A 72,089-nucleotide genomic window follows, 5' to 3' on the forward strand; every position below is an offset into this window, starting at 1 on the left:
GCGAGAAAATTCTAGAACGCATTTGACAAAAAATCGTGCACGATGAGATGCGCAAACGAGGTTGCAGGTAGACCCTTCAGGGAGTCGACGCGAAATTCCTGTACTTTAACTTTACCCTTTATCGGGTTAACTATCTCATTGGAATTTTTATTACCTCAGCTTCCGCAGACGCGCACTGGGAAATAGTTCGTGATCGAACGTTCACTGGAAAGGAACCAGCAAGGTCGCAATGAAAAGCTGAGCATTGTCATATGGATGACATTCATAGCTTGCATTTGACTGGAGGTGATTAACGGATTCGTGTTCAATTGCCAGAATCGTAAACTGCATTACAATTGCCTGGGGAGAATCGAATACCTAGTTTCTGTCGGTATTGTCAACAAAAGAAGGGAACACGGACCACTGTGCGCAACAACCTATTAATCGATAAATTTGCAGTAATGTTTGATCGGTGCGTAAGTATACATATATCTGTCGGCATCCCGATTCGATTTATACTGTCGGGATCCCGTGATTTCGGGTACCCGCACACCCCTGCTAATTGTCAAAGTGGGAATAATGCCACTGGCAATTGAAATTACGTTTAAAACTGTTCTGAAAACTATAGTGTCACACCTTGTATCCTAAATTAACTCTTATCGATTACAAAACGGTATCTGTTCATGGGCAGAGCAAAGGGGGAGCAGGGAGGGCACTTCCCCCCCCCCCTGAACGGAAAAAATGGTTTTTGCCCCACATTGATCTACAAGAAAGAAATTAGATTCCCCCCCCCCATCCCAGAGATACAAAATGTTTGCGTAATATTTAATATTGCAGTATCTATAATTTGAAACACGACCAACAGCCTCTATTAACAAAACGCATACAATTTCAACGATTTGGGACTTTAAAAATAAAATAAAGTGTGTCTGGCTACGTACAGCCTTTTTCTCTGTGGTAGTCGATATGTTAATATTTTAGCCCCCCCCCCCCTGACTGATAACCTGGCTACGCCCATGTATCTGTCTTTTTACATCTTGAAATGTACGTTCTGGTACTATTTTCATTCTGTAAAGTGATGAAATTTGACAGTCAAGTGTCCTTATCTACAGTGGTTTACTCTTCTTCGAAGATAGTTTAATAATTCGTTCAATACCGAAAATGAATTTCAATAACGGCGTTCGTACATGTTACTTGTTTATTTCGTGTAATTTCGCTAATTCAATCGACATAAATGTTTATTCATATGCTGTGTCAGTAAACTGTTTTATATAACATTCGAAAAAAAATGAATCTATATCTATACTTTATAATCTTTATATATGTCGGGACGTGATGGCAGCGACGCAGACCGTTGGCAACGACGTGTAACACTTGTCTATTCTACAAAACATTTGTAAACTTTTGGCATTACACGTCTGTGTAGGATTAAGTCTAGTTGTAAAATAACAATTTAGGCATTTAGTTTATGCGTTGACCATAGGATAGTTTGGAGTCCGAAGCTTGGACGTACCTTAGTAATTGCCTTGCGAAGGGGCAATAAAACAGTCCCCGTTTACCTTTTTTACCCCTCTTCGCGCGCGGCGCAAAAGGAGATGCGAGATGGGGTCCCTGGAAGAAAATGGGTTGGGACCCTGTTGAACGTGACCACGGGCGGCAGAATAGTTTCGGTTACGGTAGAGAGAACACCAGCTTCGAGAAAAGTCGTTTTTTTTTTGTGGGTACGGAGAGAGAAAACGTAAATACGTACGCGAACATTCTGTCAAGCCCGTGGGCTCGTTGACGTGTCGTTGAGGTTTGTGCATCGCTTGAGTGCTAAGGGGGTGATCCAATGGAGAACGTCGCCGATCAAACTCCGACGGGTCCAATGATGAAGGATTACGCCCCGCCTCCGATATATATTATTCATATAAGTGTACAGTTTTTCGTTCATTTGACCTACATCTTTAAACATACATATTATTAAATATATTTGCATACAATATTTGTGTTAACTTGGGACTTATAACAAAAGAAGCTAGTAATTAATGTTACTTTATAAGTAAATGCCTCTTGTCATCTAATAATCATATGGAACTTGTTAATATAAATAAGAAGGAAATGGAACATATAAATAAAAGAACAAAAAGGAGGTCAGAGTTTTAGTTGACAAACAATACATTTTCCTTATGAACTTCAGAATTAAATTAAGCATCTTCCGAGATATTTTCTTTTTAAATCTGAGATTGCATTTTTAACGGATGTTACTTTATATAAATTGACACAATTAAAAGTTTCGCACCGTGTGGACTAAAGTATTGGATCGTTCGTAAAAGTTCGTAGCGTTTCGAGAACAACGTTTTTGTGAACTCTTTACTGGACGAAGGGAAAATAGTTTGACCTGGTGAGCACCTACTATTTTCCAGGTATGGATTGAATGTACTTGCTGTACAAGTTACTACGTATCGTTTTTATTGTTTTCTGTGAGAAACACCCACGACACGTACGAACAAACACAAGGTTCATTTACATTAGGTTCTATCAAACGTGTCACAAAATTACACTACTTTAACTGGAAAATTGTATAGTATCTACACAATTAAGTAGACTTAACACCATTGGATGATAAAGCATTCAAAGTTGTATATAACTGGTACAATAAAATTAATTGAAGAATGGTAAGAAATTGTGGAAAAAATACGTATAGTGAGTAAGAATACGATATAAATTTAAAAAGTACAAATAATAACTATGTTCTTAAAAACGCTACCAACTTTCCGAATAACCTAATAAAATCGATTTGGTTTTTCAATCAAATGATTTATAAGTTGGCCATTTAAACGATCGATGCTTCTAGACTTTTTTCACGCTATCGGATCAGCAGAGAAGAAAAGTATCGTCCTAGTTCCTTATCAATGAAGCAGTCAACGAAATATCTAGCTCCTCCGATTATTAATCGTAACTGATCTCGAGAAGAATCTATAATACGATAAGACAACATCAAACCAAAGAGCAATCCTTGATATCGTTTTAAAAGCAGTATTTTTAATTGATTATTATTCCTATCAATTTCAATGTAACATAATCGGTAATTGAATTTGTTTATAAATCAATTTTCTGTGCATTTTCTGAATAGTTTTTAAAGCTTTAAGTTGTATGCATGTTACAGATTCATAATATTACATTGAGCTTTTATTTAAGACAATGAATTTGGGTGTAATATCATTTTGATCGTTTACTATATCTTACAATCAGTATAAAGTACAGTAAGAACTTGAAAACAGTTTTAAGAATTTATTTTTCATAATACTACTTTTTTTTCCGTACAAAGTGACCCAATAAAGACAAAATTTTGTAAGTTGAATAATATTTAGTTAGTATCAATATTGTTTCTTTCTGTTTAGTTAATTGATTGATTAAAATGATTTAAACATATGTATTTCCACGATCGAAACGGAGACAATGTAAGATTATTTATGAAACGTGACTGTACCTATGTACTCATATTCGATTTCTAAAGCACGAGTCTTGCCACAACATTTTTCATGACAGTTATGAATGTTTCTGGATATTATAGGAGAATTATATTTTTATGAACATCTAATTTCTGTCCTTGAAACAACAATAGCATTGTTGCTTCTTCAAAAATAAAATCCCACAACTTTTCTTCGCTCTGCTACAACTTATTTCAATCGATCCTTTCGAGCGTTTCATTCGCGATTATGCACAAAAGAAATTTTCAAAAATTTGTCAACCAGAAGTTATGATATTTCATTAATTTTTCATAATCTACGGACTACAATGTGTATCGAACAGTTTACGTGCAGGTATGCGAGAGAAGTATTCGTCGCCAATGTCCATATAAGAAATTCTACACCCTACTCCGCTTGAATTACACAGCGCGGGTATAAAAGGGGGCCGACGTTATTAGATTTCGCTGTAGTCGATCTTATAACTTTGGTGTCGGTGGCGTTCCGAAATAATCAGACGCGGGCACGTAAGGTAACTACAGGAGGCATTGAGATCGCCCAGGAGCACCGCGTAACACCTGCGAAATCATCGCGACTTTCGTTCCCGTGACAATTAGCAATGTTTCGTTAAAAGCAACTTTGTCTTTTTCCTACGTTCATTACGCGATAAAGTAGCAATTAAAATGTAAAGATACTGTCAGTTTTACTGCACTTCTACACTGTGTACACTTCTATTCACATGCCACTAGACATTTGCGCTGGTAAACGTAGAATAAGAGAGTTTAAAAGTTACTTACATGATGAAACTAGTGAATTCCTATTAATTTTGCACATTGTCCAGAAAATGTTGGTTGTATAGATTGTTGTGAGCAATCGTGAAAATCAGTTGGTACGTTAACAGTGAATTTTCTCCAATAATTCTCCCCCGATTCGACTCGAATTATTCTACAATTACTTCTAGTAGTTCTTCGTTAATTGTTACGAGCGTTTTTGGTAATTTTGGTGATCAGTGTCGGAATTATTACTGAATCCATTAAGTCCCAAGCAGTGAGATAAAACAATTTTTACACATAATATAATTATTCACTACTTATAAAAGTGTTTAAAAAACAGCATAAATGCTAACGAAAAGATGTTTGGTACGGACATTTTGTGCAATTATATGTTGCATTTTCAATTTCTTCAATTGAAAATGTAAATAGAATAACTTATACATTATTTTGCCGAAATATGAAAAACGTATTACGACACTAGAGACCATATTATAGATGACCACTATATGAGAAAGATACACCACACAATTTCCATGATGTAAGAATAAATTGATTTATCATAGTACTATAAATACTTCTTTAAATTTCTTTAAATTTCAAAATGTCATAGGATTAAAATGAAAGATGAAATAGTAACTAAAAAAATATTAAGTGAATCTGTGAAATCCTCTTTCATCACTGCAACATGTAAAACAGAATTCAGTAATATAAATTTACTAAAAAAATTTGCGAGTGAAATGTTGCGTTAACGCAATGTTGGGTCCTAATGGGTCAATCTGGCTTGACTATGGATAGTGTATCAAAATTCAAAACGTATCATTATTCTATAATATCGTTCAGTAATTCTGAAAATCTTTTGAGGTAAATACATCGATGATCACGGTGTTACCGACAAAACAAAATAAATTAGTTAAATTATTTCAAGAAATTACATTTTCGTTCCGAATTTCCATTTTTCTCGAAAAAATCAAGTGTCTGGTAACTTATAGACGGGAATGTATAACGCAATGTAGATGCATTATGGACGCTAAGGTGTGCACAGTAACGCATTGCTGGGCTAATTGTGAGCCGAAGATCACACGATCAATTAGTCGGCTAATTCGACGTTCACCGTGCGTACTTTGTGTGTTTAGGAAAAATGAAGACGGTAATAATATTTTGTGTGATATCATTATACGTGGCTGCCGGCCACGGTGAACGAGAATGGTGGCGGACAATGTCGCTTTATCAGATTTATCCCAGGAGCTTTAAGGACAGCAACGGAGACGGCGTGGGTGATTTAAAAGGTAGGCGTACATCGTTTTCTTCCGGGCTGCTTTTTCTTTCCCCTGCCATTTCGACTTATAGTTTGACGAATATCGGTGATATATGTTCGTACTGGGCGTTAAAAATGGGTTCTATATCTTTGAGGTAGATAGTACTTATTACATTTAGTCGATATACATGGTGGAATATCAATCTTGTCAGTGTCGGGAACAACTTCGATTGTGGTTAGGTAAATAATTTCTGTATATGTGTACAGGGTGTTTCTGAAATCGTGGTGCAACTCGAGGGGATGTGATTCTACATGCAAAAATAAGTCGAAAATGTAGAATAACAATTTTTCGTACAATGATTCATTTTTGTCATCATGTCTGTTCATTAGATTCTGCTTCTATTTATTGTCACTGTGAATATATACGTATTAGATGGATCTTGAAAATTAATTATCTTGTAAACGAAGTGCCGTACGAAAAAATGTTATTCTACATTTTCGACTTATTTTTGCGTGTAGAATCAGACCCTTCCCTGTATACAGGGTTTAACAAAAATGTTGTCCGACCCGGAAACGGAGCACTCTGAGGGTGAATTGGAACAACTTTTTTCATAGCAACAATGTAATCTGAGGCTTCGTTACCGAGATATTAACGAAAAACTCCGACCAATCAGAGCGCGAGTTTGCCAGCCGAGTTCCCGCGCTAGCGGTGACTACGCGCTGCGATTTATAGCCAACGCTACCGCGGGAACTCGGTTGACAAACTCGCGCTCTGATTGGTCGGGGTTTTCCTTTAATATTTCGGTAACGAAGCTTCAGATTACATTGTTGCTGAGGAAAAAGTTGTTCTAATTCACCCCCCGAGTGCCCCGTTTCCGGGTCGGAGAACATTTTTATTACACCCTGTATATGTATATAATTATTCCGTAGAATGTGCATGCACATTCGATAGTACTTATTATTAGTTCAAAATATATAAAATACTGTTTTCACAAATGAAACATTAACCACGCGTACTTTCTCCAACGCTATTTAAACGCTATTTCTCTTGTTGTTTATCGTGGAGTATTTTCAATCATACCATTTGCAACATAATTGTCAATGTTATATTCGGATCTTCCTCCTGATTCATTTTCTAATGAAAAATCACCAGCCTTAAATTTCACCGTACCAACATTTGAACTGTTCTAACATTTACATAACCTTTCCTACAAATGCTAAATTTGTGTTTTCAGCCATTTTTGCGGCGTTTGTACCAAGTTGAAACTGGTGTAAACAAACCAAAGGAATATTTTGATTATTCTTGACGGCTGTTCATGAGGTTTTAACTATTTATGTTATACGGGGTGCTGAAAAATGTAGGGTCTAACAATAAGACTTTAGGTGCTTATAGTAGATACTCACCGAGTAGAATATTAAATGTCTAACCAACATAGGTCCAAAAATCAATCCTTTCAAAGAAAAATACAAAAGTTTGAATTCAAACTTATTACAGATTTTCCAAATATCTTTTTCATTTTAATAGAAAACTAACGTCTGTGGATTATAGATTGGTGTTCTCTTGATTTAAAAATATTCCGTCCGCATGTCGTATTGCCTGTTGTCATACAACCTTGAATTAATTCTCTTCTGTTTACATTCAGTATATTACGAAGTGATTCACTTAGATTTATTTTAGAACCTATGTTGATTAGATATTCTTTACTTCACCTGGTGAGTACTCCAAGTCCCTGAAGTCTTAAACACTCTTTTCTAACACCCTGTTATTTTGTTGCTATACAAAACACGTGTATAATAGAACTGAAGATCAGACAACATTTCACGGATGTTATTCGTTCGTCAAATTCAAACTCCGTAATAACGATATTTCATGCGCACCAACCTAATGCATACATTTAGTCGATACATGGCTAAATTTCCATTAACGTTACGCAAGTAATTTGCTTATATGGAATGTGCGTGTACATTGAACTTTACTCAGTTAATTATTGAGTAACAAGAATTGAAGTCAAGAATTATTTGGATATTATTTGATAACTAATTATCTTATAAAGATTTAAAATATAATTTAAAAAATTATAGTTAAATCTTATAAAAAACTTATAACAAGTCTGTTCAACGGTAAATATTGACTTGGGGCGGATATTATTATACCCATATGTTATTTTAATACTTCCACTGACAAGGGAAGGCACGGAAGTGTCCCCCTCCTATTTTGATGAAACTTCGTATGTCTGTTAAGCAGTCAAACATAAGGAGTACGTATTTTTTTTTATCGGTTGAGACGCGACCTTAAGGGGTGAACCACCCCTCGAAGTTTCGATCCGAAAGTAGTATCTCGAAAACGAGAGGAGATACATGAAAATTTCTAATGAACTCGATTTGCGGTTTCGTATGTAGAATAATATGGTGCTAACCAATTGTCCAAAATATAATTTGTTTGTAACAAAAATATTTCGGATCGAAACTTCGAGGGGTGGTTTCACCCCTTAAAGTCGCGTCTTAGCCGATAAAAAAAATACGTATCTCTTATTTTTGACTGCTTAACAGACATACGAAGTTTCATCAAAATCGGAGGGGAACACTTCTGTGCCTTTCCTCGTAAATACGGAATTCGCAGGAAAGTCAATCTTTTATTCATTAAACGCAAACCAACCTATCCTAACTTCTATCACCTTGCATAGAATGAAATCTGACCGTAATTTAAAACATTTGGGAGTCGTTTCTTATACGCCATTTAATACATTACCATAGCGTTATTAAAAACTCTTTAAACATTCCCAAAACGTACAGAGAATATTACTTTTACACATTCGGAAAACGTTCTGAGAATGTTGACGCAGAACGTTCCACTTTGTAAATAGGACCTTCCTAAGACATTTATAGATCTTAACAAGGACGTAGTGGGGATATATGAACCTTTTCGGGACTTCCTCCGTATATACCGAACGTCCGAAACGTATGATAAGGCGAATATGATTATTAAGTAATTTCTGTAAAATTGTCCGAAAGGAAGAATAGAAAATGTTTACTATTCCTCGAGTCTCTTATTATCTAATGTATACAAAAAGAACTTGAGGGATCTAATCCGCTGATGTACAAGTTAAAGCGGACAGTTTAATTATTCCTCTATCCACTGCAATTGAATCGCAAATATCGAAGAATTTCATCGAAGAGATAACCAAAGAAGGTAGATCTTCTAACGAGAAACGGTTTTTTTGTCTGCAGGTATCAAAAGTAAGCTGAATCATCTGCCCGAGTCGAACATTGACGCTTTCTGGGTGTCCCCAATTTATCCTAGCCCAATGGTCGATTTCGGTTACGATATATCCAACTTCGTCGACATCGATCCAATTTTCGGCACAATACAGGATTTTGAGGATTTGCTGGACACCGCGCACAACATGTCCTTGAAGATGATCATGGACTTGGTCCCCAATCATTCCTCGGATAAGCACGAATGGTTTCAGAAAAGTTTGCAGAACATCGAACCATACACTGATTACTATGTGTGGCGCAATGGTACAGTGCTTGAAAATGGTACCGTTGTACCACCGAATAATTGGGTGAGTCTGATATATTCTTACTTCGAAAAGATTCGAGTATGATTTTTGTAAACTACGAATTTTAATAATATTTAACAATAACTTACAAACAATAACAAGTAAAATTTCGAGTGAAAGATTATCCTACACGTCGCATAAATAGCAGATACGTAATTATTAGCAACGTTAAATTAAGGTAAGTGTACTGTATAGAATTATTTAGTCCGTGCAAAAGTTTTGCTTTGTTTTGTTCTAAAAGAGTAGACTAATAATAATTTTAACTATAATTTAAAGAAATACATAATGATTCTATTATAACATATACATTTTCAATAGAAATTTTCTATCCCAATAAACAAATTTTTGGAGTATTATTAGTCAGTGAATCTATATAATTAAATTACATTAACAAAGTTATAGTTTGCTATAGAGTGGATTGCCAGAACAGCTCCTCGAAACAGATAACGAATGTTTCTTGCGGTATTTGCAACGTTTACCTACTCGTTTTATTTTCTATTTTTTTTCAGGACTCTAATTGTAATGTTATTTTAGGCAATATAACAGACTCAATCGCTTTAATTTTTATTCTAAACAATAATTCACTGTGTGACACTAACATCGACACATAATATGATAAAATAATTGTTTATTGTTTCCACAAAACCGTGGCGACCACATCATCTGCAGAAAATCTATAAAAACTTTTGCACTGACCTTAGAGAAAATTTTGCAGCTTGTGGCAACACTTTGAAAATTAAGTGGCTAATATGTTTCAACCACATACAACTGCTTAATATATTATTTTGTAATCGGTTTACGCTTTGTGACGTTATGACAACTGTCATTTTTTCGGGTACAAAAAGTAATTTTCCTCGTTCTATTTCGATCTTTTCCATTGAACAATCAGATATAAGTATATAAGTTGACATTATTACGTTTGAATAAGTGTCCCGTATTATAGTGTTTGGCTATAGATTCATAATAATTACATAAGAATAGGCCCAGCTGGCATGAACTCATAACATTTTGTGCACAATGGCGTCAACAGGGACTTGTTACACACGAAAAGAGGCATGTTGTTACATTGTGTTTTGTAATTAAAGTAATTAATTTCATAATTATTAGTTAATATAATTCTTATTATTTATAAGAAAGTAGTACGGATCTATGTAATGACGACGTCTAGGGATACCACACCTCTTGCAGTACTTGAGACAGCAGCTCAAGACATCATCAATAATAAACGTCGATGTTAAGACAGTCAATTCAAAATCATCGTGTAGATTTTCTGATTCTGCGCAAATTTGTTCAGAAGTACGAGAAAAAAGACATTTTTCAATTAACTGTTGGCTATTTAATGTAAAGCAGGTTCTTACAAACGATTTATTCAGTTTAATTGATTTTTACAATTAAACTAATTTTCTTTCCTGAAAACATAACTATATTATTTACAATTAACCTCTCTTACAAAATTTAGCGTTGTACCAAGTTTCCCCTTACTATGTGACAAGTAGATATGTACTTTGATACAAGACGTCTCGTCCATTAAAGTGACTTTTTTAATAGTCATGGCTTTGACTTAATTGTATTAAATAACGGCCATCGGTAGAGGGAAGTATGTACTTTAAGTAGGAGTCATGACTAGTATTGAATATGGAATACAAAAAGAAATAAAAACGGAACATAAGAAAATGTAACAACCAGCCCCGGTCTCCCTTATGTCACAGCCTAGAGGATTTGCTTTAGAAATGAAATAGGAATTTGCAAGTTTCGAGTGATCTATTCTCAGTCTATTGAGATTCTTTGTTGTTTTCGTTCAAGATATACCACATTATCCGATTTCTGTAAACCAAAATATAGAAAAAATGAATAACTGCTATTGATTCAGTAATACCTATGTATAACACTAGAACGTTACGCAAATTCGTCGATTTACATTTAAGATTACACTTCAACCGTTTCCAAAAATGTATACTTTTAATCCACAATTTTCACATATTTCCCGTTAAAAGTAAGAACTCGAATTTTGTGCAATATTCGATTCGCGTTAAATACTTTGCCGAAAATATTCCAACGCACAGGAAAACGCATTTCTGTACAAATATACGTTTCCGCTTTGGATGGAAATATATTAAATGAATATCATGACGCAGCTATCGTGATGCTGGAGTCCACCAGGTGTTGCGCCAGAGCTATGGCGATTTCTTTTTTAGTCGTGATCTGGTCAAGATCTTTAACACTAAACGTACCGGTACTTTACAGATACCTATTCTTACCATAAGGGGTCATTTGACCTCTTATGAAATAAACGTGGATTTTTAGAAAGAAATTCTTAATTTATTGAAGGAAATAATTCGCAACATAACTTCTGATTTCTAATAAAATAAACATATATTTTTATTTTTATAAATAAAATAATCAATTGATTACACTTTTTATATATGACTGGTTTCTCCTTCATGCATTTTCCGCAGACAAATTTTTTGCTAATTATGCAAGTTTGAGTGGTTTTATTACCCGTGCACAATCTTATTTGGCATTCTCTTCGTGATTGGGAATTACTGCTTGGGCTGCTTGATGTTCCTCCTTGTAGGTTTTCCTTTTCTTCTTCAAGAAATTCGTGATACTCTGTGATGAATTCATCTGTAAATTGTAACAGGAAACGCTGTCTTGGTATCTTTATTCCAGTTCTTGCCTGATAGAGGATGCATGCATTGATTCCAGCGAAATCCAGGATATTGAAAAATACGTGTACAGGCCATCATATCAACTACATCGACGCCAAATTTAGTCTTATTATAATAACTAATTGTTTCGGGTGTTCGCTTTTTATTGTTTTTGGTTTTGACGCATTTATGTTTCGAACTTAGTATCTGATTCCAGAACTAAGGTTCCACTTGGAGAATTGCAGAAATATACGTAAATTTCGTAAGGGGTCAAATGACCCTTCGTGGTACATAAGGTGTGCAAAGAATTTTTCTCGGTAAAAAATAAGCTATGAGAAAAATGGAAAGCGAGAAATTGAATAATCAGATAATATAAGAACTTACAAAAAGTCAGATGAGCGAAAGAAATAACAATGAATGTACGATTTTAAAGTAAATTTTGAAAGGGGTCATTTGACCCCGCTTGGTACGTTTAGTGTTAAACTCTAGAAGAGTTTCCTGGATGCGTGCTCTTATTTTGGCAGCCTCACCTAGGAAAACTTTCGCTGATTTCCGGAACTCGTCCATTCTCTGCTCGGCCTGATGATCCAGTTGTAGCATTAGATCTTCAGCCGTGTTCCTCCTGACCTTGAAGACGCTGCTTCCAAGACTGTTCAGCGCCGCTTCTTCCTTTATCTTGCGCATGCGATCCGCATTTTTCTTTTTCTTCCTCGTCTTCTTCTTCTTCGCTACCTGCTACTCCGACGAAGTCAGAAAAGAAACTGGCTTCCTCAATGTTTTTGGTGTGGTTGCAGCTGCACTCCTGTTCGGGGCTAGGCTCTTGGCCTTGGCCTTTTTACGTTTGTCTACCCTCGATTCTTTTAACGATGGAGAAACCTAACCTCGTTTGTTGTTGGCCATACCCGCCGTCAGACCCGGTGTAGTCTCGTGTGTTTGTGTGTGTACGAATATACACATTCGAGCATAATAAATAGTATGGAGAATGTATTATTCTCCATCGTTTCTTTCCACAAAACACTTGTCCCAATCTTAGATTTCTCTAGTAATGTAACTGTCTATATGTTTTCACTAACATCTTACCTGGTACAGTTCAGTATAGGTTTCCTTTCTTCCTATTATCATCTACGAAAACTCAGAAAATTATTCTTTTTATATAGGTGAGTGTGTTCGCTGGATCGGCTTGGACGTGGCGGATGGAACGCCAGGCGTATTATCTTCACCAATTTGCGCCGGAACAACCAGATCTGAACTTCAATAACGAAAACGTCGTACGGGAGATGCAGGTAGGCATTGCTCTTGATATAATGGAAATTAAGCACGCGGACGCAAATGAATCTCGTGGCATTCGCATATCGAATTGTTCCGATCGCGTGTGGTGAAATTGACGCCGCGATTGGGTTGTACCGTGAATATTGAAATTTTCTGTTACTTACATAACGATACGGTATTATTGGAAATTCAACAGTGAATAATTCTAATGTATGATGTAAAAGAGACTGAAATCACAAGTTACATACGTAAAATAATAATAGCTCTACCCGACAACTTGCGTCGGTTACAAAGTGGTGAATATTGTATGTTCCTTTTTCGATATTATTTTTCTTTCAAACTTTTTGTACAATTCATAGTGATATTATAGAATTATGTTTAGGACATTGTAGGTGCTGCGCCATAGATGCTATTAGTTATTGCATTATAATAATATATAAACACACAGACTGCGGATATTAATTAATCTTTCCATTTTCATATATTATTTTATAAACCAGAGTAATTTAGTAATTACACAGTAACAGAGAAATTTAGTTTATCAATTAAGGGTTTCGTTAAATTAAAAACAAAGTAACACAACTATTCATTCTCATGAATATGCACATATTGTAGATGTCCCAAATACTAACCTTAAGATTGTATTATATATTAATAAACATCTTTTTCAATAAAAGAGTAGTTGTATACATTAAATATGAAGAACTAATTGATAAGTAATTAAAAGCTGATATATTTTAACAACTAATTTTGAGTAACGGATATAGGTTGAATAGTAAAATCACGACTGTTTCTTCACTATGATTTCGCTATCACTTCCTACTTATGTAGTCGTGTTTTGGACGCTCAAATTTAATTTGAAATATCAGGTACAGATGAGTATATGTATTTCTTTGTCTTTAAGTGAATTAAATTTCCAATGTAATAATAAAATTGTTGCGTACACAATTCTTTGTACCTCATGTTTTTATCAAGAAAAATAAAGTAGCTATATTAGCTTCACCATGGCCCAGTTTAGTACAAATAGTCACAGTTTAGTAATAAAGATTCAGTTTTATTGGTTTTGCTAGAGTCATATTAGGTAAAATAATACGTTCTACGTAACCCATGGAAATTTATTCAGAAGTTTAATATTTCACAGTATGATAATTTTTCGGGTAAATGCCCATTGAACTCATTTAATCGTTATATTTTCAAGCGAACAATTTCTAAACCATTTCAGTTTGAAAATTCTGCTTCATTACGTAAGTTCATTAATCCACTGGGTTTCAAGCAACCTGCACCATCGGCATAGAGAATTTTCTCCGGAATTGAATTAGCTTCGACCTAGCAATGAAACCCTAATTTCGCTTGAGGTTCCTCCAGCCAAAATTAGGCAGGGGCCAGACAATCGCGTTGAATTATACCGGTGACAAGTTATATCGCGTACACGTTGCTGTCGATTCTAACTTCGCTCGGAACCGTTTCGATTCTAATTACATACTCCAAGCCGCGTGGAATCCATAATATTCGATCACTTTATTTCCATGCTGCTATCGGGCTCAACAGGTTCCACTGAAACGTGAAAAGTCGGGAAGATAGTGAAATATTTTATCGAGATAAAGGGTCATCATTGTTATCGGGTAATCAGTTTGGAAAACTTGATAAACAAGGTCATGTAAACTGTCGATCAGAAAGTACTCTATTAATTTTTCTTGTTCTTGGTGTCGATCGTCAGGAATGTTTTCGATGTCACAATTTCTCGTATGATCCAAGTTTGACGCTTTATAGCGACTCGTATTGGAGGTTATCATCCTGAAAACTATTTCCGTTTTCTAATTTACGTTTAAACAATTATTGTGACATGTTGACAGAATACATTTAATGAACGTAATTAAAAATTGTAATATCGTATTGGAGTCGACGCGAGAATGTGCAAATGTAATACTTAACTTGGTGTACTTCAAAATGATGCTTTTAAATGAAGCGAAATTTACGAAACGTTCTATATGTCGGCGTTTATTTATTATCATTAATACTTAATTGTTGAGGTAAGGCTTTCACCAATCCGGAACAATCTATATTGTTTTACTCGAGAAGGTAAAAGACGAGGCTTGTTTTTTAAGTAAGGTCCGTTTTAAAATTACCGTCAATTGAAGTAAGGAGGTGGGATCGTAATTACATAGTATCTTTTTCGAATTCCTTCACTAGCTGGCGGCCATTTAGTCTTAGTCAGATTCGCATTTATTATCGCATGTCAATAACTTACGGTGAGTGCTCCAGTAAATAATCCCACCAACGTGCTGTTATCCGATTCTTCGTAGCAAAAAACAATAATGCATAAAACTTAGTGAATAAAATTTAGATGTATTATTCAAAACTAAAGACGTAGGTTACTGTTCGGTGGGATTATGCTCTTACACGACAACCCAGATAGCACTGTATATCCTAAGGACGTCCGTTTCATGTCCAGTTTATATCCGAATGTCCTACGTCCATTTTGGACATCCCCATGACGTTCGTAAGACTGAAATTTCGGATGTTCTAGGAACGTCCGTCCCAAAAAGTCCTACGGATGTTCTCAAGACTTAAATTTTGGATGGTTTCGTTTAGTATTATTGCCAATATCATTCCGTGCAAGGTGATGGAACCCTATGAATAGGGTCTTTAAGGAATCAATAGAGAAGTGTAACGACACTAGTGGTTTTATGCTAAAACCTCAATAAAGTTTAAAAAACATATTTTCTTAAACTGTCCCTAACCAACACCGAATCAGAGTTTTTCTGTGACAATAGAAATAAACACAATGTACTTGGAGATCATAATCCCCAGACCTATATTTTTAGAGGAAATTTAACCTTTTATTTATTAACAGGAACTACCTAGATTTAATTTCTACTAAGTGCGGAAATCGCAGGAAGTTAATCTTTTATTTGTTAAACACAAACCAACCTAACCTAACTCCCGTCGCCTTACACAGAATGAAACCTAACCGCAATTTTAAACATTTGGGAAACGTTTCATATACGTCTTTTAAGACATTACCATAGCGTTTTTAAAATCTCTTTAAACGTACAGGGAATGTTAGTTTTACACATTCGGGAAACGTTCTGAGAATGTTGACACAGGACGTCCTCAGGACGTTCCACTTTATAAATAGGACCTTCCTAGAACGTTTAAAGATCTTAACGAGGACCTAACGGGGACGTATGGATCTTTTCGGGACATCCTCCGAATGAACAGAACGTCCGGAACGTATATCCATCGGACGTACATAGGACGTTTTTGTGCTATTTGGGAACCCTCGACCTCACACCGCACCTCGAACAGTTCAAATATTGGAACAATTTTGCTGGGAAATTTTTAACTGTCCACCTTATATTTCTGCATTTGAAAAAATGGCTGGCATTGCTGTGGTTTAAAAATGATGATGAACCGAAGAATACCGGTAATGCATAGTGTAAGACTCTGGTGGCGGAGTTCTTTGACTGTGGAATAAGAATACTAGTGATACGATATCAAAAATGTATCGAAGTCATTGACGACTATGTGGAAAAATAACACAAATATGTAGATACTTTTTGACTAAAATTCATATCTTGTTTGCATTCATAAGACATTTATATCTTCTACGGTTTTTTTCTTACTTTCGAACGGACCTTACTTTAAATATGTCTCGTATATACAGTCGAAAATAGGCTAGTGTTGAGGTCATCTACTATGAAAGGTCATCAGATTCTTTTATCTTTCCTTATAAAATCCGTGACACGTAATATTATTTACTGTTAATATCATCAGTTATTACAAGACTAAGAAAGAACAACCATTAAATGGTATTTTTAAAGACGGTAGACATTACAGCTTTCTGTGCACATATTACCTTATTTAACACTAAATCTACCACAACCTGTCAACTGACCTATTTTGCCATTCCAATTCCTACCGTCTTCAAGGGTTCGGTAGGTCTAGTGTTAAACAATTTCCATACGTAAATAACATTCTAATTTGGGACTTAGGCAGTTAACCTTTAATTACTCGCATGAGGTCATTGTAACTTCTATGTCTTCATAAATGTGTCATTCGTACAAGATGTCACAATCTGTCCGTATAGCTTCCTAATTAGGTCTTCTTTAGGAGATTCTGGTAATGACTGACTCCATGCAACTAGTTACGCAAAGAAGCATTTGTTGGGGTCCAACAAGACCCTATGCGAGCAATTGTGCACAAAGCGGGGTGCGAGTACCTAAACGTTAAAGAAGCCGGGAATTAAGTAATAGAAAGCGATTAATATTATAGGTATTTCGTGATCAGATGATTGTTTTAAAGCACTACTCGGTGTTCCGAATGTGTTAATTCGACAACGATCATATAAGTAACCGTAATTAAGCTTTTGTCAGATGGCTGAATTTGAGGTATAGGATCTTCTTTTTATCGAGTCACCCTTACGCTTGTCTGGATGCTGGATTACGTACGTGGAACCGTTACCAGGCTGGAAAAGATCCCTCTTGTATACATTACACCGAAACGGAGGCCCTTTTCGTTCCCTTGGCTACTGAAATGATGTTCGTACGTCAAGTGTGGAAATCCAACACGGTTGGCCTTTTTCCCTGGGGCAAAAAGAAGCTTGCAATTTTTTTTCGTGAAATATCGTCTATCAAAATATCGTTTATAGATCGGCGACGAGAGTCGTTCTTCCAATAACGTTATCGGAGAGCCTGTAATTAGCCCCGTAATACATCAATCAAAGGAGGCGCAGACAATCACCGTACATTACAAAAAAATGGTGTTCATTGTATGAAGTGGATTATAGATAAACATGTTTCTGTTTGTTATTCGTATAACTTAACACTATGTAGAACTTTCGAAGATGAACGTGTTTTTATTTCTACCACGTTTGTAAAACGGTTGTTGAAAATATGCAAATCGATAAATTAACGAACATAATCATTTTTATAAGAGTTTACGAACGAAAGATTTTGACTGATTTGATAATTCTAATGTTCGAAAAATACAAATTTTATGTACAGTATTCGTAGCATGCATGAATACGAATTAATACAATTTTACTATGATCATTCAATATAACGCAACGAATCACATTGTTACTAGAGCTGGCAGCCATATAGAAATTCTACACAGGGTGTAACAAAAATGTTGTCCGACTCGGCAAGGGGGCACTCGGGGGGTGAATTGGAACAAATTTTTCCGTAGCAACAATGTAATCTGAGGCTTCATTATCGAGATATCAACGAAAAACGCCGACCAATCAGAGCGCGAGTTTGCCAGCCGAGTTCCCGCGCGAGCGGTGACTACGCGCTGCGACTGGTAGGCAGCGTTACCGCGGGAACTCGGCTGTCAGACTCGCGCTCTAATTGGTTGTGTTTTTTCGTTAATATCTCGTTAACAAAGCCTCGGATAACATTGTTGCTAAGGAAAAACTTGTTCCAATTCACCCACCGAGTGCCTCATTTTCGGGTCGGACAACATTTTTGTTACACCCTGTATACAGTAAATCCTCGATGAATGTTCGGAGGCTCCATGGCACTGAACATTAAATATTTCATAAACTAATAGTCATATGCGGCTGAAACAAATATATTTGGCATGCGAATTCCAAACTCTATCACTGTCCTAAACATCATTAAAGTCAGTGTTAGACCTGGGGACCTCTCCTTGTTACTGTAAATATGTTTACATGATTATTCCTGATTGTTAAGATAAGTAGATAATGGTCTGCAAGCTTGTCCAACTATTCATGTTGCACACTGTACAATTGATTAGATATAATCTTCATTGTGCAGCTATTTGTGCTTTTGAAGTCTACTATTGTGTTAGCCAAAAAGTAATGTCAGATTTCTGCAGTAAACGATAATTTTTTGTTTTTCGATACAAAGCACTGCCCCTAAATAAAGTCATTAGGATTGCGTTAAATTGTCATGAATTAACGTTACTTTTTAAATAAGCGACGAGAAAGGTGTATTTTCGAGCAATTATGTAACTTTATTTTTGTTCGTTTATAATATCATCATCGTGCACTCAGGAAATCGTTTCTGTGGTTTATATCGTGTTTTATCACTCTCCGAAAATAAAAAAGTATAATTCCTCGAGAGTATAACTTTTCATCGCTGATTTTCAAAACAAGGTCAATTCAAGAATATTTCACCGAATCGTAATTGTTTTTTTTTAAACATATTATAGAGTGTTTTGTATTAGAATAAAAAAAGCATCATCTGTCTGCAAAAGTCCAGCATTATATTTTGGCCAACCGAATATTTATAGCTAAAAATGGTATTTGCGGTATTTTGTACTAATTATAATTAACATAGAATTAACCAGACGTTTCTTTGCATCTAAAATGATTGGAACGTAACCTGTTCATTTTTTCTATCGCATCGTTATGCTTAACAATGAAATAACTAGAAGTTGCAATTATTTCCGCTGTAATTTTCAATGACTCGGTAACACTTTAAAACGATGAAAACGGTAGGAATTAAAGAGGTATTCATTGTTTCGACGAGGCAGTTGTTATTGCAACGTGACTCTGACTAGTTCTTGTATTTTTATCAAGCAACTTTTCCCAGAATACAGGTACTTACATTGAATCGCTACTTATCACTGTTGTGCAATTCCCGCGAGAAGGAACATCGTGAAAAGTTTTTTGAATTTCGGGCTGCTTGGTAATTCTTGCGGTAGAACTTTCTAAGAGGAAACGCGGATAAAAAATGTAGTGAACTCTGTTACACAAATTAATTCTATAGTCCAAATTATTTCTAAAATACGTTTCTAGGACTTAATTCGATCTGACAAGAGGAAGGCACGGTTGTGGAAGTTATAGTACACATATAGTATTACAAAACCCTCATGGGTTTCTTCAGTATGGGCCTTGGTTTTCCGGATATTTTGGTTTAAAGTTTTGCATGTGTCACGTAGTCTGGTTACATATCACCAAGAAAGTGTCATGGTTACGACAGTAGAGTACCTGCTTATCAGGCTGTAGACCCCAGCTCGACATTCAAGAGACGTATGAATTTCTTTACCCTTTTTTACCCTCTGTTGTCTTCTTTCCTTTCTTTTTTCTTCTAGCTGGCTAACATTCTAACGATTCAATACGTAAAATCACACCGCTAAATAAGTAAAAATATTTAAAAGAAGGCCAACCCTAAATACAATTGAATACAATTAGAATTCATCGAAATTTATGGTTCTATTAAGCATAAAAGTTAAATGTCGACTAATTTAATAATATCTCATAGAATTCGCAATATTAAATGTGCATGGAACAGTTTGTTGACAATAAAAAAGTATTAGTTACATTTCACATTAGGTGTCGTTACAAATATCTTGAGTTGAATAAAGACGTGGCAAAAGTAATGATGGTCTTGCAGATGTCTCATTGCAAAGAATTACATAAAATAGAGTCGTAACGAACCTTTGTTAAACCGATAATATATGTACATATATTACATTTTTTGTTGCAGCGTTTAACTTTTATGAAATTACAATTATTCACTGCTAAAGTTAAATGAATTCAGTTTGTACTTACCTATCACTATTACCGTCAATTTTAATACTGAGCCATGCATAATCCCCAAAGCACAAAAACGTCATATGTACGTCTGGAAAACGTACGTTCCCGACGTTCGGTAAATTCGGAGGATGTCCCGATAAGGTCCAAATACCCCTTCAACGCCCTCGTGAAGATCTTTAAACGTCCTAGGAAGGTCCTATTCAGAAACTGGAACGCCCTGAGGATATCCTGTGTCAATGTTCTCAGAACGTTTTCCGAATGTGTAAAAGTGACATTCTTTGTACTTTTTGGAAATGTTTAAAGTGTTTTTAAAAACGTTATGGTAATGCCTTAAAAGGCGTGTAAGAAACGTTTTCCAAATGTTTAAAATTGCGGTTAGATTTTATTCTGTGCAATGTGGCAGGAGTTAGGTTAGGTTGGTTTGGGTTTAATAAATAAAAGATTAACTTTCCTGCGATTTCCGCAATTAGTAGAAATTAGATCAAGTTAGTCTGGGGGTTATGATCTATGTGCACATTGTGATTATTTCTATTTTCAAAGCAAAATACTGATTCTGTGTTGTTTAGAGACAGTTTAAGAAACAAAATGTTTTTCAAATTTCGTGAGGTTTCCGCACAAAACCACCAGTGTCGTTACACTTCTCTGTTGATTCTCTAAAGGATGACACTTTGCTCATGGGGATTCATCACCTTGCACGGAATAAAATTAAAAATCTAAGAAAAGAAGATTCCTAGAAGATGCGAAATTTAAGTCTTGAAGACGTCCGTAGGACTTCCAAAACGGACATTCCTAGAACATATGAACTTTAAATTTTGAGAACATCTGTAGGACTTTTGGGGCGAATGTTTCTAGAACATCCGAAATTCAAGTCTTGAGATCATCCGTAAGACTTTCGGGACGGACGTTTGTAGAGCAGCTGAAATTTACGTCTTACGAACATCCTAAGAATGTTTCGGATATAAACTGGACATGAAACAGACGTCCTTTGGATGTACGATGCTATTTGGAATACCTAAAGAAAGCTATTTTTATATATGATTATTATAAGTATGTGCATGTATGTCCTTGGTACTATTTGCACAAGAGAATTTTATTCGACTAGAAATGTACTTGCACGTAAAACTTGTTTATCATCTATTAAACAATAATCTTTACGTAATTTCTGTCTACCCATAAATCAGTTAATCGATATTCTTTTCATAACAATCGGTTCTATACAATACAACCAGTTCATTGTATGCAAAATTCTCAGGTGTTTTCATTAATGTATCTATTGTAGGTCGTTTAAATTTATTTTGAAATAGAAAATGTTTTCATTACAGAGTCATTGTAGAAACATTTTATGAGATTACATTAGCTCATGTACAGTGTTTCGCTTTATTATATGTACCTACGTTAGTTTATTTTTATTTCGATGTATACAAATCGATCAACTGAAAAGCATGAAGGCTAAACGCTTTCCCAATATTGTATCGATTCTTCTTGTTTATTTCATACACGAATGTGTTCTTGTTCTTGTAGACAGAAAAGTTTTTTAAATTTGTTGAGGGCTAGCAGCTCAGGATTACTCAAATGTTTTTCTAAAGGTGCCATAATTACGTAAGAAAATAAATAAGAGATACTTTTTATGCATCAGGCTGAAGTCCATTCTACGAACATATTTAGGTAATTTCTTTAAGTTCAGTCGTTTAACAATAGTTCGCATGTTACAGGACGTGATGAGGTTCTGGTTGAACAAAGGTGTGGATGGCTTTAGAGTTGATGCTATACTACATCTCTGCGAAGATGACCGATTTCTAGACGAGCCACTGTCAGGAGATACCAATAATCCGAATGATTATGGATACACAGTGAAAACGTTCACAAAGGATCAACCAAAAACTTACGAGATAGTAAAGGGCTGGAGTGAGGTTCTGAAGGAGTACGAGGACAGCAAGGTGATGATGATGGAAGCTTACACCGATATACCAATGACGATGAAGTATTACGAAGCTGGAGCGAGTTTCCCCTTCAACTTTGGAATGATTACGGATGCGAATAAATCTTCAACGGCGGAAGATTTCAAAAAATTGATCGATAGGTGGATGTCGAACATGCCAACTGGCGCCGCGGCTAACTGGGTGGTAAGTTAGAAACGATTGGTTATTCGATAATATTTAAAAATACATTACTTATAGAGTTTATGGTGGATAACGAAAATATTAGATTGTACACAAATGAATTGCGACTTTTCACTATATAAAATATGCAGTAACAACATGGTTCAGTACATATACAATTTTATTTCTTCTGTCACGATAAAAAGATCGACTTCCAAATCTACGGAATTCGTCAACGTTGTGGTGGTCTGTTGTGGATGTTCACTAGATTTTGTTAAATACACGTGAAAGCATAACTGCAGGGAAGTAGTTTATGGAGAACAGGCGAAAAATTTCCAAATAAATTTCGATGTATAAAATTTCCTCACAGCTCCAAATGTTGAACCAAAACAAGTCGAAACATTTCAGATCTAGGGTTGGTTTGAGTTAATCCTTCGTAGGCAATATGTGTCGTTGACGATCCAAGCAAATTTCCATTTTTCAGGGACTTTCTCCCAATTTATATTTTTATTGAAAAATAGTTTTAACATCCGGTTTAACGAACGACTGTATAATGTAGTAGAGACTGACAAATATCCCGGAATTTTTTCAAATTTCTATGAAGCCCTAAGACAGTAACGCAAATTAGGTTTGGACATTATCGAGGGTTAGTATCCTTAAAAAATATTGCAAAATCATATTATGTAAAATAATGACTTCGTATATTAGCCAATTTTCACTGGCAATTACTAGAATTCACCGGCCAATGTCCGTATTGAGAAATTCATCCTTAACATACAAGATAATTAAATTCTTAAGATGAACATTAAATGGATTTTTATTTCTTATAAAATTGTGCAGTGCCATTATGGAAAACTTCATTCATTTCTTTATTGACTTACTCACACAACAGAATTTTAGCAATTTCATTGCACAATTTTGTAGAATATAAAAAGCCTTAAAGTTTCATTGTAACAGTTTTTTTATGACTACTACGCTTTTCAATATACATACATATGTATACAGAAAAATAAGAAAACACAGATTAACCTTTAAATGGTATTTTTCCCTTGAAGAATCAAATGGTAGCCACAAACATTACCTATTATTTCAATTGAGAACTCCTGCAAACTTATATGAAAAGAATTGGAATTTTTGGGTTACCGACGTTCTGTTGTAACAGAGCTTAGGTAAAATAACGTGTTGCAACTGTTAGACATATGTAAACATCTGTACGGACTGTTGAAGTTGATTATTGTATATGCAATCTTCTTCAGTTCTCATATCTTATATTCATCTTTTATATCTTCCTAATGTTTGAAGTACATATTTACTTTGGTTTCGAGACCAACGTAACCTTGATCCAGAAACCTACGATATTATACACCATCAACTACATACATACTTTGCAGTTTCTGCATGCGATAATAGTAATAAGTTTTAGTGTCCAAAATGAATAATGACTAGTCATTGATTGTCCATGACACGCACCATCGTCACTAGTAGCATATAGGTCTATATACATATATTCCGCATTATAAAATTTATTCCACGCGACATATATATTTAAAAAAGTGTATACATATACAACTTACGACATCAATTTTGCATTTTAAGTAGAAATAATTCTGAACACAGAATAACGTGCATTTGTTTGACTACACTTTATCGGTTTGCGAGATTTTTTTTGTCATCGTGAAACTTCGGGTCAGAAAATTTCGTTCCCAGAAAAAAAATAAGCGAATTCAGGAGAAAAGCGAACAGTTCGGGGGTACAATTGCCACGGGCGAATGATCGTAAAAATTCTCTGCGCAGGTTGGCAACCACGATAAACCCAGATTGGTGACTCGATTCGGGTCTAAACGGGCTCGTGCTGTCACCCTGATGACGCTTTTACTGCCCGGTGTCAGCGTGACATATAACGGCGAAGAGATCGGCATGGAGGACACTTGGGTCTCCTGGGAAGATACCAAGGACCCGCAAGGATGCAACGCCGGTCATAATAGATTCGAACAGATGTCTAGGGATCCTGCTAGATCACCATTCCAATGGGACAACACCACATCCGCTGGTGAGCACTTCAGTCCGTAAAGGCTTCTGTGGTCTATTCTACAATGTGTAGAATAGAGTCTGTTCTAAATATACACTGTATATCTGAAAAGTAACGGGATTGACAGTGCACTACAGTACAGCTTCACCTAACCAATTACTCCTCATTCGAATACCCTAATAGTTGAACGTTCTACTATCTGAAGTTCTGTTATACGAACAGAGTGTCCCCTAGCAATAGATGTATACTTCTGTTACAAATATGCACTGCTTACATACAATGTACACCATCTCTTATTCGATCGAATTCTTCACAATTGCCGATGTTGAAAATTTTCAGTAATCTAGCAGTTAAAAAGATACGGCACCATAAATATTTAAACACACAGTCAACATTCTTGATTCCTATTTCAGGGGTCTTCTGTGATTGTGACGAAAGAAAGGGCGAGCCTTTGGGAACTTTTCAGGGAAAAGTGTGTGTATTTAGTTTCACGAAAGTTTCTGCATTTATTAAAAGCGCATTTAAAGGATGTTTTGTTAAGTTTTCATGAAAAAATATTAATTTATTTAAAAATTCTGCAGGATTTTCCGGAAGGCTTAAGTACATAGAGGGCAGTATAAGAAAAGAGATCGTTCTATTGTTCGAAATTTCCTGTATCTGAACATTATTTTCTCCCTCTTACAATCGGATAGGTACAGGCGGCTGTACTGTAACTCAAACACTGATTATATTTCTGAGAATCATACATTTTATTCAAAATACGTTCCTTTGGCATCAATACATCGTTTGGACACGCTCGACCAATGTACGAACAAGTTCCTCGAGATCTGCAAACAGTTCCTGCAGTTTTTCAACCGGCTAATATAGCTCACTTGATGCAAACGGTTTTCTATGCTTGATTTCGATACTTACAAGGGAAGGCACGGAAGTGTTCATCTTCGATTTCGATGAAACTTCGTACGTCTGTTAAGCAGTCAAAAATAAAGCATACTTATTTTTTTTATCGGCTGCGACGTGACTTCAAGGGGTGAAACCACCCCTCGAAGTTTCGACCCCAAAGTACTATCTCAAAAACCAGAGCAGATACATGAAAACTTTTAATCGACGAGGATTGCGGTTTTTTATGTAGAATAACATGGTGCTAACAAATTGTCTGAAATATAATTTGTTTATAACAAAAAAATTTCGGATCAAAAACTCGAGGGGTGGTTTCACCATTTAAAGTTGCGTCTTAGCCGATAAAAAAAAAATACGTATCCCTTATTTTTTACTGCTTAACAGACATACGAAGTTTCATCAAAATCGAAGGGGGACACTTCCGTGCCTTCCCTTGTTAGATAATGTGTACAATTTTCTGCGTTATGTAACTAGGGTTAGTGTTGATTAAACACTTCGCTTGGTCGTTGTAAATATCTTGTAGTGCCGTGTTATAAGAAGGGTTAGTTGGACATTAGCATTAACAATTTTGATATGACCCCTCATAAAGATTCAAGTACTGTATGGTGAATTATTCGACACTATTTTCTCGTTTAAGCTGCCCTTTTTGACGTGGTTGTCAGGATTTCGACCGAACATACTTGAAAAATCCGCAGATTATACATTTTGTCTATACGTTTAACCCTTTGGGACCCGATGTTTGTATTTAAATAATTGAGTAAATCATAGATCCATCACTTGTATGTAGTACGTGATTTAGAGTATTGTTTCTGAAAACATTCAATTCTGAAAGTAACAACATTGCTTTGTTAATGTATTCGCAGGATTTTCTGCAAACCCAAAAACCTGGCTCCCAATTAACGACAACTATAAAACCATAAATCTAGCTACGGAGAAGGAACAAATAAATTCATACTACAATTTCTATAAGGCTATGTCATGGCTGAAGAAAGCGCCGTTCGTTGTAAATGGAAACTTAACTACGACTGTGTTGAACAATAGAGTTTTACTGATCTCCAGGTAAGCGAATATTGGTATTATATTCTGAAAAAGCTGTTAATAAAGAGAATTTCACCGTAGATTGGGAAGAAACTGTTACCACGAATATTTTCAGAATTGATAATTATTCCAATGTCAGATAATTTTATTTGATTTTACTGAAATAAAATGATAGATTTAGCAAAATAATATATTGAATAATGACTATTCAACAAACGGATAATGGATTACATCAACCATATACGTTGAGTCATTTTACAAAGCTCATTTCGATAGTTTATTATTTATTTATAAATATTAACGAATATATAATATAATCCTTACGTGAGAATAAATTCTGGGAATGTATCAATGACTCGTATAGTTAAAATAATAAATAAGTTATGAAGGATAATAATGACATATAAAGAAATTTATATAAGGTATATGTAATATATTTTTCTGTGACTTAATTTTTAAATATCAAAATCATCCTTATTTCACGCAATTCAATGTTTCTGAACGATTCCGTTTTACTTAGAAGTTTAGTGCTATATCAACTGTTTGTATTAGTTATTAAAAATCAATCATTAATTACAATTGTATTTACAGTTACATCATTTTACTAAATAGCTTTGTCTCATTCAGTAATATAAGTACCTTGGAAATTTTATTCGTTTTAATAATTACTTCTTAAAATTGTTTCAATCCGATTCGTCCGTTGGGCATTTGAAAATGTAGGACAGTCAACAATGACACCTTTGATTATTATAATACTATAGTAAGCATTACAGGAAGACGGATTACATTTAGTTATTAAATAGCAATGGATCAACTTGGTATAGCCAATTTTTAGTTCACTGACCATTTGTTTTTTTTTTCATCATGATTTGACTGATACTGTTGATGAAAAGATTGTTCGTCAGTCTTGCAATCCTGTGTCGACACAGAATTTTTCCATTAATGGGCCCAATTAATTTTCAGTTCGTGTGAACATTATTTAAATATTTATGTAGTTAGCATGGAAAAGAATTTTTTTTCGATGTTACATTTAATTCCTCCTTAGAATGTTTTATCGGCTCTTTCAGTTCTGATTATACTAACGCGTGAAGATTACTACTTTATCCTCTTTCTTTATTTTGAGCTACGATTCTTGAATGTCTAATATTACGTTGCTGTTTGAGGATTCGTCATTTAATAATAAAGTGGGGTATTTAGAATCACTAAGAATTATGTAATTTTTATAGAATTATGTAGCTTTTACTCTAACTGATGTAACACATTCAGCCATAACAAGAGTATTCGACTGCAAAATGTTGAAAATGTTACTCTGTAATGTTCACGTGAAATTATTTTTGTATTTCAGTTTTATTTGCATTCTATGTATCCGATCACGTTAAAAAAGATATTCATATGAAGTTAACATACTCTGAGAAATATTATTCTACAAAACATCATATTTTTCAAATACTGCTATAACTCTTGCTTCAGGTATCATTCACAGGTACATATTCTTTCGTCTAAATGAAATTGAATAAACAACTTGTGTCACTGATTCAAATGAAACTGTACTTTAATACTGACTTTGAAATTAACATTTCTCATAAACTACGAGGTGATTGATATTTTTGACATTACTTCTTTTCGAAGAACCACAGTCATCATGATTTATCAATCTGTTTAGGGAAACCGCGGAGGACGGATCTGTTATTGCAGTATTAAACCTTAGTAACAAGGCAGAATACGTTAACTTATCACAGTTCGATAACGTATCGTGTGGACTGAATCTGTATTACGCCACTGATGGCAGTAACTTGGTACCGGGGTAAGTGCATATTTTTTCTTCCGAAGCGTTGTCGCTTGTGATAATCCGGAATTTTGTAAGAATCATACGTATGATTCGAATGACGTCATTAAATTGCAAGCGGTGAACTCAAAAATTAGGGGACCAACAATACTTTCAGAAATCGACAAAACATCACATAAATACATCAATTCACTTAAAAATGCAACCTGTTTGATTAAAATGAAGGATGTAATAAATTCTGAATAATATTTTTACTACCTGAACAAATGTACATTCAAGTGTTACGTATCATTAACAATTAGTGAAAGTTTAGAAAAACCAACTACTTCTTGGGGTATTCGAAAATATGTTGAAATGATTAGTGCAATAGAACTTGGATTATACGACTTGGTCAGAGACTACTATAATATTTTCGGGTAATCGAATCATGATATATTGTAATAACAAAAATTAAATTATTTCCGTGCTAATTCTACTGCCTCAATATTTGTCTTACTATATTTTACATTATTATGTCTGTCTACAACAATCTTAAGTAAAGTGTTACTCTGTGTTTCATACTATCGAAGAAGGTATCTCTGAAAGGAACAAATATATCGACAAATTGACCTAAATGCACGAGTACTCGAGAATTTATTGTAATTACTACGAAACATTCGTTTTCTTCAAGCTTGCCGCACTATGTCGATAATCAAAATTGATAAAACAATTAATATAATTGATAAAAAAGAGTATTCTGCACACAAAATGTTCATATTAATGTTTCGGCACCAATATTTCCAGAATGTTATGTATAAAAAAATGTCTTAGATAAAAATTGTTGTATTTTGAGGATGAAGGGTTGCATTGGATTGATTATTGGCAACAAAACGTTCTTCCAAAATAGCATAAGTTGATTTTAAAATATTTTCTAAGTAACTACCTGTTTTGAAGATGATTGTCTGAAATGATTACAAAATAACATTCCGTGTACAATTTGTAATACGCTAATCCCATTCAAAATATGAAGTGCATATGAAATAATGTGACATGGATATAGATTAATATTATCAAACTTTCAAATTCTGTCGAGATAAATTTAATTCTTGTTTACCTCGTTCAAATATTTTGATACATATTTTGTACGACTATAATAATCCAGCTCGTAGTAAAGAACTGTCTTTGTTCTTTCTTATCATCGTTAAGTTTAATCCGTGATCTTACGTCACCTGTACCCATTATCTATGTCTTTGCGAGTATGTGCTGTGTGTTCTCTAATTCTAGACGCCTATCTTCTATACGTTAGATTGTACATGCATTCGTAAGAAAATTTGTTTTTGCGTTAGATCTGACGTTTCATATATTAGATCAGTGACAAAGTCAGAGTTGCTTTAAAAATTAAACGCATTTACTTCTTCCCTTAATAATTACCTGTATTTATTATACATTCATGTGACGATTATTTTATTCATAATTCTGATCTACTTGAGCTTTTCACATTTTTTTTATTAGCAATATCTTAAATTTGTATAGGAATACTGTGATTAAAATAATGAATGATATGTGATGTTTCTTAACACATTAATTGCCAGCATATTCACGTATGGGTGGCGAGTTTGGATGTGGGGGAACAAAATCAATCTTTCGGGAGGAATATTAAATTAGATCAATTTTGCCTACGGCTTATACAATTGAATAAATGGCGTTGCGAAATAATGGCGTGGCCCATATACATAACTTGTGTTCTGCTAGAAAAAGAGAACTTCTGATTCCGAGAGAATTTGTACGGATTCAGTCGGGCTGTCAACGTGTTAGGTTACGGTTACACTGGACGCGTATTCGGACAATTGTACACAGCTAGTGATGGGTCTCGGTTAGGTATGGGTTGCAGGGCTGTTGAGATAGCTACCGGCGTTTTGAGCCACAGCTGCGGCCTTGAGGGGGAAATCGCACTTCCCCTCTCCCGGGAGAACTTGGCATAAACTAAACTAAACTAAACTAGGTATGGGTTAGGTCGACTCAAGCGCTCGTGTCGCACGCACGACCGAATTAAACGCCTCTAGATCAATGGGAGCGGTTATACTGTACGCGTATCGGTCGTCCGATGTCGCACGCGTTCGTCGTATACGAGCCTAAAAAGGCACGGGAAATTGCCGACACGACATCACTTCAACCGTCATATTTTAGTTATTTTCAACATATGGCTCTGATTTAACGCTCATTATAAAGCTGAAGGAATATTGTTTTCAAGTTTATGCACAAAATTTTAAAAACCACTACTAATACTAAATTAATAGAAAAAAAACAAACACTCATCTTTTGCAACAAAAAATTAACTACATACAAAATACCAAGTTGAATAGCAAAAACGGCTATGTACATCAATATTCAAAATAACTATTTACCTTATTAACCATTTTATTATTTACTTAACATTATTCCTTACATCGATGGTTATATTAATACAGTTATTTTTCATATCTCACTAACCCATACCTAACCGAGACCCATCACTAGCTGCATACGGACGACGGACTAGTCGTCCGAATACGCGTCCAGTGTAACCGTAACCTTAAGCAGAGTCAAGACGTGCGTAACAGAACAATGCCGCGAATATTATCTAGAAAAAATCGTTCGTTTGGACAGAAGCACTTGTATAACCCTGCTTTAGTTATTAAACGACATAACCTGTTTTTCTTTGTTTATGTTTAAATGCAGGCCTGTGCCATGTCACACCCAGAATGTGTACGTACCTGCGTCTGGAATAGCAGTTTTTATCCGGCATTAGGATAAGAAGTGGAAATGAAGTATCGTAGGACTACAATCATCTTTACAAGCATTATTTTATCAAATCTACCGAACTATGTAACGAGTTATTCAAATATGTTTGCTGTTGGCAGTTCAACACTTCAACATTGTTACTGTAACTAAAATTATTATATAATTATTATTAACTGATATATGAATATATGATCTTTATGTTGACACTGTTCCATGTTCTCGAATTTTTATGTAACTGAAGTCATTATGTTTTACTCATGGATTCCTAGAACGCTGTGCTATTCGTTATGATATTCTGTTCGTAATAAAGTGGTCATCCATGAAAACGAAATGTCCAATGAAAATCTATCTTAAACATTCGTATCTGAGCTCGTTCCTTTCACAACTTCTCCTTACAACATCGTAAATTTTGTCAATGTGAAAAAATGCATGGACATGATACGTAAAAGAAGAACATAAAGAAATATACGACATTGATAGATATTAATTACGTACAACTATGAAAAACAAATATGACATTTATGAACATATTTTCTGTCAATTTTCATCGTTAAGTCTACATATTAAGTGTACCAACAAGTATTCCACTATTTTTTGTAAAATTGTTTAATCAAATCAAAATAATTCAAATACCTATCTTATTTCAAAAATATTTGCTATTTTTTTCCATCATCCTCCGTCATATTAAGTAAACAGCAGATTGGAAAGATATTCAAGATTTTAAACTGTTTCGCTGCTATATTGGAACTACCTACATATTGTGAATTACTTATTGGTAGGTACACCAAACATTAAAAACTAAAAAGAAGGTTTTAAAATTAGAATATTTGGGAACAGCGTGAATAGGTATATATTTCTACTAACGTCAATGCTCCTATTTCTAATCATGTAAGAGTTCTGCTATCACAGAAATTGATATTTATTATTTATTTATGCAACAATCGACGAAAAAACTTATCAGATATAAAATCTAAACCTCCGTTTATAATTAAATTTAAATAAAAGTATCTTTAAAAGCATTTCAACTTAATAATAGTTAATTTATTATGAAGTACAAAATGTCCCTATTTCTGCTCAGTGAAAATGAAAATGCTCGCATTTCTGCTCATGCGCGTGTCCCTGTTTTTGCGCAGCGAAAATGGAAGTGCCAAAACCAAACTTTGGCGAACAATATTAAAGATTCCGTACGTTTTTTCTAGTAAAAACGCAGCGTTCTCGCGTCACTCACCATCGCAACGGAACCGCTCAAGCTACGTTTCTTTATGATGGCACACTTATTAAAATTATTTCTATTGATATGCTGCCATCTATTTAAGAGTATAACTAATTTATTATTTAACTGTTTACATTAAATAAAATGTATACGTACTGAGCAGAAATCGAGACGTGAGTAGAAATAGGGACATTAATCTTACTCTTTAAAACTATGAAAGGTTCAATAATAAAAAAGATGGCCAAATTTTCAACCTTATTGCCAACGTAAAATGTTTGTAAATCATAAATCTTCTGGGAATTCCAAAAACCATAATTATATGTATAAGTTGTAAAAAATACATGAAAACTCTAAAACGTAATAGTCTGTATAACTTACAAACCTAATTAACATGTTTCATCATTTAGGGAAACTTTTTTATAAACATTTTTAATTTCAGTAATCTCAATAATAACCGACATATAATATGTACGATAACAAATGTTAAATGCTATTACGGTCTTTTGGTTCTGCTTTACGTCAACATACTTGAAACTTACTTATCGATTCCCGGGATGTTTACTCTGCAGGTGGATCATCATCCGAACAAGGAAGCAGTGAAACACGTCAATTAGGTAAGATTACTACGTTTGGAAGTTTACATGTATTTTTTACAACTTTTTCATCAGATTATAAGTTATACTACCGCTCATAAGTGCTCCGAAAGTCACCCTTTTGCAAGTCAAATTCAATCTTTTGCAATTTCCGAAATAAAATGTAATGAGATAACGTTTAAACAAATGCACTTAAAAGTAAAATGTCGAACCACACTTTATCAAAATTATCCGCTCGCACTCAACAATCTAATTGCTTTTGTAATAATTTGAGTAGGTGATTTATTTTCATTCGTGAAAGAAACGCTAAAATATGAGTTTATAGGTTCCCAGTTATTAGTACACAAATATATATTGTTCATTTTCCTTAATAAAGAAAACGAGTTCGATAACTCGTTCCACGCCCGCTCTGTGTAACGCCCCACGAAAACAGTGCCTCATCAATTCATTTACCGACCCTCAACCGACATTCCGAAGTATCCGGAATCTGATCTAAGCGTTTCCTACAGGAATAAAAATAAATTACCTACTCAAATTATCACAAGGACAACTAGATTGTTGATTGATTGGGCGCATCATTTCGACAAGCTACTTTTTATTGCGGGAATTAGAAAAGATTGAATTTATTTGTAAAAATGTTAAATTTGATTTGCAAAGGGATGCATTTGATTAGCAAACAACTGAATTTGGAGTGCAATAACTATATCGATATTAGAATTCTACTATTTTTCAATAAGTAAAACTATCATTTCTGCTGTTTTTTACAGAATTATATAGCTTTCTTTGGCTAATTTCACAATAATAACAGGCCCTCGTATTGTGAATCGTTCCTTAGAAATCGAGTTCGCAATTTCTGGCACTGTTATACTAAAATTAATTCTAACACCTCTTCTACTTTTCTCGATATTATATAGATCTAACAATTTAATGGATGCACCTTCAACAACACAAAATTACAGAAATCTATAAAGACTTAAAGGTGAATAAGAATACTGAGAGAATATTTCACAGTTTTGCATCACCATATAAATTTCTGGCATACTTCTCGATGATAGTGTACAAAACTATGTTTTCCGGCATTACTAGGAACTATATATTTATAATTTGCAGACACTTCACGTTGGCAGATACTTCACAAGCGTGAAATTCAAATTGAGGTATATGATTGTAATTAGAAAAGGAGGTAGAAGCGAATTTGGCATTATTTAAAAGCAACTGAAATTAGCTCTGTATTCTTTTTAAATGCATATTTCAATTAATTAATATTTGTTTAGGAACGAATGTTTTAACAGTCGAATTTCGCTTTTACTCCTTCTCTGAAATATATTAACTCATGGCAAATATGTTAAACACGTGAAAATTATAAAATGAATACCTGAAAGAAATGCATTAGCAAATCAGAAATTATTTTATAATCTAATAATTATTTTATTGGCTCCTGGTATCTAAGGACATATAGTAATTAACAAAATGTAACAAAAACGATCGTTTTGTAAAGGAGTCCATTCCAGTATTGACCCTCGATAATAAAGACGTGTTTTTCAAATTAAAGTGGTCTTTTTTAAAAGAAGTCAGAAATTTCCTAACGAGCAGAGTTCTTCAGGGCTCCACGGGCGAGGATTCACGCCTGATTTGTCTCTTTTAAAAGAAATTCCTGGAAAAGGCCGCAACAGTAGCAAGCTCCAAAATTGACCATTCTCTTCTATTGGTCCGTTTCCCCCGTGTAGGAACTACCGTGCCACAATGACAAGAAGTCATCGTTCTTTGGGTTTTTTGTAAGTTTTTCCTACCACGACTCTGAAATAATTTGGTAAATTTTGATTGCAGGTAATAACACTACAAACTTTCATATTCTGCCGGTAAGGGGGCAAAAATAAGCACCCAGGAGCGGTCCATCCTAGTCAGAGCAAACGAAAAAAAAAAATGACAAGAAGTCATCGTTCACTTTAATTTCACCACGTAACGTTCGTCTAAATGACAACCGGGCGACGAGTCGCTTGAAATTCGTGATACGATTCCCGGGGCCCGGTATTCCATTACAACCTTTCACTTCTCCCGAAGCGGTCCTAAAAGTGGGGATTGACAGAAGCTGTTTCGGCCACGCGATAGCCACGTCGATCCACTTGCCAATTATTAATCGTCGTAAAATCTCGGACGTCCACAGCGAATTCAGTGTCTATCTGACGACAGTCAAACGCTGTCAGTCTACGAATTTCACTCGTCGACTTTCCAAAATCTTTCGTGTGTTCACGGCCAACGGTGATGAACAGAATACTACAGGCTTTCAAACATTTTTCTTGTGAATCGATGGATTCCCGGTGAAACTTCCTAGATCGTTGAAGTCTCATTGTGGATGCAAACCGGGGGACAAGCAATGGGAATTGGGTGTCTGTAGGTGCGAACGGCTCGAACACGAGGAACACCGACTTCGTGGCGGTCTTAAAGCAGACCGGCTAGGATATTGAAAATACAGTAGAACGCTAATTATCTGAACTAATAGGGGGACAAATCTGTTTGAATATGTGTGTTTTTTTTTAATAATCGGTAAATGAGAACTGAAGTTTAATATTTTTGTTTCAAGTGAAGTTAGAAGAAAATCGTAGAGGAAAGTTTAACAAGTTCTATCATCTGACTGTATTATACTTTTTACAAATACATCGATGCACTTACAAACTGCAGTTGCACTTTTTTTTGTAAATGGTACATTAGGATTTTTTGTGCATAAATTGATTACTCGTATCATTCTGAGTATGAAAGGTACCTAAAGGTAAGGTCATTGAAAACGTAATATTTTACGGATATATTTCAGTTTTGTTTCGAAAACGTAGAGCAAATACGTACCCAACTTTTCACCATTGCATTTAAAATATTTTTGATATGATTATAACAATTTTCGCTACATTGTTTACTTGTTCAGTATTCACATAGAAATGATTACTTTCAATTCTTTCCTTAAAAACAAGTTTCGGAAGAACAGCTTGCGAATACATGTTATTATCAGAACATGAGAGGTATGGTAAACTGTGCGTGTGTGTGTATAAATACAATGTTAGTAAATACGATAATGGCTTAATGATTAAACGCTAACACAGTAATTGTGTAAAAAGTGTAATATCTCGTAAAGTATTGTGTTTTCAATGACCTTAGACACAGAATGACACGAGGACGCAATTTATTTAAACAGAATCATGATGTTTTGTTTAAAAGAGGTGTATAATTTACACACAAAAAATAATGCAGTTGGGTGATAGAGCTGGTTAAACAACTGAATATTTTCCTCAACAATTATTTTCTAACTTCACTTGGAACAGAGCTACATCCTGGTCCAGTTACTAGAATCACCTTCTATACTTTCAATTTGTGGGAAAATACAACATACTGGAATTTTTGGGACCTATAAAAACATAAACAACACAATGTATCTATTTGCGTATACAACACTGTACAAAACATATGAGAGACTTTAATTCAAATGATTGTAAATGCTGTAAATGGCTGAACTTGGTCACGGCAAAAACAACAGGTGGCTGAACGGAACGTAAAAGATTATTTCTTTAGATTCTTTTTTGTTATTAGTTGTTACTGTGGAATATTTTAGCAATATACCCATGTCTGTGGTACATTAAACTGTATCACGAGCTCTGTGTTCATCACTGACTGTTAATCATATTCACCTATCGATTTAATTGAGCAGAAGATTATGCATCATCTGAACTAAAGTTCTCTGATCGAAATTCTTGAAATCACGTTTCATATAATACATTCGAACCGAAATGACAACTTTCGTATAAACTTCACACATGTATTTTTGCTGCATGTGCGATTGTAGTGTCTCGTTGGGACTTATACAGGGTGAGTCACCTAACGTTTACACGTCAAATATCTTTGTTGTTTTTAAAGATACGTCAAATGTCTTAAGGACAAAGTCGAATGGTTCAATGGGGCTCACACGATACCAAATAAATTTTTGTTTTTATGTCATTTCTTGTAGAGATATCAAGGTCACCTTCATTTTTTTAAATGGAATAACCCTTTTTTTAACACCTACAATGATAGTCCCTTTTATTAGGAATTCGGAACATATTTTAATTATTATTTAACGAAGAATATTGATATTAATACAAACTTTATTGTACTTATCTAGTTTCTCTATAGTGTTTGCACATTTTCTTAATTTATATGTTACATTTTTAACACACAATTAAACATCTAACTCTTCATAAATTGATTAAGTTGGAAGTTTTACTAAACATTTTCTATGGTACAGGACATTATTCCATTCAATTAGCATTTACTTTTATTTAGATCACACTCTTTAACAAACAAGTGTGTTGGAATTAATAACTTGATGTGTAGTGCAATAATACGTTTCTTTATACTAATACTTAAGGTTTCCTTGTTAACGGAATGTATATTCTTATGAAATCTTCAAAACAGCTGGAAAATTAGCACACCTCACTTGTATTGGGACAGCACCAAAGGTTTTGATGATTATTAGTATAAATTTTTATAATAATTACCTTTGGTTTGAGATTCTGCTCTAAAAGCGTATACTAATACAAAAATGAATTATAATTTAATAATAATTTACTGAAATACATAATGATTCTTTTATAATATACATATTTTTAATAAGAATCTATCATCTTGTACAAATTCTATTGGAATATTATTATTTATTAAATTAAACAGTTGTCTGCAGCTTACCACAGAATGGGATTGACATACTCATTATAATTTACATTACTACAAACCGTGAGTAATACACTTTAAATTGGGATGCATATTGAGAAATTAGACACAGATCATTAAGAAAAAAAGATATTGCCGTTTCCAAAATTTGCAAAAATATGCATACAAGGGTAACCGTAAAACGTTAATGTTTACTTTATAGGAACTTATTTAGAGTAGGAGAGACTGGAGTACTTAAAAACATCTAAGGAAAAGGACAAGCAAACGAAAGCCGAGTGAGAAACAAATTTGTTTATTACTTATAATCATGTTTAAACTATTCACTTACAAACTACTATATCCAAATTTGGAAAAATTATAATAAAAATCAACTTTTTAGCGAAACAACAAAACCCTTGGTGTTCGTGATTACCCGATTACCATGCCGTAACCACGAACAGTGCATGGGGTTATCATGAACAGAGTGGTAATAAAAACTAATTATCACACAAGTTGCTCAGAAAGCCTCTGATAAGTTACATTTGTAACACATGACCCAGTCTTCGATAGTTCCCATCAGGGGTTCTTTGTCAATACCCCACGACGTCAAAGAATAAAAAAAAATTATTTTCGATGTTAGAATCAGACAATAGACAACACTTTGGTCATAAAATGTTGTTTTTTATGTGCTCATTTCAACTTGAATAAATCCGAAACTGTATCATTATTGCACCAGTAACTACATGCCATTGAAAATGGACAAAGTGTTACTTAAAATATGATGAAAGTAATATATTTTCTTTATCCTGAACGGCGTGCGCGGTCTCTGTTTATTACTTTCTTCCCAGCACTGGATACAAGCTAACTAATGGAGGGAGAAGATCAGTTTTCCCTTTCTAACACACCATAACCATTATGTTCGCGATTACAGCACGTTCCTGTTTACTCCACTCTCCCCTAAACTAGTAGATTGTCGGATGTCACCGTGACATTCCAATAAATTTTAATCTCTTCTACGCAGATTGAACTAGTTGCTTTGCAAAATTACACATTTGCGACTTTTTGTTAATCTAAATAATAGATTTAAGTAGCTCATGTTTCGAGATTTAAAAAGCAAGTATGTAATTATACTTCTCATAGAATAGGCAGATTTCCGTAAGAATAACGATTCGTGGAAATTTTTAGATACCTTTTATTGAATGCAGCAGTGAATAGGCTGAAATTTCCAGATTTATTAAATGATTGCATCATAAATCCTGAATATTTTCACGTTTTTCTTTCGTGGAAAGATGTTATAACCTATGAAACCGAATCGTTTTTACAATGAGAACCGTGACTTAATTCGAATGGAATGTTGACGTGTTTCAAGGTGTTATCGTTTCAACAATCATCGTTGGATTTCGTGGATTTTAATGACTGAAAGTATTGTCGTCTTGCTAACTACTGACAAATCACGCAGTATGTGCGATAAACATAGGAATCCTTTGCAATGAACAGGCGATTATCTCTTCTCGACAAAATACTCATCGATAGCTTGCAAACCTCTTCACTAATCAGTAAGTTAAATACTTTAACTTATAGTTTTTAGAATTACTTCATTCTTCAGATTTGTAGTACGGAATGGTTTTTTTAAATTTAACAGGAGACACGAAGATCTGAGCTTTCTCTCAAGAAATCAGAACTAAAATCCAGTTAATGCCACTTGTCGATAAGAAACCAATTATAGAACCTAGAAAATTGTTGTCGACCTATTAGGAAAAAACGATAATATTGATAAAGCAATTAAAATTATTATTATTTGTAAATTTTTAGGATTATTATTTGTAAATAACAGGATAATGGTTTATAGCAGCGGCTATTATTTTATAATAAAACTCCAATTTAACTATTCAACTTCCCGTAATAATGTACGCGTTTATTTCTCGGCCGTTTCATTTCAATAGCGTACCTTTTTAATCTTTTCGACGCCCTACAATAAACGAAGGTTCCAACATTTGGTCGGCAGCCGGTCCCGGTCGTGTCGTACCACCGAGGCGAAGAACAATATCGCCATAAACTTGTACCGTTAGGTGACTCCCGCAACCTCGGCGCGGTCAAGACAAACTTGGCCACGTGATTTTAATTATTTGCAGGCGTACGTTTTTTCCTAAAGGAACCTTTTCCACCACCACGGACCTGGGAAAATCCGAGGTTTATCCCTACTCCTTCAGAGTTGATCCAATAGGAATTCGTAACTTGCGAAAACGGTAATTGAGAAAGCACATCGCCAACGAGGGTGAAGCGCGACGTCAGAAGGGCACCTAAACATTTTGTAAATATCAGACTCAAACCAGAACTCACCCGGTGAACATCACACACACACACACGCACACAAACACACAATTTTGTAAATACAGTCATTAAGAACCAATCAAAGTGTGCTTTATTTTCTGTTTTAATTCTAAAGTTCGTGTAACGGTTCGGCGATTAAGTGCGAGCATTGCACGACCTAACAATAATATATCAAATAATAATTTTATTCTGAGTCAATAGTAAATTAACAATTTGTCAGTCTGTTTTATTGTGTGTTTCTATCATCTTCAAAAGCTTTAAATTACTCCTTTTTTCCTAACAAAATGACATTCAACTTAACTTTCCATACGGATAATAGAATGTAAGTATTCTAAAAGAAGACTTTTGAAATCTAAATAACTACGTTCTAATGAATTAACAACGTGAATTTTGAAATTGCACCGCTTACAGCATTAAACGATACATTTCAAAATATTATTCGATACAATTGCCTTCAATAAGAAATACCACTATACATATACATGTACTATAGTTTAATAAAAAGAATGCGTATCTCTTACAGAGCTTTAAAAATATGAATGACAAAGTATTTGAAACGGTTGGTTATTTAACCCTTACCTGGTCAGGTAGAAATCTGACTTATATGTATATTACATAAATTTTATTATGCACAAATCTTATTACTTCTTACACAACTAGTTGTTTTGCATTCTCATGTAAGAAAATATCGAAATAAAGAAACATCTTTTTGTAACTACCTAATAAAAATAAAATATTCTAAAAATATTCATGTGGTTTCTCAAACTCCACCTTAACAGTTAGGGGTTAAAGTAATTCTTTTTATTTCACGTTTAAAACAATTCGGGTCCAGCCAATTACAATTTTGTGTGGAGTGAGACTGTAGGTTTTTATACTAAACTACCGACAACCGAGACATTGAAAGTGGAAGATAAACACTTCTGTCTGTACATTTAGGGAGGTATACGGCTCCAAATCTAATTCCTTGCGTATCTCGCAACTGGTACAGTCTAATGAACCAAGGCTGAAGGACCTGTCAAGCGGATGACTTTCAAGATCTAGTTTCTTAGCCAGTGTTTGTAGAAATTCAGCGGAAGCCTAAACATACAGTCAGACACACAAAATCACTCGATCAGTGGTTTATTCGTGATTTAAGCGGATAAGTGTAGCATACCTCTGTAAATATTGTTACGTGTTACCCGATAGGTAGCACGTATTGTATAATGTTAAAAAGCGAGAGACTTCAGGTTAGCAACGTCGTTTTGGTAACAATGCCAAAACAGAGACAGAGCAGAGTCGTGATACGACTATAGAATAGAAAAGACGTGTTAATATAAGTACTCCTCCTCTCCAAATATATAATTCGTCTATTTTATTAATATTGCCTTTATTTATTCGGAAGTTATGCCGCGTCCACGCAACAATATTTTAGAATTATACTAGAGCAGCTCCTATATGAATCACATTTAATTTGAAGGAATAAGTAAATAAATTAGAGTAGAGCCTCTCGTATTGGAACACCTATTATCCAAATACTCTAATATTCAATTGTTCTACTATCTGAACGTTCTCTTATTTGAACAGAGTGTTGCCCAGCATCAGATGCCATCTGCAATTGCAAATATGTAATGTGTATACGTACAATGTATACTTTCTTCTGTTCGATTGAATTCTACTCATTGTCAGTAGTAGTTGACATGTTGAAAATGTGTTGTAATTTAAACGCCAAAAAGATACGGGATCCATACATTTTTTGAGATATTGTCAATTTTCTTGATCTTGATTTGAATAAATGATGGGTGGCTCTGCTGTATTTTGTACTATCATTAGGTGTATGTAAAAAGTAGTGGCTCCTTTTTCCGTGGAAGACTGTTATCAAGAATGAACTATCGTTATAATACACCCTATCAAGTAAAATGTGGCAGTCATAAATTTGGCTGTATATGTATAGTGGGTACTTAAAATTGCTGAAATAACGACATATCCAACGAAATGTCTTAATTTAAATCCCGTTGAACACTTATTGAATGGCATGGAAAGATTAAAGAACAGCAGAAAGCGTTGAAGTAGAATATTATTGAAATTCGACGGTCTATACATGCAAACGTCACTCACCTGGTCTTGTGTACTCTACAGGGTGTTAATAAAAATGTGGAATACTTGCACAGGGTGGATTCTGCACGCCATTCTAAGGCGGAAATGATGAATCACGAAATTGTGTATGAGGCTTCGTTTTCGAGTTATTCATTGTTGAAAATGCGAACGAAATACGCATGAAATACGTCTAGCGCGATGGATTATACTATGTACTTACAACAGTCGATTCCCGGCTGATACATAATATCGATCGATGGCCTATTGGCATTGGCTTACAAGGGATCATCCCAAACCCGGAACTTCAAAAAATTCTGAAACTTTGTGAATATGTAGGGGATTTCCTGCCGATTACAGAGCGCAATTTTTGTTTGCTGTCCAAATTAACTCTCAGGGGGTGAAATTAGCCCCTGAAAATTCGGTTATTTTCCGATTTTGTGTTATAACTCTCGAAGTGTAAGAAATAGAAAAAAAGTTTCAAAACAGAAGTTACTTCTTTTAATTAGATCTATCAAATGATGAGATATTATTGCTATTTTTGTTTTTAACGTTTTTCTAATTGTTTGAACAATTCATAAATCTTCTACCGTTTGATAGGTCTAATTAAAAGAAGTAACTTTTGTCTTGAAGCATCTTTTCGCGCTGCGCGTTCATGAGTCAGTCAGTACTTCTACTTTCATATACATATAGAGATAATATATATACATTTCTTTTTCTGTTTTTATTTTCTTGTTTTACAATTCAATTCAAAAATTGTATTTAAAAAATAATTATGCCAAATCTCAAAATCCACGCGAGCGAAGTCGCGGGCAAAAAGCTAGTTGTAAATAATTTTGTAAGGAATAATGTGCCGTTTCCGGATAATCGGATAAATAGTTTCGGAGATCTGTTGGGTGCCAACTGACAAGGTCTTCTCATACATGACGATAGACAATGTTGTATAACCCTCCATTTTGTAAATTTAAATAATAACTAGTATGCAAAATTGAGTAAAAATATTGCCTAACATCCCTTCAAAAGATCCTAATATTTTACTGAATAATTACCCGATGCGACAGAAATGTTAAGTTTCTTCATTTCTTTAGGTCTACAATGTAATGTACCCTGTTAACTCGTTAAGTAGACAATTTCTCGTGCTTTAGCAACACGTGTTTAATCGCAATTCAACACGAGTAAAAATCCTTTTGCGTATCCTGCCGTATAACAAACGCGAACATATAGACGCCTTCTAAACTTATCCCGTTCGATAACTTATCCCGTGCTCGAATGATAACGATACGCGAGTTCCCGTTTATTTTTACCGTCGAGCGCCGCTTATAAAGGGGGCAGCGTGATTCCGTCCCGTGTAATTCAAATCATGAAGAGCACCGGCTGCATCGTCATATTACTGTTCGCGACGCTGGTCCTAGCGTCGGCCGAGGTCCGGAATAAAGGATGGTGGAAGAACATGGTTTTCTATCAAATTTATCCACGGAGCTTCATGGACTCTGACGGGGATGGCATTGGGGATCTGAAAGGTAGGGAACCAAGGATATATTCCGGTGACAGGAAAAACGTTTCGTTGAGTATTCGAATTATCTTCATGATTTCCTCGGCTCCTCCCGTAAAGGTAGACGCACAGTGCTATAACACCTTTGACTGCCACATGTTACCCAATTAGCAGTGACACGTACTCTCACGAGCAAATTCGGCTTCCGCTAGGGGAAAAAGTGATGTAAGGGAAAGACCTCCTACCACTTGGTCTCGGAGTTATTGAAACTTATGCGAAATTAACATTCGGTTTAACATTTATTTCAGTATTTGTAGGAAATTTACCAAGTAGTAGAAGGCCCTAACCCCTAGATTGCTTTTTCCCCTAGTGGAAGCCGAGTTTGCTCGCGGATGTACATCGCAGAGAGGCTAGATTATTTAACCCTTTAACGCCTAGGGTTGCACCAGTGCAACACTTACTTTAAAAGTGCGTAAAATTCTGTCGATGGTTAATATCTAACTTTTGTCAGCAAGGACCCGTAGTTTCACCGATCTGAAGTAGATCTCCACGGTTTCAGTTGAGAAATTCGAGTATTCCCTCCAAAAGTACAAAAAGAGGGAAAAATATATGTCTGTTTAATATCAATATTTTCGACTCCAAAATAACAAGACACAACATATATGTCAGTCTTGTAATATTGAAATAACGATTTAAGGATCTGGGTGTTAATGGGTTTAATACCGTTATGAAATGTTGTGTCGAATTAATAACACAGTAAAATCGAAAACAAGACCAATAGCCTCTATTAACAGAGCGCATGTATTTTCAATGGTTTATTACTTTAAAAGACGGAATAAAGTGTGTCTGGCTACGTGCGTCCTTCTTCCTGTGACAGTAAACGTGTTAAAACAGCCGTCTGACTGTGCAAAACCTATAATATTGATCATTTTCTATTACTTAATTCTTGGCATCGTTAACGTCCTAAATTTTTAAAAATCCTTAACTAGAATATTATTTACCTACCAAAAACCTTTTGAAAAGGATAATATGTGCAGAGAAATCTAATGTCTACCGTCTTTTGGAATACCATTTGGGACGGCTGATGTTTCTTCATCTTGTACAGAGTGATATTAAAACAGTGAATTACATTCCCCGTCGTGGATTTTGTACAGGAAGGTACATGTACATATGTACGTACATAAAATGTCGCGACGGGATGATAGCAATTAGGCGAACCAGGGAATGAAAAACGTGAAAGAGAAATTGAAATTGTTATTATATGCTGCGAAATGTGGAGTACAATTGATCCCAAGAGACAGTACAGATTCAGAGATTGTACGATAGATTAGATACCTGCATTCGTTGATTCACTAGTGCGAGAAATTAGACTCGAGGCTATATGACTGTGTGGTATTTCCATTTGTGATTATGCGATCTTGTGATTTAGTCAGTAGTTGTATCAGTTTGTCAAAAGTTACTGTTGTTTTGAAAACCGTTACAATTACAATATTACGTTACAAAAAACAATTCTTCGATTTTCATAGTCGGGATATTTTCATCGTTTCTTTTACGTGTTTCGATTTGAACATAAAAGAAATTATAATATTTGTTATATTGTATTTATGCTATTGTACTTCATTTTATTGGATTATGACAGCTAGTCTTGAAGTAATTTTTGGATTCTATGAAAATGCTGTTGTTGAATTATCAGTCGCATACCACCTTAAACAATTTCAATGTGAAAACTTCTGAATTTTTCACGAAATAATAATCTTTGCATACACTTTTCACACTTACAGTTCTGACATTACGTACGAGGAGTAAAGATGCGAATGCACTAATAATGTATAATTACTCTACAGACATCCTGTTTCCTCTCTTTGATGTCAGTTATATAATAGACAATAGTTACGAGAATCGCTTTTTAATCTACGAAGAGTGTCGGTCATAGTTTGCTCGATTTTTAACTTTATATTTTCAATGTCGAGATTAGTGTCTCTGACTCACCTGAAGTCTCAATGTTTTGCCATTCGAAGCTTCTTATCTATTTATCTATTCGGGATGCTATTAGTTTCACAAGTGTTGATCTAATAACTGCAAGTGCTGTTAGTTTTCATTAGATCTGATAATTTCACGAGTCTTTGAGGAATATTGCTAAACAATCGTATGTACACATCGTTAAACAATTAATTTTACAGACAGTTACTTACGTAGACTGGCGTCGATCGTTTCATTTTTGTACTTGACGACTTACCTGTAATAAAAGAATAAATACATTTATTAAAACACTTGCACTATTCTCGTACAGCGAGATGCTTACGATAGAACAAGCACACAGTTGAAAATGGATAATCAAATTACAGTATTAGTTATCTGGTTCATGCGTATGGAACATTCTCTTCTATTGTAATCAAATAACCCATACTTATTGATACATACGTAATGTTACACTGCTTCAACATAATTTACATTAACAGCAGAAGAATTTGTGTAAAATCACCAATGGATACCTTGTTTCAATGTGTTAAATATAGCCTTTCATAAAATTAATGGTGGTTTTCGTGAACCGTGTATATATTTATATAAAATCTATTGGTAATTGTACATAACGGTTTTTAAGTCGTCTAAATAAAGAATCGAAAGATTGTGAAAGCAAAATTGAGCATACGACGCTCAGAGCCTGTATTTCACTTTGTACTTCGGTTTCGAGAATCGGTATATGGTAATCGATAATATCGCGAGCGGTTCTACATAGCAACTATCAGTAAGTTTCGACAGATTGGAAAAAGTTGGAGACCACTTTGCATGTCCTTCGTGCATGGCAACGTTTAAATTGTTTTTTGAGCAATGATATTGCAAAATGAGAAAGTAGAAAAATATATGGTATTTATTTAACAAGAGTAAAAGTACAATAATATTACAATTACATAATAACAAATAAAGAATGAACAGAAATAAACATTAAATAATTATATTAATACATATTTTGTTTATTCTTTACGTTTTATTACGTAATTATAATACTATATTTCTTTTATTCTTGTTAAATAAGTACCATACATTTTTCTACCTTATTGTTTTCCAATTCATTGATCGAAAAACAATTTTTTTCAATTCATGCTTCGGGCAAAAATAAACCAAAAACGGGAAATAATTCTTTTCGTGCGAGGCTGGTTATTCGAGGAAGCAAATACATACTAATTGTAAATAGATACGTGGAAAGAGCAAGTAATGGTCGGATACGTTACCCCAGTCCAATTTAAAGGCAACGAATAACTGACTACTGGTAAAGTTCAAATTTCTCGACAATAAAACAATTATTGCATTGCAATATTATAGTACAATTACTTTGGATGCTTGTCTATACCCGGTTGTGCCACAATTGTGGTCATCTTCTTTATTACTAGTCATGTTTATCATATTGGAGCACTGACGACGAAAAACGAAACCGAATTTTGTTACTTAACAAGTGTCTCCTTCTTAAGTAATTGATTTTTATAAATCGAGCAATGATTTTTGTTTGCGATAGGCATAACGAGCAAGCTGCAGCATTTTAAGGACAGCGGAGTAGGAGCGATCTGGCTGTCACCAATTAATAAAAGCCCTATGGTCGATAATGGTTACGATATATCGGATTTCAAGGATATTGATAAAACATTCGGCAAATTGTCCGATTTCGATGATCTTATAAAAAAAGCCAAAGAACTCGGTTTGAAGGTAATCCATAATCCTTTATACTCATTAGTGATATTTCATATAGGTAATGTGTCATACATATTCCATATCGTACCTCGAACTAGAAAAACATCTGTTCCACAAAACGTAATTATAATTTGCGCATGAATGAAAGAACGCCAGGATAATTTCACATAATTGTTCCACTGATATTACACGCTGAACCAAACAGCATGTTGTTAAAAGTCTCGGGTTGAAATATTCGACTGGTGAGAAGTAAGTAGCCGAGCGCCATTAGTGTCTGTAGAATTATAATTTGTACAGTTTGCATAGATGGATCGAAATGATTCTCTTTAATCTGCATCACCAATAAACACAATGCAAGATTTTCTACATACAGTACCGGATAAAAAAATTACCACATATTCGATTTCTCTTACTTTTATTATTTTTTAAAATCAACTTAAAATTTCAATAAGTGTTACAAATATATAATAATAGAGCATTAAAAGCTGCATAAAACTCACTATATTTTAAGGCTTTAGAAAGGGGGTAACCTCTTTGTCCGCTACTATATGTATTTATTCTAAAATAACTGGAACAACAATAAACTTGACACGTTCAAACAACTATTAATTTCCCACAGACTTAATATTTCCTTTTCAAACTTATTTACCTTTTATCTTACTGTCGTTAAAGAACGAATTCGTTAATTTCTGATTACATTACGGTAGAACTAATGTATTCTTTAAGCACAGAAGCAAGAAAACAAAATGGGAATAGAAATATTTAATAATTCATATATATATTATCTGCTATTTCTCTATATAATAAAATTACCAATTTGTACAAACGGCTGTCACTTATTTGCTTAATCACAGCCCTAATCCATGGATCTAAATCGAGACCCTTTTATAAAGAACGGTCGAAAATTTGCATACCTTTACAAGTCCTTTATCTTAATATATCTAGGTAGATAGGATATATTGTCTATATTGTAATATTTGTGAAATACCGATTGAACTTTCTAATGTACACTACACTATTAAATATTCTGACATGGAAGAATACATTTTTATTAGCACCATTTTCTTGCCGTATTATCTAAACTTCATTTTTAACTTATCTCTTTCAAGGCATAAGCCAAGAATCATTTTCAATGTAATTTTTAGTTGTTTGTAAATATATTATATAACATGAAGCATATATATCATTTTTTTTATTCATGAACAGGTTATTCTAGATCTCGTACCTAATCATACGTCCGACGATCATTATTGGTTTCAAATGAGCGTTAAGCGTGAAGGAAAGTACGCAGATTATTACATCTGGAGCGACGGAAAGAACAACAAGAAGTCGCCACCTAATAATTGGGCCAGTGTTTTCAATAACTCAGGTTGGACGCTGCACCAGACACGAAACCAATACTATTTTCACCAATTCTATCCACAACAACCCGACCTAAATTATAACAATCCGGAGGTGCAATTAGAAATGAAGGTATAATCGCATCGTTCTCGCGAATTAAATCTCCTAATTCTTCCCAAATTTGAACTAACTGTAATCGTTGTTTATATTCTTAGATTACAATATTCTCAGATCTGAGGAACGTTTCACTTTCAATTCCATGTAAACGGAACAAAAAATTTCAAAATTAAGTTTCTCGATTTTTGAACACGACTTACGACACTGAGCGACGTTGCAATCCTTTATGCGTGTATTTTCTATACGAAATTCGCGTTGAAATTGTTCTATTTTTGTTCCAGGCGATAATGAGGTATTGGTTGGATAAGGGATTGGACGGATTCCGAATAGACGCTGTGCCGCACTTGTTTGAGACCAATCTAGACAAGGACGAACCTCCGAGTAATATACCAGGCGCTAAACCCGGGGAGCATCTTTATTTGAATCATATCTACACGAAAGACCAGCCGGAAACTTACAAATTAATACAGAGCTGGCGAGAGTTCGTGGACAAATACGCGGAGGAAAATAAACGGGATGAAATCGTAAGTTGCAACAGAACTGCTTTTGTTCTTCCTACTTGTTCGTTCAAGTCATACGTAGGTAGGTATACTTCATGGCATAACTATAAAACCACCCTACAATTTTCAATTCTTGCGTATTGTGGTTAAACTAGAAATGAACCAAGTATACCATGTATGAAATCCTGCTGAGAAAGAATGTTTCTCCAGAAAAGGATAAATTATATTCCCTAGAAAAAATTAGTTCTCTTTTTTTATCCACAATACGTATAGATTAAAAATTTTAGGGTGGTTTCATAGTTATGCCACGCAGTGTGTAAACTTTCTCAATGACATGTCCTAACTGTCTTTTTTGCTGTACTGAGTATTGTTTTTTTAACCTAAAATCTAAAGATGAAGAGAGTAATTAGAATCAGATCGATGAAATGCTGTTTAACAATGTTCAGTAAATCTTTTTACATACATATTCTGGAAGTTGATACTTCAGCGCGTCGTTTAAAAAGAACATCATTACGATTGCTTTAAATTTTCTTAAATTGACCTTTTTTTGAAAATAACTGACGAGAAGGTGTATTCTTCAGCTATTGTGCTTTTCCTTATTTCCGTTTGTTTATAATACCGACAATATGCCATAGAAAATCTTTTTTTGTTTTTGTACCGCGTTTTTCTCTTTTCGGAAATAAAAAGGAAGTGTCATTGCACGAAAGTACACCTTCCTGTCGTTCAACTTTAAAATAAGGTCAATTCAAGAAAATTTAACGCAATCGTGATGGTTTTAGTTTTTAAACGACGCGTTGAAGTGTCAACTTTTAGAATATGTATGTATTTTATTAAGTAGAACCAATGTTCTGTATTGAAAAACAAAAAACGTGTCACATACTGCAAAAATACGAAAACACTTTTTGGCCAACCATAATTTCATCACGTCGCGCGTCGTCACGCTGCAATTTTTATTACCCTAAACACATATTCACAGAGTGTCTAGTGCGATTAAGTGAGGGTATGTCATACATGACAGTGCGTTTCTCTGATTAATTGTCATTGATGGTCACCGGGCTGTCGTAATGATTTGTTTGGTATTACGATTACTAACAGCTAGCTTTTCATAAAACATTGTTGATTAGCCATTGCTATTACTTAAAATTTCTTGTACAATGCATTTGAAAATTTACTAACGCTAGTCGTGACCGATTGCCAAGGTGTTATCTGGTAGGATACACGCTGCTCAGGGATGAAAAACCATCGCAGTTATACATATTAACATTGAAAACCAAAGTTTCCAGCAATTTATATGCAAGCTTATCATTTTATCTAAGTTGTCCACTGGCTACGATACTTCTTTGAAACATAATCTTTCTGTCGATAGTAATCATGAAACAGAGATTTCTTGAAAGACACAGTAATATCTTGATAGATGTTTACCTTCTAAATGTTAAAACTAGTTCATAGAAATGTTTGCGTTAGTAATTACAGCTTAAGTCTCTAGATTCTTTACCCTTATTTTCATGAATGTATTTCAATTGTATTGGGCAAAATTATTTTGAATCTCAATGTACAAGACTCTGCATCATATTGTGATGATTAAAAGATTTTAAGCTTAATTTATCAAGTAGGAAGTATATTTCATAGCGACATCTTCTGTAGCAAGAATTAACGCAGATAGTCACTCAATAAAAAATACACATTCAATTACAATATCCTTTTGTTGTAGTTTCTAGATTTATTGTTGTAATTGATAATCTCTTTTCATTATTACTACAAGCAGGATGAAAGTTTAATATATTCCTTGTGCAATATTATTAATACATGGGGAGCTTCAGATACTTCGTTCTAATGTCGATTAAAGTAGTATACAATTTCACATAGAAAACATCGGTTGTAAAGAAATTTCTAATCAACATCACTACCACTAATTTCGACTTAATAATTTATAATACCCATTACTGATTTCATCTTGAATATGTTCGTGTGCCCATTAAACAACTTTGCGACAGCAACAGGTTTATCGATTACACAAGAATGAAGAATAGTACTAGTATGGTTTGTTAAAAATATTAACGATATTAAAGTAAAATGTTCTCCGTTCGATAATACAGGTGTTAATGACAGAAGCATATACCAGTTGGAACAACACAATAGCTTATTACAACTATGGCTCCAATGTACCATTTAATTTCAAATTTATAACCGACGCAAACTCCACCTCCACTGCCCAAAATTTCAAGAATATCACGGACTCGTGGCTGCGACTTATGCCGAAAGGTTCCACTGCGAATTGGGTGGTATGTATTTTAGTATCTACACCGCAGAATTATATTTTTAATCAAACCAAGACATAAACAGGTGGTATCGAATATGGAAATGACAAGTATTATTTTTTATGACATGCTATTTTGAACACTGTATGGCTAACGTACAGGATAAGACCTATAAAGCGTGACAATAAAGCATTTTTCTATGATGTCTGTGACGCAAAAAAATGTTATTAGACGAAGTAGACATTATAGTACTTTGTTGGTTAATTTGCTACATTGTAGATTAAAGTGTCAGAGAGACTTTATGGTCACTATCATTATTTTCTACTGGAACTGTATATTCACCACTATGCCTAAATCTAGTCCAAAAGTTGTACACTTCAAGTTTGTCTAATACTATCTTTTCGCATATTAAACAAGTAAATTAAAGAAATCATATTACTTTTCATTAAACTATGATAAATTATTCGAAACTGTTCCTTACTGAAAGTAATCAAATAGCATAATGCAGCATTTAGAGTTTTGGACTTGAATCTTAACTATTGAGTCCGCGACGCAATAAAATACCAAGTTCCCTAAAATAAAAAATCCCGCAGAAAAACTTCCCATTTTTGCTACTGACTTTATGAATTACTTTAAATGAGTATACAACCTTGTAAGATTAAAAATATAGGTAAATGTAACATTGTTTCCCTAGTATTTATACAGTAAAATATTGAGATCTTTTTAAGGGGTGTTAGGCAACATATTAACTATGTAGCTCTCGATTTTTTTTATATTTTAATTTGTTGTACTGTTATGAATTTTCGAAGTGGGCATTTTTCAATGACAAAATTTTGTTGTCTGTATGAAGCAGCCATTTCTTCATTCTTTAAAATTATTCAAAATTTGTACGTTACACTGTAGATAGTTTTATACCGATTACACTGTCCAAATTTAGTTAACCGGATGAATGTTGTATAACTTCTTCACTTTATCACTTTAAATATGAACTAATATATGAAAATAAAGTTAAAATGTTGCCTAGCGTCCCTCACAAAGGATCGTAATATTTTGCTGAATAATAATTTACGAAAACAATTGTAAATTTACCTACTTTTTAAGCGTACAAGGTTATGTACCTCCTTAAAGAATATAATTATCCGTACAAAGATCCACAGTCTACTGGTAATTATAGGAAGCTTGAAGTATTTAAAGTAACGCATTTCTTTAGATGGGCAATCATGACAGGAACCGTGTCGCGACTCGTTACCCTGGCAGGCCAGATCAGATGACGATGCTGGCTATGATCTTGCCTGGTGTGGTGGTAACTTATTACGGCGAAGAAATCGGCATGGTGGATGGTACAACAATAATTAGCGATTTCCGTGACGGATGCCGTACACCATTTCAGTGGAACGATTCTACCAGTGCAGGTGAGCAAACTTAACTTTCATGAATTTTTAGTATTGATATGCGACAACTTTCGAACCTGTGAATTGCAATTATAGCGTTTGTTACATATAGAGTAAATAAAACTCCGTCTGTTTATTCTTCAAGTAATAGGGGAGCGTAATCTCGACCAACTGGATAGTAACCTAGGGACAGAATCATGATTCACTCGCGACCGTTAAGATTTCTTTATAAAGAAATTCTAATGAAACCCCACCAAGTTTTGGGAATATACAGGGTGTAACAAAAATGTTGTCCGACACGGAAATGGGGCACTCGGGTAGTGAATTGGAACAAGTTTTTCCTTAGCAACACTGTAATCTGAGGCTTCGTTACCGAGATATTAACGAAAAACCCCGACCAATCAGAGCGCGAGTTTGCCAGCCGATTTCCCGCGGTAACGCTGCCTACCAGTCGCAGCGCGTAACTACCGCTAGCGCGGGAACTCAGCTGGCAAATTTTTATAAAGAGTGTCGTTAAATCATTATTCGAGGTGATCAAGTTAGCTGAGACACCCTGTATATACAGTTATTCCTCGATGAATATGACATGAACAATGGCGGGAGGGGGGTCCCCTTCTGGAACCAATCAAAACAGAGTAAACAGAGGTTCCGAGTCGGGCAAAAAACAAATTTATGAGGGGCTGAAATCCTTTCCGCCTTGCCATGAATGCTTCGAAGCGGACCCGAGTTTGTCACACTCATCGAGACATTACTGTATATACTATCTGTACGCTAGAGTCAGAGTGTATCTTAATGACTTATCACACTTCAAACTTTAGAGGAGAGAAAATCAAAGGTGCAAAAGCCTTGTAATTTTGGAATCGCTACCTACAAACTATTGAATGAACTTACATAAGACACATCTCGACATGTAGAAATGGTGAACATTGCATTAAGTCTCTTATGTGACGGATTTTACACTAGTGTTGTTAAAATGAGCCTCGAGTCTTGAGCTTTAACAGCTCGAGTCGCGGTTCAAACCCTAAAGACTCGAACCCTCAAGGTTCGAAGCTTGAGTCGTGAAAGCTCGAGTCTTTAACGCTCGAGCCTTTAAGCTTCAAGGCTCGAGTCGTATAAATTGTATGTAGTGAAGTAATGTACAGACCTTGAGTTCTCGAAGCCTTAAAACTTAACCTAAAAGTCTTCAGTTTTTAACTCTAATATTACACGAATCTCAAGCTTCTAAAGCTTCAAGGGGGAATAATCCAAAAACGTCCAGAAAAGCGTGGTTTTTGTAAATTAGTTCTGCAACACCCAAACCTCATTAAACTATTACTAATAGGGTGATCAAATATATATTTTGGACAATACGTTAAATTTTCTTTTATTACAAAATACGTATGTATACTTGAGCAAGATATACGAGTCATAAGACGTTACGCGTCGAACAAAATAGTTTCTCAATTTGTTCACGGTTCGTTGATCAGAGGCAAAGTTAGGACATTTTTTTCGTTATTCACTTGAATTTCGACTTAATATTTTAGTAGAATATTTTCGAAAAATTATACTTTCAAAGTATATATAAAAAACTTAATTTTTTCCAATCGTCACTGTCTTATTCCACATTAAGTCTGAAGCTTTAAGGCTCAACCCTCTAGAACCCTTAAGTGTGAAATAATGGAATTAACACTAAATCTCTAATATTATACTTTATACAGTTTTTAAAAAATACAGCCATGACTGCAAACACATGAGAGATTGATACCAAGAAAGGGAAATGAAAAATGAAACAAAATAACCATTGAATAGTAGACGAAATGAAACATTGCAAAAAATTTGTCTATAATGTTCAAAATATAGTATTATCGACTGAAAAATACTCTTACGTCGCGGGAGTCATAGATGACCGGCAACAAGATTAATGTACTACGCATGATAAGTTTGCACAATACATAAAATCATATTGTGTAATATATTATTATATGATTCTAATGGGCAATCACTCTTTGGCGCTGAAGACAAAACCAGCAGAAACACGCTCGGCAGTGAACGTGTTAGCCTCGAGCTTCGAGACCCGAGCCTTGAAGCTCGAGTTGCGAACTTCGACGATTCGAGCCCTGAAGCTCGAGCCTCGAGCCGCGAGCTTTATATGATTTTAGCCTTAAAGATTGAGTCTTTAAGACTAAGCTTTGTAGCTTCAAGGACTCGAGCTTTATACAACACTACTTTACACTGTTTGACTCGGTACAAAATATGGACTTACGCCATATTCACAATAGCGGTCAAAGGAACGGACAGATCACGATCAGATTAAATTTAGACTATACATATTACATTCATTGGATTACGTGTGAGTCATAAAAACCGCTATCGGATGTGATGTGATCTGACCGTAATGTGACCGTTATCATGACTCTGGCTTTAATATCCCTTTTGCACTCGTATCTATATTGAAAGTTAAACGGCTTAGAACAAAATAATATTTGTCATCGGAAAGTGTGAAAAATTTGATATGGGAAATATGTAAAATGTCACTTTTTCTAAAAAAGTGGACTTAATACATTCTGGTTCTGCGGTCCAGACACATATTATATATATATTTTAAATAATGAGTTGTATATATTTTATTGAATACTATTAGTATGTGGAGTCTTTTTTACAAGATTAATTTCTGTGACGACAGCAATTACTAAAATTGTTATATTAGATTTCCTATAGCCTGTGACACAAAAATTTCAAGGTTGAAAGAAATTTGTTTTTAGTTACATTATGTGTATTAACATTATTACCCTTTTATTCCTAAATTTTTTAAAAATTACCGAAGAAATATTATGTTATATTTTTGTCTACGTTAGATGATATACATATAAATGATTTACAAGAACATTTTCAAGTCTTCTAATGCAATTTTTCATTCGTTGTACTTCACGTTCGTTCACTGTACATAGCAAAACCCAAATTTTCTTACCTTTGGTCAATAAACCCCCTTGAAATATTTGAACGAAATTAGAAATGTGGAAGTTTCTATTGTAGTTGTAACAATGCTCAACTCTTGAATTCTATCAAGTGAATGAGATAAAGGGCCAATAATGTCTTATTTCACCGATGAGCTTTTACATTCACATTCAAATTTGTGCCATACCATCTATACAAGACTTAAAGAAACTATTATATACTCATTGATATAAAAAAGTACATGATTCTAATATTTTAGTTCGCTATTTAGAATACGTAGCCATGTGGCAACAGTGGAAACGAAGAGGTTATCACATCACGCAAGAAAGTAGAAGGAATCACACCTAACTATTGTTAATGACATTTCTGTCTATAGGCTTCAGTAGCAGTAGCAAACCATGGCTGCCGGTTAATCCTGATTATAAAACATTGAACCTGGACAAACAAACGACGGATAATGTCTCCCACTACAATTTGTACAAGAAATTAATCAAATTGCGCAACTCATTGGTTGCGCTGAAAAATGGTGATGTCCAGACACATGTGCTAAACAACGAAGTGTTCATCGTCACTCGAAACACGGAGGACGAGTCAGTGGCGCTTTTGATAAACTTCTCCTCGAACTCGACCGTGATCGATCTGACGCAAGTGTTGAAAGGGAAGAAGGCCGAAGTGAAGCTCAGTGACGTGAAGTCGAATCTGACACTAAAGTAAGTATATCGAATCGACTAATTACTTATATTAAGGGGTCATGCTCAGTGAGGAAGCCGAAAAAAGAGTGTTCTTTGGGAATTCTTTTCTCGAAAACTATAAGACCTTTTTCAAAAAATTTGTTCGTGTTTCAAAGATTGCAGTTTATAGATTGTAAGGTAATTTTTTTATTTAAAAATATTCATTATTAAATAAATGGTGAGCGATCTCCCGGATGTCTCTTCACAAAAAGTGGTCTGCCGTGATCACTGTAACTTCGTAACGGTTCATTTCAAATTAAAAATTCAGTAAGATTTGTGTAATGGAAGAACCAATCTTGTCCTTGAACGTGGGGTTTTTCGAAATATTGATTAGAAACAAAATAGCGGACGTGTTCCTGAAAAGGTGCGATTTTCACCTAAAAAATCACTCGTTTTTCGTCAGTTAAAAAAAAAGTATGGAACGAACAAAAGAATCGTTCGTTCAAGGACAAGTTCTTCTGATTTAAAATAAGGTGCAAAAGGCTTGATATAAATCGACACAGTAGTTTTCGAGAAATATTGATCACCGATTTGAAAAATGTAGTTTCGAGAAAAACGCGTTTAAAGTTTCAAGTCAAGCTTACACTTATATAAAATGTTCATCTTTTAACGCCTGTAACTCTGTCAGTTTTAATTGGATTACCTTGGAACTTGCACAGACTATTCCCGAGATGTTGTACTTAAAGAAAATGTAGAAAATGAAAAATCGATTTTTTCAATATTTCTGACTGAACATGACCCCTTTAATACAATAATTAATTCCCCGGCACAACTGAATTAAACGGAATTAATAAAGCAGAAATTGTATAGTGACGGGGAACCAGTATTTCATGCAGCAAATTGTCACGCTAAGTAAAACCGCAACGACCGAATATAATTAAATCGGAATTAATTAAACAAAGACGAAACTGATTAGAGGAAGAGAGAGAGAGAGAGAGAGAGAGAGAGAGAGAGAGAGAGAGAGAGAGAGAGAGAGAGAGAGGGAGAGTCGGACAAATTGATCCGTGTGTTAGTAATTTGCACATGTAAACCACAAAGAACTTTCTGTGCATTTTTGAACGACGCGATGTAATGTCAGCTCTCAGAATATGTCCATATTTCACGGTTTTATTTAGGTCGGTTCCTCTATTTGCTTACTGGTTTGTTTGGATGGATTCTTATATTGACAGACAACCACAACCATATGGGTATCTAAGAAAAGTTAACAAGCAAAGGACCCCAACTGTCCGATTTCGATTTTAACAGGGTTTTGTGAGATGATAGACACTTGACAAGTTTAAAGATATTAACAGTGTTAGTTACGAACCTTCGAGATATATTATGAATACAAATCAAAATTATCAGAGTTGCGTTGGCAAAGTAAAACAGAAAAGTTATATTTCGGTGAATGAGAATCGATCCCAGGACCTCTGATTTATCAGTCAAACAAAATTATACTTCGACAAGTTTGACTTTTATTCATAATTAGACATAAATAATCAAAGTTGCGTACCTTTACAATTATCGAGTGTCTATACCTAATAGTGCACATACATATATCATTAGGAACTTGTATACTATCATCTTACAAATCCCGTCAAAATCGAAGTCGGACAGTTGGGGTTTTCTCCTTGTAAGTAAGCAGAAATCCAATTGAGTTGATCCCCGTTGCACCACCCCAGGATTTTTATATCCTCAGAAAATTCCAACTATATGGGTATCTATGGATAGGGGGTAGTGAGTAGAAAAAAAAGCATCATCTACTGCAGAAATCTGACATTACTTTTTGACCAACCCAATTGACATTTTACAGACGTAACTAGTTTCAGGGTGAAGAAAAATTAATCTAAATTAGTTATTCGAACGGTAAATGGACAGTTTATAATGTCTCTGAAATAAATTCTGTGTGTCCGTGTGGATTCAAGCGTAATACTTTGGCGCGATTGGTAGATCCATCAGCGGGATGTTAGGAAATGGATTTTGGCTGAACGCTTTACCGATGATTCATTTGACTCATCAACGTGTGAATAGATAATCATTTTTAACGATGATATAATATTCATTTTTCAGCACGGCGGTGACGATGAACGCTTTTAACGTTCCTGCAAAAGGATCAGTCGTTTTAATCGCACAACCAAGCGGCGCGTCAAGTATAGCCGGCATCTCCCTCACGTCTGTTTTGCTGATGGCGTTCGTTCCGTTGTTCAGGCCATAGACGGACGGAACTTCCTGTGTTCGTGTATCTTTCACGGGTGTCGATATCTGGTACAGTAGAAACTCGATTATCAGAAACTCCTCAATACGGATTTTTGTAACTCAGAATCCTGTGGAAAAAGGTTCGACTATTTTTATTGATACACGAAGTTGTAGATGAGACAATGGATTTGTCTCCCTGTTAGTTCGGATAATAGCGGTACCACTGTAGGGTTGACGAACGAATTAATAATGAAAACGATTAATAATGATTAACAATTAATAACGTGCTATTGTGGTAGGTGCTGGGAAAAGGGTGAGGTAAAACTAACGATCAGAATGCTCGTTTCTACCGTCATGTAACAAATATAGACTGAATTTATGTGTTGATCCGGCTCGCCACAGTCTATGTATTCCCATCGAAACAGAGGATCAAAATTTACGCCGAGTGTAGTATACTAAATAACGATAAGTAGACCGCAAAAATTCGTGAAAATGTACATTTCTACAGTTAAATTTTCTAAAACGACCGTTAAAGCGAAATGCATCTTTCTGATTAGAGTTTGAAAGAGGATTTAAAGTGTCGTGGACATCCTATTACGTCAAGTATTTTATTTATACGTTGCACGTAACGTATATGTATAACTATTGTACAGAATTCGCAGTTTAATCATAAGTGTGCAATAAAAATAATCTGGCGGAGTAATCGAAAGTATAAAAAGATTATGGAATGATTGCTTCGCTCGAAGTGTAATATAAGAAGCGAAGATTGATCGGTAATCACGTTATTTACGTGATTATCTTTGTAGCGCCGATCGACTTTTTCTTTAATGATAAGCTTAGCAGAAAATCTAATACGATAACCTATGTCTATACTTATTTATTATGAAATTTATGTACAGAGATAATGAGTTACAATACGAAATGCAAATACACATTTGAGTTCTTTCATCAGCCTTCATCCGGATCCTTAAAAATTGTAGATTGTAAGTAATGAAACCATAATTAATATTGCGCTACTGGCGAAAAGTATTATCTTATTTGTGCACTAGTGAAAGATTGTCGAAAATTAATAAAGTTATGGTACATTGAATTTCGACAACCCTTCACGAATGCACAATTGAGGCAATACTTTTTGTCAGTAGTGTATCACTAATCATAAGGAATGATATCCATAAAGTAAAATTCTATGGTAATTCTATGATGTGAGAATTTAAGGGGTCATGCTCAGTCAGAAATATTCAAAAAATCGATTTTTCATTTTCTACATTTTCTTTAAGTACAACATCTCGGGAATAGTCTGTGCAAGTTTCAAGGTAATCAGATTAAAACTGACAGAGTTACAGGCGTTAAAAAATGAACATTTTATATAAGTGTAAGCTTGACTTGAAACTTTAAACGCGTTTTTCTCGAAACTACATTTTTCAAGTTGGTGATCAATATTTCTCGAAAACTACTGTGTCGATTTACATGAAGCCTTTAGCGCCTTATTTCAAATCAGAAAAACTTGTCCTTGAACGAAGGAGTTTTTTTTTCGTTCCATACTTTTTTATTAATTGACCAAAAACGAATGATTTTTAGGTGAAAATTGCACTTTTTCAGGGAAATGTCCGCTATTTTGTTCCTAATCAATATTTCGAAAAACCCCACGTTCAAGGACAAGATTGGTTCTTCCATTACATAAATCTTACTGAATTTTTAATTTGAAATGAACCGTTACGAAGTTACAGTGATCACGGCAAACCACTTTTTGTGAAGATACATCCGGGAGATCGCTCACCATTTATTTACTAATAAATATTATTAAATAAAAAAATTACCTTATAATCTAGAAACTGCAATCTTTGAAACACAAACACATTTTTTGAACAAGGTCTTATAGTTTTTGAGAAAAAAATTCCTCAAGAACACTCTTTTTTCGATGTCCTGACTGAGCATTACCCCTTAATACGGAACACTCTGGTAATTATAATAAATTGAAAAGTTGCTATTGACTATTGGACATTAAGATTAGGCGATAGTTGGACGTTAAATAGAAAAACTTACGAAATTCCAGTAAATTCGTTGTTACTTCCATTACAAGAAAACAAATATCCATGGATTATCTTTGAATGGCTGTATCTCTAAGGAATCGTATTATTCTACGCGTCAAGTGGATTGTTCGGACTTATCTTTCAAATGTCATGTCGCATCAAACACGAAATTAATCACCATAGCCTGGGATTTTCGGGTAATTGCCAAGTGAATAGATTCTGTTGTACAACAAACGGACTGTCAGCCACAGACGCGTTAACTGCTGCGAACGATAATAACGCTCCATGGTATGAGAAAATATGTCATTTTATCTTGGATAAAATAGTTGGAGAAAATTAATATTACATTTGAGATAATTAGGCATCAGGCATTTGTTAAATCAGATTACTAAAATTGTTATAACTGTAGAAAGGTTGTTAAAGAGTTTAACTACATTTCATAAAGTTATCCGGTGTCAAGAACTAGAATTGTAAAAAAATTACATCAACGGTACATTGATGTAATTTTGTATAGAGTTGTGAGCAGTAAGTAACATGTACGTTAAACCGATTGAAATTTCACAAATATTCCAAAAGCAATTTTGCCACAACACTGGTGGCTTCCCTTTCACGAGCCGATGGTTGAACGAAGCGAGATCAAGAGAAGATTACATGCCCGAGTATAGAGTGGTACAACACTAATGTAACGTGTTTTTCTTTTATTTTCAGTTCTTTGTAAATGAAACTTTCATTAACATTATTCGTGAGATTTTTCTGATTTACGCGATACCAAACACGATATAATTTGGAACATATTATTTACTTATGTAGAAGGTGTTAAAAATTCATATTCTTTTATTATCGCTTCTGATAAGGTACAAAAATAAAAAAATGTTGGAGCCTTTGTTTATTCTGTACAAAAGTTTCTGAAAGATTTAAAAATGTACAATATTGAATGTCGGAAAGAAAAGAAATAAACGCATACGTACATATATTGCTACGGGAAATTGAATAGAAGAAATGGAGTTTTGGTCAGAGAGCAATTGTAGCCGTTATGTATTGAGTACAGAAAAGTATAGGAATCGAGAAAACCTATTTCTAAAGATATGTGTACAGGGTGTTTGAAAATTCACTATCGCGGCTACCATAGCGTTATTATACACTTCTGGATGGGCGGAGATCTGCAAAAGAAAGACACCGCAAAATTCATCTTGACCGTCAAATTCAAGGTCAAACTTTTTTATTATTGTATCGTATTTTACCCGTCACGAGGATAAAACTTCAGAAAGGACTATGGGTCGCAACTCAACAGTTTTCATGGAAAATTGTGTTAACGTTGCATTAGCATTCGGTTTCGCGTTATTTATAATTTACTTATATATTTCAGTCAAATGCAGGGTAAACAGCATCTATTGTCGCACATAGATACCCCAGATATACCATTATATGTCCCATACCTTCAATTCTGTGTTGCTTGCTATAAAACGTTCACAGTTCGTCGTCCCATGCATGAATAGGTCAGCACTCTTTCGACAACGTCAGCTGTCTCATATAGTACAGTCGAAATAACTACGCGCAATGGTCACGTGGTTAACGGTAAAGCGATGCTGCGTACGGCTGGTAAGTGCCTGTCGGGACGACATAGAGGCCAGAAGAGTAAGCCGATTGGGCCAATGCCAAAAATCTGTGAGTCCCAATTTTGTGACCGGTTCAATGAGGTTGGGTTATTGCGCCGCGACCAATGAAACGCGCATGACTTCTGTCTGCTAACTTACCAGCTGCTATCCGTAATGTAACACGCCAGCGGCTTCCGTTTCTTCCGAGCCTACGAGTGAACGTGAGAGCCCAAAAAAAAATAAATGCTCGCGTATCGGTGAAACAAAAGTAATGCAACGATGAAACTTATTTATTTTTGATTCTCTGTTAACCCTTTGACTGCAGATCCAACAGTATATATTTGTATCAGTATATCATTACATATATTTATTTTATAGTGTATTCTTAAAAGAGAGTATGTTGCGCGTTTATGCGAATGTCGTTTACGCTGGTGGAAGTGTGACGCACTGCGCTACTGACTCTCGTCCAGTGATGGCCGCGCAAACATAGCTCAGTATATTCTGATGACTTCGAGCTAGAGCGCGCCACAGTCAAAGGGTTAATGAAAATTGTATTATCAGATTGGTGAGATTTTTCTGAATAAAATGAGACCAAACACGACGAAATTGGATCATATTTACTTATCCAAGGAGTGTTAATAACTCGTCTCATTTAATTATCACTTCCGATAAATTACAAAAACAGGGTTTTAGACACACCTGAAATAGTAACAGTTTAGTACAATGACGGCCGTGCTGGTTTATCGTCTATCGTTGGTCGGCTGCGGTCAACAAAGTTATCAAACTAATATTTAAAAAATAGATTTTCTATAATTGTCAGGTCACGTTATTGAGATTACTTCTAATAAATTGACAAAATTTTCCTGATAAAAATGAGTCCAAACACGACCTTAATCGGATTGTCTTAAGTTGTCAATCAATACATTCTAAACACATTGTAAATCAAATAGCTTTAACATATTTTAGTTTTATTATACCCAACAAGGTTTAAGAATTAGAAACGCTTGATACTGCATGATCAGAAGTACAAGAATGATGGCATTATAGAATGTGGCGAATGAAGAAATCAAGATATTATGTATATCACTGTTACGGCGCGAAAACGAATTTCGATGTACCGTTATTTATTGTTAAAAAAATCTGTAGCCTACATAGCCATTTAATGTTTCCTCGCAGATCTGCGAGTTTTGGTTTTGGAAGGAAACTACGAATGTGTCTTTGAAATGTATAATACACATACATACATACCTTCATTATTTTATAACGAATTATATGACCAGTTAAATAATATTGCGAATAACTCATGTGTCCACGTATCTGTTACTGCATATTAAAATTATGGATGTATGTATATCATTCTGCATATAAACACACATATTCTAATACCCGACTTAGAAATATGAATATAGGTTGATTATGTATAACTAAAAAGAGTCCAATTTCTGTCATGTTTGGACTCATTTTCTTCACAAAAATCCCATCAATTTATTAAACGTAGGCATTTTTCCCTATCACCAATTGCAACCAAGTTATTCAGGTGGCCGGTTTAAGTGCCTCACCCTGTATATTTGTTTCTTTTTTAGTTTGATAGGTCTTTTAATATCATTCAGTTTTTCCACTAACAGCTTTTTCCTATATCTTGTGGTTAACAGAATATATTGAAAAAATAAAAAATTCGGTAGACTAAGGGATGATTTCATCATATTAGAATGAATTTCAGCTGAAAAAAAAATTGTTTCTTGCAAAAATTTGATGCCCTCTACAATCCCACAAAGTTTCATGAATATCGGGACCTGCGGGTGGAGAAATCTTCCTCGTGAGTGAAAGTTTTCCAACATACAGTACGTTATGTTATACATATACAAAGTTATATGTATTAGGTCATAACATATGAAATGCCCATTTGAACACGTTAGATTCTTCACCTAGATTCTATCAAGAAATATATCTTTTGCCTGTGGTATCGTTTATATAAAATTGATTGCCGATTGTTTCTTCTGTTGCGTGCATGTCTTGTTTGGAATAGTGTTCTAAGTTTTTCGTTATTGAGTAATACGTGTGAAATTCCATGTCATTTATCTTTCAGTTTTTGGGTTAGGTAGTACTAATGAATATAATATTCGTCGTTGGTATTCTAAATTTCTTCTAGCGATACCAGCCTTGAATACATATAAAGAGCAGTATAAATCTGCGAGAAATAGGAGAAATGGAGATTTGAAAGTCTTAGTTGAAACAGATCCATGCAAATTGCAAAACTCGTGATACGATCTGATACATGTGTTACGACCTAATACATGTATCATGACATACATACGAATTAGGATATCTAAGACTGAAGATAACCATGACAAAAACAATTTTGAAAATACCCATGAAAATCGTACACGTGTCATATTTCCCGGTTGGTCGCATCGTTTGCAAGCTTGTATTGCTACACAAGATAGCCATTGCCGGAGACGCCCTTATCTATCTCTTGCGAACATCTATATGGGTAGAATGAACGTCGATTATCTGAATGTCCGTTATCGGAAACGCTGATCAATCAAAACCCTGACTATCAGAACACCAAACGAGTCACGAATTCTTTCATAAACAGATCATCTAATGCTTTTATCGACAATACAATATACTGATTTTAAAAATGACAGTTGCATTGATATTCAGGAATGATTCGAAATGCACAAAGAAAATTCAAAATATAAAATTATGAATGAAGACAATATTGTTTTTGTAGAAAATAATGACATTGATGAGAAAATTATAGGAGGATGTACTTTCCTAATACTCTTCGAAGGTGAAAATTCCTTAGGTGCCGTTCAATTGTTTTTATGTCTTATTAAGCGATATTTCATGGAACAAACATCAATCTTTCTAAATTACTCTATTTCTAATCATTCTATGATATGCATTACCTTATGATCCTCCTTGGACGAACTATGTTAAAGATTACTTATCGGAATAGATTTATCTTGCAATTAGTTCGCACAGTACAGGCTATACTGTATATCCTAATTGTTTAAAAATTATAGGATTCTTTCCTTCTTTTACAGTAGCAATATAATGATATAATTAATATATGCATACAATAATATAAATTCTAAAGTATAAGAATGTGCAAATATCTGTTTAAAAATTTGCGAATTGAACGTAGAGGATGACGTTTTTATAGGGGAAATGTTACTTTTAAAAAGATTACAATAATTCAGCATGCGGACACAAATATTATAATTTTTCTGCTCGTGTTTACGAGCCGTGTTAGTCACAATTGGCAGTCGCCAAGTCGCAATAATACGACGCGAAAATACCATTACTCTACGGGAGCCATAAAAATTTTATGTCAAAGTCCAAATGCCAGAAATACCAATTCCACCTTTAGCGCGCAGCTTAAGTATCGACACAGCAGAATTTGCTGAAGAATCTCGTATTACATCCTTTCCGTTATGGCTTTTTGAATATTTCTTATGATTAATATTATTGCCATTCACATCGATAATGCTGACAGCATATTATTTTTTCTCGAATGTTAATACGAATTCCTTAGAATTGTTTTCTTCTTCGAATCTAATAGTTTTCTTCTGGTTTCTATAGTTTGCTCCTGTTGCAAATTTGTTTAAAACAGTCTAATATAAACCGAAATAGCACACACCTAGGATAATTGTTCCAGTCGCTAACTGCTGACAGAATAAAATGTAGAAACTTTGAAGAAAAAAAAATAAACCAAATTTTTATAAAATACGCTTTCATTTAAATTCATAAAATAATTAATGAACTAAAAAGAGAAAAATCATTTATCACATAATTTAATGGAAATAGGAGATTCAATAATTCTTTTTACAAAGTTCATCTACAAGTTTATATCACAAATAATAAAAGCGTGGGACCCCTAAATAACGAAATCTAATAATCGAATTGCATTGCCAAAAGTGTAAGCCATTATCTTTACAGCGAATCACGTAGAAAATTGTCGAAGGAGCGATCAAAGGAGATGTTATGTGATGTTCTCTGATATGAATCTTTCAGCGAAAGCTCTTTACATCGAAGCTGCAAGAATTCTTCGTCGGAGGCGTCTTGTACGAAACTAATATCGACAGTGATTCGAAAGCGTATGAAAAAGAACGATGAAAGGAAACGACGCGTGCCGATTTTTGTTGGATCGTACGTCCTCTATGCCGTTTTCGAAGCATGAATTATGCATTCGCTGTGAAGTATCGACGCTGCCTGAATAGAGGGCGTTTGCAGCGTATTATTGCGATAAATCAATGATTTATCGCTGACGATCCTGTGAGCGTAATTTCCCGTCCTGTCGTTTATTCCAAGCGGATCACAGTAAAGCACTGTGGGTTTTGAAAATTCTTGGAAAGACTATTGAACTGATTATTCCATGAATGAAGATGTACGAAAAAATTTGCGATAAGATAAGAAATTACAAAACTTTCCAAAATAATGCTCATTTAAAAGTTTTTAAAAAGTTGACTATGTTTTAATTTTTTCTAACATTTGCGTTTCGTCGTGGCAAATATATATTTTATTTTATATAAATTTTCTTTGGAAGTCGTTCAAAGAGTATTTAAGAAATTTCTTAAACTAATACTTTTTTACTTGAGAAATAAGGTGTTGATTATTGGCGTCAGAAATTTTAAGGAATGATTCTATATGTCAGAATAGTGAATTTAAAATAGTGAAAGTTTGCTCGAATTCTGCTCGAGGCTACGTTTTCAAGTTACTGAGATTCGGACCAGAATCGCCCGAAACCAGGCAATCCAAGTACAAGAAAAAGTATAGTGTGTATAATATATATTTTTATATCATAGTTAAAGAAAAGATATCTAACACTTACACTCGGGCTTGGACTATTTACTTGCGTCATTTCATAAAAGAGCATAACTCTTCTCGTTCAAATCCTCAAAGTAAGCCACAGCGCACGCACAGAATGAGTACCAAATGAACTAACTTAAAGAAACCAAAAATTCACTATAATCAAGAAATTAAATTAGCACTATCAAAAATTTCGAGGACTATCTCACACCGACTAGATGTGTTCGCGTTGATGACAGCGGTCAAACTAAGGAAGCGTTATTCTAATCGCACGCAAAGGAGAGAAAAGTAATAAAAGCATGTAAATAGCGAGTGATATAGTTCTACCTGTTCTATGGCAGGGTCGCAATGCTCGAGACTAACCTACAGATGTTGGGATTGTACCACGGAAAAGGTGCAAACCTATGGTTGGCTAATTGTACAAACTAAGGGAGTGTTTTTTCTTTGACTGACGTAACGTTAGGTACGCTCTGCACAGTGGTCGATTATTTTAAAAAGCGGTAGAAAAATAAGTATTACTTGAAAACTTACATTATTGGCAAAAAATAGAATTAAACATACCTTTTAATCTTCGTAGATAGACGTATCATTCCTGTCATGTAATGACTTAATGTCATTATTGAGCATCACAGTTTTCGTTAATGAAAATTCCCATAAGGTCTATTATTACGGGGTCTGGCCTAATACAAAGCATATGAAACTGGTTTTCTAAGTTCTGTTGAAGAGATGGCACTGTGCAGACGCGTGTCTAAGAAACCCCGCTGGTGATCAAATGGTCAGAAACCATTTTGGCCACTCCGAAGGTTTGTAGGCATTTAAGCTAATTTATGATTTCCAGCCTATAGAACGGAGCAAACCGCAAGAAGCCACAGCTATTTTGAGATTCTGCAATTGCAGTAATGAATATTATGTTATATGCAACAACAAAAATTCATTCCAATACATGCCAAAGAAGTTACATACCAGTATTCATGTTAGGGGCTAAATCACAAATTGCACCCGATTATCTAACTAATTCAATGATTCTTGTCATACTTTAAAGCCAGATTTTCAGTATTTTAAACAGTTTGGAAAATATTCATTTCGGTGAAATAGATAAATGATTATTCAGATTCAAATAATTGCCAATTATTTCAATGTTTTCAGTTATAAATAATATCGAGCACAAAAACACTTGTCAATTATTGGTATTCGACACTAATAAATCAAAAGACAGAACAATGTTCAATTTACAAAATATTTTTTTTCTAATTTTTGTCCCATTTCTTAGAAGAATCGACCATTGTACGTCTCACATTGCCTGATTTCAGGCGTTTCTGACCCCAACTTTGGATTGTTAATAACTTGAAAATGATGCATCTAACACAATTATGTCATTCTTGGTTTTCCTTTCATTTTGTCACGTAGAATTCTCATTTAAAGTTTCTGACACGTGTCAAATGCCTCATATAAGCCCCTATTATAAATAATGAACGTACCTAATTGATAAAATTCATATGTGTGCCACAAAATATGAGGTCTAATTTTTCCGAATTATGGTACTACACGTTCTACTCAATATACGTGTATAAATAACGATATTGGTATACTAAAATGGTGCACTAAAAACTCATTATATACATCTTATAAATGTTTAAATATTCAAAGGCAATTTTAGATTTACAAAAGGTTTACATTTCCTCGTGGACAGATCCAATTTTTTATACTATGATATAAAAATACATGTATCTTTCTTGAAAAGGATAGAATTCTCTATTCCCAGGAGAAGAATTAACGTTTGAATTTTTACTTACATCTATGTCCTATATTCATGTTCTTCCAGAATCCTTTATTTTCAGTGATCAGATGTTGTATTTCTAATAGTAGTTATTTATCAAATATCTTGTACCATATAACACAGAATATAAACTATAAACTTCTAAACCAAAACAGATTATCTTTAAAATTTCTATTATTATAATATTTTACTTAGACAAGTTGAAAAAGTTTCAATTTTAATCTGTTTTAATTACATTATCCTCAGTTTCTGCAAATTCTGCACTCCGTTGGGAAAAATTTTCTTGCTTAAAAAAGTTTGACAAATCATCGTATTAAGAAGATCATATAGTAGCTGCTTCCTCTCGGGGCTTCAGTTTTTGGAAAACTATCTCAATAATTTGTGTCAAATTTTTAACAGTATAGTTATCATTTTATCTTTATTGAAATTAACAGCCACAATAATACGAAGGTTATGCTTCTTAGAATATATTTACGAAGCGATTGTGTGCTCAGAAACGGCCTCGTGATTTATTTCCTCCCCGTACAATCGATGAATACATACTCTCGGCGCAAATTAAAATTACACGGGTACTTGAAAACGATTCATGAATATTTCATCAGAATCAGAATATTAACAATGTTTCCGCAGCCGTGCTAGCGCCGAGAAGTAATCGGAACTACACTACCGTTCAAAAGCTTACGATGACTTACCATATTCGTAACTTTAAAAAAAAGTACATATACTAAGAACTTTTTAAGTTACACGGTTTTAGTAAAATGCACTGAAAATAAAAAATAATTTTTTTATCGCAACATTTTTGGTCATACGTGACTAAAAATAAAATCTTGGGACGCCCACAAAAAAATTGTATTAGGGTATTAACAGAATTTTAAGGAACAATAGAAGTGATAACAGAAATGAGATACAATAGAGTGATTATTAATCTTTGCTAAATAATATGCATTTCCAATAAATACATGTCTTTAATGGCGATTTTTTGTACCCGTACAAAATAGTCAATTACAAATAAAATACTGTATCACCTACCATCGGGTTAATACTATAAAAAGTATAGTCGTAAATTAGTTCACAGTTAAGATGTTTTTAAACGAAACGGAAATATGTCTATAGTCTTTGTATTTATCTCAATTCTAATTATCATTACACTATTAGTGAATATTAATAAAACACTATTACACTAAAACTAATAAAGCACTAATAACCCATATAACATCCGAAAGAAAAATGTGACGGTGTAAATACTTTCTGTTCCACTGAATTTGTTTATGACTATATAGCATGGTTGGTATCTACTTATTTTATTCACAGTGATGCAACGGAAGATACAAGGAAGACGCATTTTTTCTGAAAAAGTTATGTAACTATTTGTATGTTGTTCATTAACACGTTCACCGCGGAGCTTATTTCTACTGACTTTTCGTTCACGCTGATTGTATTACTAGACAATTTGAATTGATATTAAGTGACGGTTACCAGTGTCCAATGTAGTGTAAAGGGGGAGTTCTATGTCGATTACCAATGATTGACGCCGCGATAAATGTGTTAAAAAAATCTAATTCGATTGATCTTTCGGAAAACGATCTTAAAAGAACCCCCCGGGCAAAATGTTAAAAAAATGGGAGATGTTGGATTTTATTAATATACTCTTTAGGATAATAACAAAATCTTTCATTTCAATTTTTCGCTGTTGGTGCATTTGGTAGGTGGCGGTTAGCGTAGCATTGCCAAAAACAGATACCTAAAAGATAAGCAGGATTTCAGAAGATCTAATGGACCGATTCAAAAAAACCTTGAAGCACTTGATTCGTAATTGGACTTGCTATCGTATTATGTACGAACATAACTTTTAAAACACGAGTTCTTTTTTTACAAGCTTTTTCATGGTTAAAATTACCTGTTTTTTGCACTATTTAGTTTAAATACGTACCAATCATCGTAATTTTGTTTTTTTTCCCGTGAGTATAGATGATGCGATAGCATTGATATGAATTGTAAGAAACTTTTTCAATTTCCGATGATCCTGTGACTGTTATAGCTACAGTTCGGGCACCTGTTTTTGGCAGCACTGCACTAAGCGCCACCTACCAAACGAACCACAGCGAAAAATTGAAACAACTAAATTTAATTATTACCCCATAGAGTGCATTAATAAAAGTCAACAACCATGTAATGATATGTTATAAACACTTTTTTTACGAAATTCATAAATGTCTCCTATTTTTTGGACGTTTAGACTGGAGGTTCTCTATAAACTTTTGAGCGGTAGTGTACAACGGCGGGCTAAGGGACTCGTGCCACATCCGGAGGCGTGTTTGGCGATGCATCATTTTTCCGGATTCGTTCGCGCAGGCTGAACGAAAACAAGAGGCCGAAAGAGGTGATCCTCTTCGGGGTCGATAAAAGGAAGTCAGTTACGGATACCGTCTCCACGGTTCCATCCAATTTCTACATGGTAACCAAATGTATTGGGGACTTTCATATTTCCCTCGCCTTCGTATCTGTAGAAACAGGAGCATTGTACCGGGAACCAATTTCTCCAACCGCGTCAGGGATTTCTTTCGTCTTCTTCGATTAAGAAAGGGCGAACGTACGCATGTCAAGCATTCATGGCCCCTCAAAAACCGAGACTCTTCGATCGATCGGATTCATTGAAATTCTGATTCGAACGTCTGGGCACGCGAGACATTCATTCAGTATTACGTAGGTACTTCCGGATTCGCTTACTGTCTTGAGTACTTTTGACGTGTCGGACGCTTCATTGCGTTTCGTATCTCGTGAAGTGCAGTATGAAGATAGCCTGGTTCGTCGTCCGATTTGACATAGTAGAATCTGCGCGTATTTCTTCGATTTACAATAATTAAAGGTATCCTAACAAAAATGAGTCTTGTCAATTTTTGCTTGTTTCCCCAGGGAAGTAAAGAAATACTCTGGAATTTTTATGAATTTTAAGAGTCGATCGGTTCTCTTTTACAGAATAAATCAAGACACTGGTCGTTCTTGATAGTATAGATTTCACTATGTTGTGAGTCCCGCTTCTGACTATTAGGATCTGTCGTTGTTACAAAAAATTGAACATTTGGCAAGGTCAGTTTTTGTTATATGGTCCTCAGTTAATCCATTCATGTCCGCATCGAGACGAAGTGAACATAATTTTCTTTGATGAGGATTAATTGTTCACATTATGATGAGACTGGTGAATATGACGAAGCTGGGAGAAAAACAGTAAAGAGCAAATGATTGACCCTTAGTACAAGTAATTGAATAGTATTAATTAACTTTTAAAATTATATGTTAATGATGCTTATTGTCACCAAGA

At 34.5% G+C, this 72,089-nt stretch overlaps 2 protein-coding genes across 2 annotated transcripts; both read left to right on the forward strand.

Moving 5' to 3' along the window:
* Nucleotides 1-3,902: 3,902 nt before the first annotated feature.
* On the forward strand, nucleotides 3,903-31,193 carry LOC107188794 (alpha-glucosidase-like). The gene is made up of 9 exons (XM_015577153.1): nucleotides 3,903-3,960; nucleotides 5,335-5,487; nucleotides 8,685-9,022; nucleotides 12,825-12,950; nucleotides 22,156-22,566; nucleotides 24,337-24,592; nucleotides 26,332-26,527; nucleotides 28,170-28,310; nucleotides 30,990-31,193. Exons 2-9 carry the CDS (start codon nucleotides 5,340-5,342, stop codon nucleotides 31,057-31,059), a joined length of 1,686 nt encoding a protein of 561 aa, XP_015432639.1. The 5' UTR covers nucleotides 3,903-3,960; nucleotides 5,335-5,339; the 3' UTR covers nucleotides 31,060-31,193.
* Nucleotides 31,194-43,261: 12,068 nt separating this feature from the next.
* Nucleotides 43,262-59,074, forward strand: LOC107188793 (maltase 1-like). The gene is made up of 8 exons (XM_015577152.1): nucleotides 43,262-43,450; nucleotides 46,934-47,121; nucleotides 48,313-48,579; nucleotides 48,846-49,088; nucleotides 51,161-51,346; nucleotides 52,533-52,734; nucleotides 56,024-56,357; nucleotides 58,428-59,074. Exons 1-8 carry the CDS (start codon nucleotides 43,291-43,293, stop codon nucleotides 58,570-58,572), a joined length of 1,725 nt encoding a protein of 574 aa, XP_015432638.1. The 5' UTR covers nucleotides 43,262-43,290; the 3' UTR covers nucleotides 58,573-59,074.
* The last annotated feature ends 13,015 nt before the right edge of the window (nucleotides 59,075-72,089 follow it).

This window comes from Dufourea novaeangliae, unplaced genomic scaffold (assembly GCF_001272555.1).
Source record: "Dufourea novaeangliae isolate 0120121106 unplaced genomic scaffold, ASM127255v1 scaffold108, whole genome shotgun sequence".
In the NCBI taxonomy this organism is placed as follows: Eukaryota; Metazoa; Arthropoda; class Insecta; order Hymenoptera; family Halictidae; genus Dufourea; species Dufourea novaeangliae.

What these genes read in the sequence shown, in the direction of transcription:
- LOC107188794 (XM_015577153.1), top strand. Translation starts at nt 5,340, where the DNA reads ATGAAGACGGTAATAATATTTTGTGTGATATCATTATACGTGGCTGCC. An exon ending in CGGCGTGGGTGATTTAAAAG is followed by an intron (nt 5,488 to 8,684) that starts GTAGGCGTACAT and finishes TTTTGTCTGCAG; the next exon opens with GTATCAAAAGTAAGCTGAAT. An exon ending in GGCAGTAACTTGGTACCGGG is followed by an intron (nt 28,311 to 30,989) that starts GTAAGTGCATAT and finishes GTTTAAATGCAG; the next exon opens with GCCTGTGCCATGTCACACCC.
- LOC107188793 (XM_015577152.1), top strand. Translation starts at nt 43,291, where the DNA reads ATGAAGAGCACCGGCTGCATCGTCATATTACTGTTCGCGACGCTGGTC. An exon ending in AAAATAAACGGGATGAAATC is followed by an intron (nt 49,089 to 51,160) that starts GTAAGTTGCAAC and finishes TCGATAATACAG; the next exon opens with GTGTTAATGACAGAAGCATA. An exon ending in GTTCCACTGCGAATTGGGTG is followed by an intron (nt 51,347 to 52,532) that starts GTATGTATTTTA and finishes GCATTTCTTTAG; the next exon opens with ATGGGCAATCATGACAGGAA.